The sequence below is a fragment of the Coffea arabica genome, chromosome 6e (assembly GCF_036785885.1).
Source record: "Coffea arabica cultivar ET-39 chromosome 6e, Coffea Arabica ET-39 HiFi, whole genome shotgun sequence".
NCBI classification, from domain to species: Eukaryota; Viridiplantae; Streptophyta; class Magnoliopsida; order Gentianales; family Rubiaceae; genus Coffea; species Coffea arabica.
The window spans coordinates 52,063,099-52,135,187 of record NC_092321.1 but is presented as its reverse complement, the minus strand read 5'-3'; the positions used below and the strand labels follow the sequence as shown (position 1 = coordinate 52,135,187).

At 36.6% G+C, this 72,089-nt stretch overlaps 1 protein-coding gene, 2 long non-coding RNA genes and 1 other non-coding gene across 5 annotated transcripts; 3 read left to right on the top strand and 1 right to left on the bottom strand.

The window, feature by feature from the left end:
- The first annotated feature begins 10,358 nt into the window (after positions 1 to 10,358).
- LOC113694371 (small nucleolar RNA R71) lies at positions 10,359 to 10,465 on the top strand. Its single transcript, XR_003449328.1, has one exon. It is a non-coding gene; the product is annotated as a small nucleolar RNA R71 (small nucleolar RNA).
- A 24,558-nt stretch (positions 10,466 to 35,023) lies between these two features.
- Positions 35,024 to 50,929, top strand: LOC113694118 (protein RRP6-like 2). Of its 2 annotated transcripts, none has more exons than XM_072055811.1 (14): positions 35,024 to 35,836; positions 38,354 to 38,509; positions 40,846 to 41,004; positions 41,071 to 41,154; positions 44,952 to 45,031; positions 45,178 to 45,228; positions 45,919 to 46,027; positions 47,777 to 47,859; positions 48,030 to 48,075; positions 48,370 to 48,457; positions 48,570 to 48,739; positions 49,444 to 49,614; positions 49,698 to 49,793; positions 50,194 to 50,929. In XM_072055811.1, the coding sequence occupies exons 1-14, from the start codon at positions 35,219 to 35,221 to the stop codon at positions 50,800 to 50,802; spliced, it is 2,520 nt and encodes an 839-aa protein (XP_071911912.1). In that variant the 5' UTR covers positions 35,024 to 35,218; the 3' UTR covers positions 50,803 to 50,929. The 2 variants fall into 2 exon arrangements, with proteins under 2 accessions (XP_071911912.1, XP_071911911.1); XM_072055810.1 differs by having other exon boundaries at positions 49,294 to 49,614.
- A 5,106-nt stretch (positions 50,930 to 56,035) lies between these two features.
- Positions 56,036 to 60,306, bottom strand: LOC140009661 (uncharacterized). Its single transcript, XR_011817148.1, has 2 exons — positions 59,849 to 60,306; positions 56,036 to 56,286 (listed from the first exon to the last, which is right to left on the bottom strand). It is a non-coding gene; the product is annotated as an uncharacterized lncRNA (long non-coding RNA).
- Positions 60,307 to 66,907: 6,601 nt separating this feature from the next.
- On the top strand, positions 66,908 to 68,575 carry LOC140009459 (uncharacterized). The gene is made up of 3 exons (XR_011816887.1): positions 66,908 to 67,405; positions 67,488 to 67,563; positions 68,343 to 68,575. It is a non-coding gene; the product is annotated as an uncharacterized lncRNA (long non-coding RNA).
- Positions 68,576 to 72,089: the final 3,514 nt, after the last annotated feature.

Here is a 72,089-nt window from a genome sequence, read left to right as displayed (position 1 = left end):
TAGGATTTAATTTCTAGATTGCATTAATAATTAGAAAGACCCAATCCTAACTAACAAACACGCTACGAGGGTTTGTTTAAATTAGATCATATGTTCCCCTGACATAAACCCGATTACGCCAGTTGTTACTAAGACAGAGATAACGAACAATTACGGATTCAATTACCCCTATTTAGCAGAATAGTCTATATGAATAATTAATTATTGTGCACTAACCAATCATACACAAGGCTATAACAATTAAAATCAAGGAGCATATAAATACTAATAAATGAAGAAAATAATTAAAAATGGTTTAGATCTCACAGTAATCGTTGAACCAATTCGTCAGTTGCCCTCTTGACTAGAATTAGAGAGAATTAGCCCTCCATCAATGGGGGACAAACCGCGCGTGTAGAATTGGGAAAAGTTTGCGAATCGATTCCTTCACTCTCGATCATGAGCAGGGGACAAGATCAAGGAATTTTGATTTCTCTCAATTGCCTCCAAAAGCTCAAACGTACAGGGGTCCGATTGCTCACTTCGATTTGTGTCTAGCAAAAGTGGAAGCAAGAGCCAAATTAAGTCAACAACCACGACTTTCCTGCTTTCTTCTCCTAATTACGCACAAGCATACGAGAAAAGCTCTTCCTTGTTTTCTCAATTTAGTCAATACAATTGGGAAAACGATTTGCAAAGTCAATGGAAGATGGAAAAACAATACAAAGTCAACAACGGTGGCTTTGTCCCTAAATGTTTTTTTTTTTGTTATGGCCAAGCCAATTTAAAACGCAGAGAAAAAAAAGCGAGAGTTTAACCTAAGCCAACGGAAATCCCCTAAACAAGTAGTCTCCCAAAATAGAGGAAAAGATTTCCTTCTTATCCGAAACTGGCCTTCCACAAATAAACAAGACTCCCTCAATAAAAATAAAATAGAGTCTATTACAATTTTAATTTCTTCATCTCCCCAAGCGGACCCCACTGCTTGACATGGCCCACGTACTACAAATCCTCTAAATCTTGATTTTTAGCACTTTTCAGCATAAGTTCCTGCAGTTAGCACCAGAACAAAATATCAGTAGAATCCACCCTACTAATGCAGTATTTAATCAGAGAATTGTGCAATACTACCTGAAATATCCCACTAAAATGCATCCTATCAATCTCCCCCACACCTAAACTATGCTTGCCATCAAGCATAATTAACTCAGAACTACAATCAAGATACCAAGCATTTCACAGCAGTTCATACCACAGATGGCATTCCAAATTCCCCAATAAATTCATCGAAATCAGAATATACCAAATCAACAATTCTCGCAGTTTAAAATGCACTCATTCACTCCAAAGTGTTTAGGATGTGTATATAAGATGGCTCTCAAATCAACACAATAGAATGACACTACCATAGGTTTGCTCATATATCATATCGCCACCACTTACTTATGAATTTAAATGCAGCAATCAAGGAATTTCGCAAGGTTGTAATGGGGCTGGGGTGAGGAGGTACGATAAAAAGGGTTCAACGGGTGTAAAAATATAAAGAAAATGCTCAGAAATTCATCACACAGATTCTTGCACATCTGGGACATCAAAGCACCTCAACAATCCCCCAAGTGAAGTAAAGATCGGCCCTCGCCACAACCTTTGACTTTTCTTTTTCTCTTTTTTTTTCATTCATCTACTTCTCCTCTTTTTTTTTCCTTTTCACAATTTTTTTCTCTCTTTCTTTTGCCTTTTATCTCTTTTCTCTTTTTTTCTGAATGAAGACCAACACCATAAGAGTCAACTTCACTAATTGATTGCCTGCATTTTTTTCTTTCTTTTTTTCATTTTCTGCTTTTTTTTTTCATTTGCTTCCCCTTTTCTTCCTCTCTTTCACATATATATATGTAATGCCTCGCAAATAATACTCCAGATTTCTATGTAATGAAATCAAAGCACTTCTTTACACGAGATTCAAAGAGAGAGTCTAAAAAGAGGTTTTACAGCTAACAACTAGGGTATCAAGCGAAGAATAAGACTTAAGACCCAACTTGGCTCCCTAATGGTAAATAAACTAAATGTTGGTTTTTTTTTAAGAAAGTCCAAGAATGGTTCAATCCTAGGTGCCCTATCACTTTAATGCATTAAACTCATTTAAATGTGGTCTTGACACACATAACCGAGCAAGTTCTAAAGTGACAAACCATGTGCACTAATCACTCAACAAACGAAAAATTAGGCTCAAAAATTGCTCAAGTGATCAAATTAATGTCAAGTTTAGCATATTCATCAATCAATTCATTAGTAAGAAACAGTAGAACACCCCATGGCATGAATTTTACTACTTATACTCATATCTCAATCGCATTCATCACCGTTTAACTACTAAGGCAAGAAAAATGCACACCAAACAACTAAAAACTCCACTAATTGCATAGTTAACCCTCCCCCACACCTAAACCTTACATTGCCCCCAATGTAAGCAAATAAAGAGCAAAACAGAGGTAAATGGGCAACGACACTTCCCTTGAAACAGAGGAGGGCAGCAGTGAACTAAGGCCGTGGAGGGAATGGCGGCTGGAAACCCACGTGGTGGAGGTATTGCCCCAAATTCTGGGCCATTTGAAGCTCCATCCGCTCCATACGAGTGTCCATGTGCTGCATCTGGAACCGAAGGGCTACAAATTGGTTATCGGCGGAGGAAGATGGTGGATGGGCCGAAGAGGCGGTCCAGGGGCATCCGTGGAAGGACCACCGGCCTCCGAGGCGGTGGATTTGGAAGCCTTGCACTTCGGAGCAACATAGATTGGCCCCGGGGGGCGAACTGAAAAACGCCATTCACCTGTTGCACAAGATCCATTTTTTCCAAACAAACTAAATCTAGGGGTTCCATAGTACATGCCTGATGCAAATTATGATTATTCAAATCCAAAATCCCAAGATTTACAACCAATTGAGTGATAAATAGGCCCAAAATTAATGACTTATTTTTTTTACTTAAGACAGTTCGGAGGTGGAGGGCAAACCAGCAACCCAAATTGACCTTTCTCCGAACAACCATGCACCAAATGAAAAAAGAATTTGGGTTTGGTCAAAGTACCTGAACTGTCCTTCCTACCAGCGAAACTGTAAGCCATAAATCTATGTAAATAACGGTAGGCAGGGCTCTTAAGATAAGATGCCTTAGACTGGCTGGGGTCATAGTTGTGTCGGTCAACCGACAACTCTCTCCAATAACCAATGTTATGAGAGTAAAATAGCTCCGAGTATTCGCACAGACTGTGCATATATTCCTTACTCTATGAGTAGGGAATGTCAATGAACCCAAGGGCCAAATTAAATTCAGTGATAGATTGGGTGAACTCTCTACCCATTAACCTAAACCGCACTACCGCAGGAGTGGTAACAGAGAATTCGTCAGGGATATTAAATTCAAAAGTGGCATAAAATTTCCAAATTAACTCAATAAAAGCAGGTAAAATGATAGCAGCATAGCGGGTCCAACCTATGTCGGTTAGATGCTTTGTGACCTCATCCCTAAGATTCAGTTGATCAAGTATAGGGCCGTGGATATATTTACAAGGAATTATCTTCCTTGTGCAAGCCGAGGCGTACCACTCCTTGTCGGCAGCCCGGGTAAAGGTCAAGTGGCGCCAAAGTGAGTCGGAGAGGAGATATGAACCTCCCTATTCCCCCCAAGGCTGGTTCGGGGCCCTCCCGGACCAGTTGATGGGGCAGGTCCACCCAAGGGAACCATAGGCTGTGGCGTGGAGGTAGAGGGTTTGCTCTTACCTTTATTCTTTAGTTTGGTCATTTGGTCTGTTGGATAGAGCAGAGGCAAGGCAAAGGTGCACAAAAGAAGTCAACAGATAGCTGACTCAGTAAAGGGTCCCCATTACAGCTCCCAACCACAGACAATTGCAAAACGGACTATAAACTCACCCCAAAAACTAATTAAGCATGTAAATAGCAAAATGACCCCCAAATACTACAGATTTTACCCAAAAATTAATTAATTAGATAAACACAGTAAAATTTTCCCAAAAACTAATTAAGCATGCAACTAGAGTAAAAACTTCCCCCAAATATCACTGGTTGAGCACAAAATTTAACAAATAGTCGTCAATCAACCACAGATATATCACAGCACCCAAACAAGCACAAAATCTCTGTTCTCAGCTAGTAAATCAAAAATCTAGCCTCAGTTACGAAATTAAAATCTGTCCTCAGCTAATTAAAGACTAGTAATCTGGCCTCAACTATTTAGGGACAGAAAATTAAAAAAAGAATTCATCGGAGTTTTGAAAGCAAGTAGTGGGTGTGGTGGTGAAGGGGCAGAGGCGGTGACGGAGAGCAGAGACGGCGCGCGCTGAGGAAACACGACTGCGAGGTTGCGCCTGGGCTCATTTGTGCGCGCGTTGTTGCTCTATGGGTGACGTGCGCTGGGCTTGTGCGCCTGTACGTACGTTGCTGTTGGTGACCGCGCGCGCGGCTGAGCAGGGGCTGGAGCTCGCGCGCTTGTGCTGCTGGGTCGCTGTTCTGGTCGTGCGAAGAAGCTTGAAGGAGAAGGGCGCTGGCCTGCTGGTGAGTGTGCTCAGCTCGCGCTTGGCTGCTCGCGTGCTGGGGCTGCGCCTGGAGACTGCGGGGTCGCTCGCTGAGGAGGATCGAGGGCGCGCGCTGTTGCTGCTCGCTCAATGGGCCGTGTCTGGAAGCTACGGGGTCGCACTCTTCTTGTGCGCTGGCAGCAATGGCGGTCCTTCGCGAGTTGCAGCGGCGGACGGTGGAACTGTGGTGGTGGTGTGATGCGATGGCGGACAGCGAAGGGGAGATGGTGGCGGACGTCTATGGTGCGGCGGAGTGCATGGTCGCACGCAGGAAGTCTGCGCGCTGTCATCGCGCAAGGGAAAGGGGAGACGCTGATCTGGGTTGTGCGATGCGGCGGCGGACAGCGAAGAAGCAAGAAGAAGGAGAAAAAGAAAGAAAAGGAAAAAGACAGAAGAAGAAAGAAAAAGAAAAGAAAGGAAGAAGAGGAGAAGTAGGTCATCGTGGGTCCCTTCCCTTTTCTCTCCTTTTTTTTTAGCAAGGGCATTTTCATCTTTTTGCATCCTTTTTTTTGTTTGGAACGAAGAACCCCTGTTTTAGGCGTGGGCACGCTTAACTGCCATCTAGTCTTCTGACCACCCGTCCAAATTTTTTTATCCTTAAGTGTGACCACTTAGCGTAGACACGCCTAACTGTTATAGAGTTTTCTGACCAATTCTCAGAAATTGAGTTCCTTAGGCGTGACCACCTGGCGTGGACAAGTCTAACTACTATAGAGTTTTCTGACCGCGGACGAAAATTTTCTTCCCTTAAGCATGACCACTTGGCGTGGGCACGCCTAACTGCGATAGAGTCTTTTAACCGTCGCCTTCCAACTCTTTTCCTTAGACGTGACCACTTAGCGTGGGCACGCCTAACTGCCAACTTCCTGTCACAAAACACCAAACTATCAAACAACACTGATACTTAACTAAAACTTTAAAAATGTACGAAAACTAAAACAAATAGTCTTGGATTGCCTCCCAAGTAGCGCCTTTTTTTAATGTCTTTGGCTAGACACAGCTAAAACCCTCAAACGAGATAAATTGGATCCTTGAGGTGTACAACTTCCTCTTCTTCAACAGAGAATCCTTCAAAATAAGGTTTGAGACGATGGCCATTCACCACGAACTTTTTCTCCGTCTTTAAACTTTAAATCTCCACTTTACCATAATGAAACACATTAGAAACGACAAAGGGGCCAATCCAACGAAAACATAACTTACTGGAAAAAAGTTTAAGTCTCGAGTGATACAAGAGAACTTTTTGCCCCATTACAAAAGATTTTCTTGAAACCTGATGATCATGAAAGATTTTACTCTTTTCTTTGTAGATCGTGGCATTCTCGTATGCCTCATTCCTAATCTCCTTCAACTCTTGTAACTGCAATTTCCTTTGGACCCCTGCTTCTTCAAGATTCATGTTGCACTGCTTCATTGTCCAAAACGCCTTGTGTTCAAACTCCACGGGAAGATTACAAGTCTTACCGAAGACAAGTCTGTACGGGGACATCCGAATCGGTGTCTTATACGCGGTGCGATACGCTCACAGTGCATCTTCTAACTTCAAGCTCCAATCCTTCCTGTCTGAGCGTACCATCTTCTCCAAAATTGATTTAATCTCCCTGTTTGACACTTCGATTTGATCATTCATCTGCGGGTAATACGGTGCGGATACCTTGTGAAGCACGCCATATTTTCGGAACAAGGCAGCAATAGTCTTATTATAGAAATACGTGCCCCTATCACTTACCACAGCTCTCGGCATTCCAAAGCGGACAAATATGTTAGATTTAAGAAACTCTGCAACTACTCTAGAATCATTAGTACGGGTGACTTTTGTTTTCATCCACTTAGAGACATAATTTACAGCAAGTAAGATGTATACGAACCCAAAAGACAAGGGAAAGGGACCCATAAAATCTATCCCCAAAACATCAAAAATTTCAACAAACAGCATGGGGGTTTGGAGCATTTGGTCCCTACGAAAAATATTTCCCACCCTTTGACACTTATCACAAAATTTACAAAACAAGTAAGCATCTTTAAAAAGGGTGAGCCAATAAAATCCACTCTCCAACACCTTACGAGCTGTTCTTTTAGGCCCAAAATGCCCTCCACACGCAAACAAATGATAGAAATTTAAAACAGAGTAGAATTCACCTGCACTCACACACCTTCTTAGCACCTGGTCCGAACATTGCCTCCATAGGTAGGGGTCATCCCAAATGTAGTATTTGGCATCACTTTTTAACTTGTCTCTCCTAACCTTGGGCCAACCTGCAGGCAATTGATTAGTTACTAAGAAATTCATAATGTCAACATACCAGGGTACAGATAAATCAACGGCAAGGAGTTGCTCCTCTGGAAATGTCTATCTCAATGGTTGCTCTTTCTTATATGTCAGTAAGCGGCTCAAGTGATCAGCAACCAAATTCTCTGCCCCACTTTTATCTTTAATCTCCAGGTTGAACTCTTGCAGGAGCAGGATCCATCTGATGAGCCTTGGTTTTGCATCCTTCTTCGTCATCAAGTACCTCAAGACTGCATGATCAGAGAAAACTGTTACTTTTGCACTAACAAATAAGGTCTAAATTTTTCTAATGCAAAAATCACAGTTAGTAATTTTTTCTCTGTTGTAGAATAATTGAACTGAGCTCTATTCAACGCCTTTGATGCATAGTAGATTGCATGTGCTGCCCTGCCAATTCTTTGTCCCAACACCACTCCCATTGCAAAGCCACTTGCATCACACGTTATTTCAAATGGGAGGCTCCAGTCCGGTGGTTGGATGACAGGCGGTGAGGTTAACGATCCCTTCAATTTGTCAAATGCCATCCTGCACTCCTCGATAAAGTCAAATGATACGTCCTTTTGCAACAGCTTGAACAGGGGCGCTCCAATTTTGGAGAAATTTTTGATAAATCTCCTGTAGAACCCTGCATGACTAAAAAAGGAACTCACTTTCCGTACACTTACGGGATAAGGTAAAGCAGAAATAATATCGACCTTTGCTTTATCTACCTCTATACCCCTAACTGATACTATATGTTCTAGAACAATACCATGCTCCAACACGAAGTGACATTTCTCCCAATTAAAGACTAAATTCGTTTCTATGCATCTTTTCAAAATTAAAGCCAAATTATCAAGACATTCATCAAAACTATCCCCATACACACTAAAATTATCCATAAACACCTTAATAATTTTTTCCATATATTCGAAAAAGATACTCACCATGCACCTTTGAAAAGTTGTTGGAGCATTGTAGAGGTCGAAAGGCATCCTCCGGTAGGCAAACGTACCAAAAGGGCAGTGAAGGTAATTTTATCATGGTCCTCCGACGCTATTGCGATCTGGAAATAACCTGAAAAACCATCAAGAAAACAGTAATAGACACGACCAGCTAACCTCTCTATCATCTTATCAATAAAAGGGAGAGGAAAATGGTCATTTTTCGTCACAGCATTCAGACACCGGTATTCAATACAATGGCGCCAACCTGTGGATTTCCTCACCGGGACCATCTCGCCTTCCTGGTTCTCTTCTACTATTGCTCCTGCCTTTTTCGGGACTATCTGGACCGGACTCACCTATGGACTGTCTGAGATGGCGAAAATGATTCCTACTTCCAGGAGTTTAAGTATCTCCTTCTTTACCACTTCCATCATTAGTGGGTTCAATCTCCGTTGTGCTTGTCTTACCGGCTTTGCAGCATCCTCAAGTCGGATCCGATGCATGCATAAGAACGGGCTAATTCCCTTGATGTCTGCTATGTTCCACCCAATCGCCTCCTTATGATCTAAAAAAAGACGAATCAGGTTATCTTCTTGCCTTTGTGACAGGTGCGCATATATGATGATCGGCAGAGCCTCCTTGTCCCCGAGAAAAGCATATTTCAAATACTTTGGGAGAGGCTTGAGTTCCAACTCAGGTGCCTGCACAACAAGGCAACAATTTCGCCTGAATTTCTGGTACAAAGAGAGAAGTAAACTCATACCTTGGAGAAATTGGTGGGAGAGAATGTAGTGCTTCAACTGCATGGTATAACTCATCACTTAATTCTACATCAGGAGTTGCTCCCAATTCAAGAGGTTTGGCTAATGCCACTGCCAGTGCATCGTCCCCATCCAATTCGAACGTTTCCTGCACAAGGGGCTCAATAACACTTAAAGCAAAAACAGAGTTAGTCTCATCCGGGTACTTCATCGCATCAAATATATTAAAATTTATAATTTCACCATCAAACTCCATCGACAAAGTACCCTCATTTACATCTATTTTTGTCCTAACAATGCTTAAAAATGGCCTACTGAACAAAATAGGTGACGGATTTAGTGCCCTTTCATCCCCCATGTCTAGAACATAGAAATCTGCAGGAAAGACTAACTCATTGACCTGTACCAAAATATTTTCAACTAACCTTTCTGGATAAACATTGGTACGGTCTGCAAGTTGGATTATAATGTCTGTGCTTTTTAATGGGCCAAGATTAAGGGACGCATAAATAATCTTAAGTATTACATTAATTGACGCCCTCAAATCCAACATCGCTTTTCTAATTGGGGTACCTCCTATTTTACATGAAATTGAAAACATACCTGGGTCCCCACACTTGGGAGGGAGTTTTCTTTGGAGTATTGCCGACACATTTTCTCCCATCGCCACTCTCTCATCTCTCCTTAACTTCCTTTTGTGAGTGCATAAATCTTTCAAAAATTTGGCGTACTTTGGTATCTGCTTGATTGCATCCAACAAGGGGATGTTGATCTCCACTTTTCGGAATACATCCAAAAGCTTTTTTTCCTTCTCTACCTTCTTTGTTTTCTCCAACCTGCAAGGAAAAGGAGGTAAGTTAGATTTGACGGGAGGTGAAGGAGTGAATGTTATCTTAGGGTCTTCACGGATTCGCCCTTCCTCTTCAATTTCTTTTTCTATCTCCTCCTCACTTTTGCTTTTCGAATTTTTCACTTTAGGTCCCTCCAGTTTCTTGTCACTCCTCAGTGTCATTGCATTAACATTTCTGGAATTTACCTCAAGTTGCGATGGTAATTTTTCATAGACGTGGGATTCCAGACGATTGATGGCAGTTGCCATTTGGCTCATTCGAGCTTTCATATCTTTCATGTCTGCTCTGGTGTTCTGCTGGAACTGAGTAGTGCTCATGGTTAAGGCTCTAGTTTCTTGCTGGAGTTGAACCATATTTGTGGTCAATGATCTGGTCTCCTGCTGGAGTTGTCTAGTCTCTTGCTGGATCTGAGTGGTAGTTGTGGCAGACTCTTGACAATATCCTCCAAAGAACTTCCTGAGTTGGAGGATGAAGGTTGAGGCTTGGATTGTCATGGCTGCTGGAACCCTGGTAGACGATTTGGGAATGAATTCTGTGGCCTGTTCCCATAACTAAAATTGGGATGGTCTTTCCAACCGGGATTGTACTTATTAGAGTACGGGTCATACTGCCTACGGGGCGCAGACACGCCTCCGATCATGTTCGCTTGTTCCGTCCCATCCTCTTGCAAGAGGGGACATGTGTCCGTACAGTGGTCCATACTTGTGCATATTCCACAGACCTTCGCTTGCTACATGTTCCCCATGGCTAATTGCCTAACAACCGATGCCAACTCTGACAGCTGCTGCTGAAGGGATGACGTCTCTACCTCGTTGACCTTACAGGTGGGGTTGCTCTCGCGGAAGTCAAATTGCTGCGAGTTCTCTGCCATGACTTCGATAAACTCCCACGCAGCGTCAATGATACTCTTGTCAGTTGACTGGAGCCCTTCGTAGAAATACTAGATCAACAGTTGTTTACTAATTTGATACTGCGGGCATCTAGTGCACAACTTGTTAAACCTCTCCCAATATTCATACAAGAACTCCCCGGGATACTGTTTAATGCTGCAGATCTCCTTCCTCAAACTCGCAGCCCGGGATGTAAGGAAGAATTTTTCTAAAAATTTTTTTTTCAACTGTGCCCATGTGGTAATACTACATGCTGGTAGGTAGTATAGCCAATCTTTAGCTGTATTCTTGAGAGAGAAAGGGAATGCTCTCAGTCTAATTTGCTCATCAGTGACTCAGGAGGTTTCATACTAGAGCAAACCATCTCGAACTCCTTGACGTGTTTGTGGGGTTCTTCACCAGATAGACCATGAAAAGAAGATAAAAGGTGAATTAACCCCGACTTCAATTCGAATGCGGTATTCTCTGCCAAAGTGGGGAATGTGATGCACAAGGGCTGGTGAGTCAACTCCGGAGTAGCCAGCTCCCTTAGTGTTTGGGTGTTTGCCATGCTATATTCGTCCTCTACCGACTCGTTTGCAGTAAATGTTTGCCCTTCTTTACGTCTCCTGGTCTCTTGCCTTCGCCTACGCGCTGCCTTCTCAACCTCAGAGTCGTATATCAATTAACCGGTGCGAGAAGAACAGAGCATAAACTAGCAAAAATATCAAGAAAAAAAACTGAACCCAAAAAGAAATAAATATTTCAAACGCCAGGCCCCGACAACGGCGCCAAAAATTGACAGGTGTCGAACCTGTACAATAATAATAAATAAAACCTAACTACCACCTGAAACAATTAATAATCAATTCGAGTACTAGAACAGGGATTCTAGATGTGCAATGGGTTACTTGATTCGCCCTGTTCCCGAAGAATTTGCTTAATCCGATATACCAGAATTAATTATTTAACTGAATTCACTAACTAGTAAACAGTGGCAAGTAGGGTCGTCTTCTCAGGGAGTAGCGAGAAATTTATTTTTTTTCAAGTCAAAACAAATAGGGGGTTTTAGAATTGAATGCCAACTGAATAATTTAACTGCAGAAAAGTAATTAATTAAAAGAAATAATTATGAGAGTTCTAGCCAAGGGTACACTTCAAAAATGGTTCATGCACTGATCATTGATGCAAAAATAATTCCAACAATCATTAATAGATTAGTTATAGTTGTCATGCACACGGTAAACAACTAGCCCTTCCTTAATTTATCGATAGTTAAGGTACGATCGTTAACTATTTCTCTAACCCAAAAACAACCCTAGGTACGACCGTAGGATTTAATTTCTAGATTATATTAATAATTAGAAAGGTTTAATCCTAACTAACAAACACATTACGAGGGTTTGTTTAAATTAGATCATATGTTCCCCTGACATAAACCCGATTACGCCAGTTGCTACTAAGACAGAGATAACAAACAATTACGGATTTAATTACCCCTATTTAGCAGAATAGCCTATATGAATAATTAATTATTGTGCACTAACCAATCATACACAAGGCTATAACAATTAAAATCAAGGAGCATATAAATACCAATAAATGAAGAAAATAATTAAAAATAGTTTAGATCTCACAATAATCGTTGAACCAATTTGTCAGTTGCCCCTTTGACTAGAATTAGTGAATTAGCCTTCCATCAATGGGGGACAAACCGCGCCGGTAGAATTGGGAAAAGTTTATGAATCGATTCCTTCACTCTCGATCATGAGCAGGGGACAAGATCAAGGAATTTTGATTTCTCTCAATTGCCTCCAAAAGCTCAAACATACAGGGGTCCGATTGCTCACTTCGATTTGTGTCTAGCAAAAGTGGAAGCAAGAGCCAAGTTAAGTCAACAACGGCGACTCTCCTGCTTTCTTCTCATAATTACGCACAAGCATACGAGAAAAGCTCTTCCTTGTTTTCTCAATTTAGTCAATACAATTGGGAAAACGACTTGCAAAGTCAATGGAAGATTGAAAAACAATACAAAGTCAACAATGGTGGCTTTGTCCCTGAATATTTTTTTTTTGTTACGGCCAAGCCAATTTAAAACGCAGAGAAAAAAAAGCGAGAGTTTAACCTAAGCCAACGGAAATCCCCTAAACAAGTAGTCTCCCAAAATAGAGGAAAAGATTTCCTTCTTATCCGAAACTGGCCTTCCACAAATAAACAAGACTCGCTCAATAAAAATAAAATAGAATCTATTACAATTTTAATTTCTTCATCTCCCAAGCGGACCCCACTGCTTGACATGGCCCACGTACTACAAATCCTCTAAATCTTGATTTTAGCACTTTTCTGCACAAGTTTCTGCAGTTAGCACCAGAACAAAATATCAGTAGAATCCACCCTACTAATGCAGTATTTAATCAGAGAATTGTGCAATACTACCCGAAATATCCCACTAAAATGTACCCTATCACACCCCAAAATATAACTCTTAACTATTTTCTTCTTAATATGAACGGGCTCTTGCCCTCACAAGATTACTATCATTTTATAAACATAATAAAATACGGGGGTTTTATTCCTTAGGATAAAAGTTTCATACCTTAGTTCATTCTCTAATACTTACTTACAAAGTTGCTCAAGAAGAAACTCTAACCTCTGACTCTCACTAGTGCCTTATTTTATTCCCTCAAACCAATTTCTACTATTTCGAGATTAGACCCTCCGTGAAACTTAAATGGACGAATTTCAAGAATCGCTCTATCCTTACATCAGCTCTTAGTTCCTAGATTAGTTAATTGGTTTAGGGTTTTTGGTTTGGTCCAGCAGTCGTTCCCTAATCATCCCCTTGAGTTCGGGGTTGCCTAACCCGCCCTCGGCCCCTTTTCACTTCTTTGGCCGTCCATAAATTTAACATTTATAAAGGTATGACATACAATAAGTACACATAAATGGAGTTTAAAAATGACACTTTGATCATGCAAAATGAAATTAATAAGGGAGACACCGAAATAATTGCAAATGCATACAACCCATTGCATAGATTTGAAATCATAAAGCGATAAAGTCAAGCACTTCATAAATAACATTCAATTGTTTCAAAAGGTAGGAAGCATAGTGAAACAAAATGCAAAATGCAATGGCTTTTAAACAAGCACCACCCCGACTATCCTTGACGAACACTATTAATGTAAACTAATTCACTAGTTTAGTGATTGGCGGAGCCAGAAGTCTCTGCTACTTCAGTAGGATCACTTTCATTTCCAGTACTAGGAGTTTCAACCTCACGTCCCTCGTCGAGTATCCTGCCATTCATCACTTGTTCGACTAAAGTAACACACCCAGGCATCGACTCATCCGTCCGGTCTCTAATTTCGTGTACTACCCTAACAAGTCGGCTCTTAACTTTTTAAAACTGCTCACAAGGAGGCTTAGTCTTTTCCTCGCTCCTCAAGTACCTCCGTCTCCACTTCAGGAAATCTAGTAGTCTGGGCATCCACAATTGCCCTCAGTCCTTGATTATTCCCTCGAACTACTCTAGTTTCCTCAGATAACCACCTCCGGTCATCGATTACCACTAACCCCACGTTATTTGGGTACGAGTAAGTTCTCTGACAAACACATGGGATCCTAATTCAGCGAGTTGGATTATATCTTCAATGAATTTTCCTTAGATCTTTCTCAACAATGGGCCACCGAAAGGCACCCTGAGATGGATCAAAACCACAATTACCTTCCGTAACTTACAATTAAAATTAAAAGTTTAGATGGGTCCAAGCATACTAAATAAACTAGATTCGAACATTTCGTCTTATCCCACATATCTCTTACAGAATTAAGACTCCTAATTGTCCACTAATTCAAACCTAGGTTCTAATTTTCATCCCTACAAACGGTTACGTAAATTTCGAACCATTCCCCTAGTCCGGCATCCTAAACTTCAAGTTTAGGATACACTACAGAGATCTGAAGCCTAAACTCTGATGCCAACTGTGACGCCCCCACTTCTCCCAAGGGCGAACCTAAGGGTATCCACGGGACGCTTGCCCAACTCTCGCCAGAACTCAAGACAATTCAATTCAAACGTAAAGATACATACCCAATAATACAAGTTTAAAATGAAGGAAAGTCACTTCCTTAACTGAATATCCAAATCTTACATCGTTCTCAAAAGATACATCAAGACTCAAAATACAACTATTAAAAATCGACTAAACATTTACAACCCAAATTTCAATCAAAAGTATAACCTAGTTGGTTTTTTCAAAATCTTCTAATCCAACCTGTTAAGGAAAACAAACTAATGGGATGAGCCAATACTCAGTGAGACCAAGAAACACACATGCAAGCACGTAATCCAAGTAGCATTTACAATTTAGCAAGTAAAACAGTAGCATTCAGATAATTAACAAATCGAGTGAGAAAAGTAAACAGAAACAATTCAAGGATATGGGAGTTCTCGGGAGCTAAATTCCACTTGCATTGCCATTGCTCGATCAATTACCTCCCCGCGATGACACTCCATCAACTGGGTCGGTATTTAGTCCGTAGAAACTTCACTTACTCGTTCCCCGTTCACCATTACATACCCTAGCGCCGGGCCCGCTCTTCTTTTATATAAGGCGATACTACTCGAGTATGCCAAGCGAGATCTCTCTAATAGATCACGCTTATACACTTTTCCCATGACTCACTAAACTTCTCGATCAAACCCATGCCGGATCGAGTCGCAAGGTCGGCCGATGAGATTTGGGCGTTCCCATTATTATCACTGAGAGTCGAGGAGATTCACTCCAATCAACTTATGCAATCATAGCATAAATAATTACTGAAACACTTCACTTAAATATTCACTTCAAGTAATTCAGTTTAAGTAATTTAAATACACTTCATTTAAATAAGAATGAGTGTGATAAAGTATACACTCGACTCGACATTTTCAAAATACCCAATTACTAATAACAATTAAACACGTAATACTTACTCACACACTTGACACTCACCAATCAAAAACAAGGAAGTAGTGCCCAATCAAGTGTTAAGGCTTCCGCTGTGAGATCCTCTTGAAGGTCCCCTTGAGTGCCTGAGCAAATAATAATTTATGATCACACACCATCAATTATAAGTCTCTTGTTAACAAAAGAGATCGTACACTTGTACAATCTAAGAAAATATCATGGAGTAGAGTTTTACTTGCTCAAAATTCAAGGTTCAAAAGTGGTGTTTAGGAGCACAAGAAAAAACTGATTTCCTTCATAAAGTCAAGTCTAAAATGGTCATTCAATATCGGAGGGTAGTGAAGAGTTTCTTAAAACTCAATTCCCTTCAAGTTCAAAAATTTCAGTTTTAAGGAGCAATTTTTAAAAAATCATATCTTACACTCTGTAGATCCAAAATTGGAAAACTTTGCACCGTTGCAAACTAGTTTCAAATTACCAAAAGTTCCTAGAAGACACTTTTCTAAGATTCTAAATGGAAGACACTCAAATTTCAGATTAAAGTGGCTAACTTGGACTCTCACGGCAGTTTCGATTTTAGTTTTCGGTAAATTTTGGAAATTCGAAAAAATTTACAAAAAGTGAACTAACCTCTGAAATTCATAGAACTATTAAAGTTCCAATCAAAGTTTTAAACACAACAAACGGAACTAGAATCGGAGTTTTGAACGTCCAGATATAGCAGCTTAAAGTTAACTAAAAATAAGGATTAATTGAACATTTTCCAGATTTGGAAGAACTTTGGCACATCATTTGTATATCGAAATGATCTTAGAATGACACCAAAATTGGTACAATAAAACTTCCATATGAGGGCTATTCGTCTATCAAATTTCATTTGAAAATTCGCACGGAAAGGTAGTTAACAAAACTACTAAAGTTCAAGAAAGTTTCAAGGCAAATCTGCCTTCTTGCTTTCTTTTTCTTTTTCAAACACTTTGCGCAAAGAAATCAACTCCCATCTGACTCATTTGTGAAACAAAGGTCTAAGAAACATCCAATATACATTTGGTAGGTAATTGATGTGACAGCCCCATCTTTCCCTAGGGCGTACCCTAAGGGTTAGCGAACTGCCTGCCCAACTCTCGCCAGAACTACTAAACCGAACACACACAAGCTAAAATGTTCCGAATGATATGACAGCGCTTAAACGTTTCGACGACCGCGAATAACGAAAAACGAAAATGAAACTGAAAATGAATGGTAATTGCCACATCACAATCCGGTCGGATTCCTAGCCGGATTGGAGGCAGTAGCTCAACCAAAAAATTTTCAAAATCCCTCGCAAATCCGGCCAAATATCCAGCCAAGAACTGGCCGGATACTCGACCGGATTTAGTGAACAGTTCCCGCCAGAATTTTTTTTTTCCCTCGTCAACTTCCGCACTAGTCCGAAACCCAACCAAGTATAGGTAAACTTTATATAACACTAGAGAATGTACATTCCCAGGAAAATATACCACAGATACATGAGGAAACACTTTTATATACACACGCTAGTAAGTTTACAAATCAAAAGGAAACATTGGATTGAGATACAATTAGGATTTCCAACTATCGAGAAACTATACAAAAGTACAAAAGAACAAAAGAATATCTAACTAGCTCAACTCGCTTCTCAAATTCATGATTTCTAAAAGTTGTTCCTGTAAGAAAAACAAAGATAACAAGGGTGAACTTACACCCAATGAGGTACCAACAAGTCACACAACCAAGAGTCAAAAGTACATTCATGCCCAGTTATGCACGGCCATTAAACACATAAGAAAGAACACCATACTGAAACCAGAAGTAAAAGGATATAGGTGGCTCTCAAGAGTCAATTTCCCAATTGCAATTCTTGATCTCATCTCGTTGACACTCCGTCAACATTCGAAGAAACGAGTATGACCGTAGATCCCACTTTATCCCAAGTACCTTCCACCAAACATTCCCCTTACTGGACCCGAACACCTCACAGAAATAGAAGAGTAATACTCGAGTATACCACAAGGTCGAGGAGATAACAGTCCACTCAACAAACAGTAAACCCGTGGTTCGTTATCTAATCGACCAACCCCTTGCCGACTCGATTTGATTAACGACCCCTAAGGTTTGAGCTCAGATATCACAGTAAAGTTGTTGGACACATGTCCCAAACGACATCAAACCATGCACAAGTAACAAATTCACAGTTATACAGTAATCAGTCCTACACATGTAAGAGAATGAGAGTGATAAAGTACACTCTCGTCTCATGCACAGAATTCACAGTCAGTCAGTCCAAAGATTCAAGTACAATTAACCATTTAAGCATTAAATCATGCAATGGTACACTCACCAGTTCAAGCAAGCAAATTCACAAATTTCCATCCGACGTGGGCCTTGGATCACCGGCATGTCCTGAAAACAAGCAAGAAACAACAATTGAGACTCGAACACGAGTCGTATACTTATTCAATAAACTACTAATACAAGACCAATATAGCTTGGAAAGGAAAATAAATAACATTTAGGGCTAAAAGCTTAAACAGGACCAAAACCTTTCATTTCTACTTAACCTCAATCTAACTCCAAGAAACCCAACATCCTCAACATTTGGACAGCATTTCCCCTTAAATTTCTCACTTTTCCATCCTATGAACAACCACCAAACTTCATCCAAAATAACCACAAGCGCACATACAATTCATAGGCTATTCAACACATCTCATTAGGGTTACAATACCCTTCAATCTTAGCCAATTAAAAACTCAACAACCAACCATAGTAAGGCCCTAATTTAAAACCCTAAAACTGAAATTTTTCGCAAACAACCACAATCAACACACAAAAGCTCTATTTTACACAATATAAAGCTATCATTCCATAGTCAACCATTAATCATCATATAAAACAGAAAAATCACCAATAAAATCTGAAATTTATCTAACTCTACCTCAAATCATGAAATCTTCCACAAAATAGCATATCTAGTCACTACAAACCACTAATTTACCATTATTAAAATAAAGAGGAAATTTTCCAAGCAAGGTACCTTGAAACCTCTAGGAAGATGGTAGTTTAGGGCTTCCCTTTCCAAAATCACTCCACTACCCTCTACAATCCTACCTAGCAAGCGACTTTTATGGAGAAATTTGAGGTTTAGTTGGTGGTATTACAAGATTGAAGCAAGAAATGGATGATACAAGATGAAGTCTCCTCTCTTTTTCCTCTCTAAGAAGCTCGGCTAAGGAGAAGAAAAATGGAGCAAAATTTTGGTCAAAATTGGTTTTAGTAAAGCTAACACACTTTGGTCAAAGTCCACCTTGGAATAGGAATGCGACACGTGGCACCTTTAAGGTTCAAACCTATCTTCTTGTCTCTCCATGGTTAATCCATCTAGGTAACCACTAATTATCTCCTAACATCTAGTAACTTAATCCTTTTATGCAAAACTTAACCTAATTGGCCGAATTTATCGTACTTAACGCACTAGTGGGTCCCACGTCCAATATACACTCCTAATATCTCTATAAAATTAATATCATAAGAAAAAATATAGAAAACATGTGCAAAAAAAAATAAAATAATGCCTAGAAATAAAGAAAATTTTCGGTTCTCACAATTGACATTAGAATTTTCAAAACAACAAGTCCCAAGTCAAGTTAGGCCATTCGGCTAGCCAAAATTAGGGTTTTCTAGATTTGGTACAGTTTGGGAATTGGACTATATCTCACTCAATACAACTTGAAATTGTACATGGTTGGTGGCGTTAGAAACTACATTCAAAAGGCTACATTTCATCAGAAAAAGTCGTTCTGAAATTCAGTTTGCAAATAAGAGAAAATGGAGCCACAAGTTGCAGCTTCTACAATTTTCTCGGTTGCACTGACAGAACAGGGCAGTCGACTTTGATCAGTCACTATAGATGACTGACTTCGAATTAAAAGGTGCATGATACACCGTTAGAAAACTACTGATGTCTAATTTCAAATGCCGCAAATGACACTTGATTTCGATGTCTGAGCAAAGAGTTATGATCGTTCAAAGTTGCTCTGTCCAGCACACCTGGACAGTGTTTTTTCCAGATTTGAAGATTTTCGAAATTCCAACTTTTACCCAACCAAATTAAATGATTTTTGGTGAAAACTTTTCACACATCCTATACAACATATTTACATCAGATTCAAGGTCATTTGAGCATCAAAAATTCGAATTAAAGTTTCGAGAAAAACAGGGCAGAATTCGGCCTCTTCCTATGCAACTTTCCTTCGATTTTCTTTTCACTTTTCTAACTTATATCAACTTGTTAACACATAATTAACACCAACAACACTCATAATCACCATATCAATCTAATATATCCATTGTAGGATTTCATAGAACCTACTCCAACATTTAAACTCAACCCACAATAATAACCATGAAGCTACAAGCTTCCTAGCAAAATTTAACCAACTAGAACTAAGATTAAGGGACCGGATGATTACCTTCTACTCCTTGGTGTAAAATCAGAAACTTTTGTCCCAAAATTCCTAAGAAAAACCGGCAAGAATGAGGTCTTCCACCAAGGGTAAGTGAACCTCCAAGTGTTTGTGAGTTTGTGTGAGAAATTTGGAGTGAAATGGAAGCTCAAAGTGAAGTAAAATGAAGAGAGCTTCTCTTCTTCTTCCCTTGGAAGCTTTGGCTGAACGAGAATGAGAGGAGAGAGAGAGTGTTCTGATTTCTAAAGCTTCTTGGAGAAGCTTGGTGGTTGGTGGTTCAAATTTGAGCAAAAGTCAACTTTGAATAATGCGCGCACAAGCGCGTTTCGTGTCCGTTTTCTCTCGGATTCGTTTCAGTTGTGCACTAAACCTCTAATGCATTTCCTTTAACACTATTATTATTCACTCTTAGTAGTCTAACAATAATTTTCTAAAGTCCTTCAATTAGTCGTGCGCGTGAAAACGCGAACTTCCGACTCGCGCGCGATAAAGCGCAATTTCTAAGAAATTCTTGTAACGATAATATAACTAACCAATACTAGGGTAATTAATCATAAAATAACTATTTTAAGACTAACGCATGAGTTCTCAAATCTCCAAGGTCACTGTACTCTCAAATCAAATATTGCCTCCAAACGCGTATTCACTAAATCTCGGTAAACGAGCTTCCAAAAATTAAATTTATTAACAGGACATTTTAAAAATATATGCAAGTCATAGTTCCATGTAAATGGTTCTAAAAGGGTTGAAATAAATTATTCGGAGAAAACGAGTAATTAATTATTTAAATAAGCCAGCAATATGAGATTAAAATAAGAGAATTTTTGGGTCCTCACAAGTAGTATATTACCCCATGAAAAACAACATGCAATAAATTGAAAGAGGCAATGAAGTACAACAATCCTTTATCATTCACCAAATAAAAGCATGTAATCCAAAGAAAAACTAAAAAAAAAACACAATATGCAAATTTTGGGTCCTCACATTTTCTCTCTCTTAAGAGAATTTCGTTCTCAAAATTCTAGCCTGTGCTTATAAAACAAAGCTTAGCTTCCTCTCATCCCAGATGCTTCCATTAAAGTTTACCTAGAGGACAAACTTACGAACATAATTGCTAAGTTGATATGCTAAGGAGGGTCAAAGAAGGTTTACAATATGCAAGGGGATATAAACTTGAAACTCGATGAAAGAAGAAACTGTAACTACGAAATTTGTATACTACTCTTGCTAGATTTTGGAATCATACACTATGCGCTGGCAGTTAGTCCACAATACAAATATCCTATCATTTCTATAATTAAATCACTATACATGTACCACCCTGTCTAATGGAAATTCTTTTATTACGAACCACAAATGAAAAATCCTTACTTAAACCTAAGAATAGTAATGCACAACACATATAAACAGATATAAGGATTTAACTCCAATCAAAGACAGACATTGACTATCACTAGAAAAAAAAGTACCAAGTCCCGTTTTTATCAAGTAGATACATCCTACTACGTAATTCATTCACGATACACCTTCAAGGACATAGCTAGTTGTTTATTTCGCCTAATACAGTAGAGTCACCATAGGCTAATCGATCTGTTTTGGTAGTTCTTCACTTGGCGTTCAAGCTTGCCACTTCTATAACATACACTAGTTATCTGCTAACACATTCCAGTTTTAGTTACAACATTCACACGTAGCAGCTACAAATCTCTTCTTTTTTTTCTCCCTTGTTAATCGTCAATTCGTCTCCACCCATCTCTTTGCGTTTTCCTTTGGTATAGCGAAACTCCTTTCATCACATTAAACTTGCCTGCCAAGAGTGTCTTGTTTGAGCGTGCCATTTCAAACCGCTGTTACAACCCTGTTAATATCTCTTCATCTTCCCCTTTCATTTCCACATACTTGCTCCGTTAAGCTCTATCTCCCTCCAAAAAATCTCTATTTCCTCCTATATATCTTCCAAATTCATCATATCACCGATTCACTCAATCATCTAAATGACCATCAAATCACAAATTACAATGCTAATGATATATTCTCTAAATTCTTGTCCTTTCGATATAGGACACCAATTCATCCATGAAAACTAGTCTTCACTATGACACAAGTCGGATCAAGCTAAGGGTTAGCACCAAATCAATGTTGTTCACATCCAATCATCTCATGTACTAGAGTGTACCTTATCTATAGTGTACAACCCACCGCATAAGAGTACGCCACTCGATCATCATCTATTGTCAAACCATACTCTTACAATAGATACATTTCCTCTCGCTATACTACTAACCAAAAATCTAGTAAGCAACACCTAATTTATACTAGTGTCAATGTTCATCCTTTCTCACGTAAATCGTATATCATCGGCCTCTCAATTAGTCAAGGTACAAAGTTCTTTAAATGCATGTACAAATTCAAATACATCATTAGTAAAGCCAATCCAAGGTAACAAAATGAACTCTCGTATCTCATATATCAGATTCTATCATCACTTAACAACTAAGAAAGTTATCCTATTAGACATTAAACCCAAGGAATCACTCAAGCACAACACTTATCAAAATTCGAAAAAGTATAATGATTCTAAAGCTCACTAATATCTTCAATACATTCGTAGGTCCAGACTATTAGCATTCCCCTCGCCTTGACCTTTGCCATCCATACTTACCTCAAATTCAATCGTGATATCGACTCTCATCACAAGGCTATCGACTCTTTCATACTCGAGTACAAGAATTCGAAAATAGAATAATTCACCACTCGAGTTGGCCAGTCTCAAGAGGAAATCAATCACATTTGAGATTCCTACCCGACATACACATCTAATTTTTCTCAATAATAGATATTCATTCCACATTTAATAGGTCAATCCCCACAGTTCGAGAACCCTCTCCCTGCATGAGTTCATTCAGAGTTATGATACCACATGTGATGACACCTCCTCCCCCTAGGGCGTACCCTAGGATTTAACGGACCGCCTGCTCAACTTTCGTCAGAACTTACTCACAAATCTCAGAAAAATAATTACAATTTCCAAATTCCAAAACAGTGAAGAATAAGTTAGTTTGCTAGTTTCTTGACTAGATGCTAAGACATTAACATACATCAAGAAATATGCTTTTCATGTGAGTGAAAGACATGAGATTTTGGTAAAGCTTCACCCCAAGATTCATCTTTCAAAAGGGATTCAAATATTTCTAGTAACTTGCAGCAAAACAAGAGCCAAAATCTGGAAAAGAAAGGTCATCTCTAGTTTGGTCCAAGTTGAGAAATTTCTAACTATCAAACAAGTTTCTTCTACCAGTTTCTTCTTCAATCCAACCTCAACCAAACATACATCAAAAGCCCTCTAAAGTATATAAAAAGAAATGAAGTTTCCGAATCATGTTACCTTTAAAACAAGTTGGAAGTTAAGGTCAAATAGAGTGGAAATGGAAGCAAGAATCAAGTTTTCTCTTATTTTTCACTCTCTAGTTCCTCTCAACTGGTGTGGAGCCAAGACTAGAAATTTCTTGGCTTTCTCTCCAATTTTTCCTCGGCTGGAGTGGAGGCAAGACAAGGGAAGATTTTGGCTAATTTCTTCTCTCTCTCTCTCTCTCTCTCTCTCTGTTGAGCTAAAGGAAAAGATCAAGAAGGCTCTCTCAACTCTCTCCTCTCCCTCGTAGCTGGAACAAGTAGGAAAAATGGAATTGACTTGGTCTTCCAAGAAGAAGAAAGGCTAATTAATTTGGAGTCTTGGTCAAAGCTTTGGTTGCGCATTTGACAAATGACACAAATACAAATGATATCTATCTAATTTCCCAAAATATCTTTGGCCACATCACATCCCGAAGCACAAAATATCTCTTATTGTCACAAAATATCTCTTTTGCATACAAATCCCTCTTTGTCACTCAATTTACGCCACACGCACTATTAGTTGGACTAAGTAGTGTATCACCCCATGAAAAACAACATGCAATAAATTAAAAAAGGCAGTAAAGTACAACAATCCTTTATCATTCACCAAATAAAAGCATGTAATCCAAAGAAAAACTAAAAAAAAACACAATATGCAAATTTTGGGTCCTCACACAAGGCATGTAGCAAGAGCAGAGTCCATAAACTAATCTTGCAATTTAAACTGAACTGGTAAATCATTTATTATTAAGACTAAGGAATAAGGATTTTAATTTCTGAGGTTACATTTATAGTGCAACAAGAATGATGCTAGTGTCAAAAAGTACTCAACTGATTTCTTTATAATTATAGGATTTTAGTAGTCCTAACTACAAACTATTTTGTTACCATGTAAAAATCAGAATAAACTTGTGAATAATAAAAATCACAAATTAATGCATCACTCAAATCGAACCAAAGAATCCTTTATTGCTAGGATATAGCAATAGGAATCTAAGTTCCTAAATCAACATTTACAATACAATGATTCTAGTATTCAAAAGTATTAAATTCAATTGTACTGGAGAGTAAGTTGAAAAGATTGATCAATCTTTGTTACATAGTAATAATAGAAGGAAATCAAAATTGCTTAATTAGTTGAATTATAAAGGAATAAATACACAAAGTAGCAGTAATTTAGAATCAAAATGGTTATTTAGTCTATGTTTGTTTGACAAATGTTAGAAGAATTAAACGATTTGTTAGTTTATTTTTTTTATATGAAAGAGCTATTTTTGGTTTAGTAAGAATATGAAACATTGAGTTACATAATTAGAGAAAAAAAAAAGAAAGAGATAGTTAAAGGAGAATGAAGCAAAAAGAAAAGGGAAAAATCTAAAAATAAGCAGAAATAATGCAAGATCAATAATGAGTACTTTAACAAAATGGAGAGAAAATTGCAAAGCAAAGCTTAAGTGTGCCTTTGTATCACTGTGTGTATGTGTGTGTTTTTTTCCTTTGTTTTTTTTTCTTTAGGTACTTAATAATTAGCAATGATTGAAAATTGATTAGTCTTGGATTTTTTCAGAATCAAATTCACTAGAGTGAAAATATTCTTTGTGAAGAAATCAATTAAATTTGTGTATAACACAAGCATATAAAATGTGCTATAAATGAAGTTTTGCACTTACTTCAATTCAATTAAAACATGTTCTTTGCATGAAGGACAGATTATAGTCCAATTAAGAGGAGCATTCACAGTTTTTAAGCAATTTTTGCAAGCTACAAACCAATACTTTGGCTATCTTGGAATGAGATGTACACGTTCTCATACCCAAGCAGTTTTTTTTTTTGATTCAATAGAGGGAATATGAGTATATTTTTAATTTTATATATCATGCGAAGCAGATAAGAAGTCAACACATATAAATTTTTAAGTATCATATAAGAAAACTTAATTATGCTTACAGTGTCAAAATGAAGTTAAGTCATATTCAATTTTCTTGATATCTTTTTTTGTTGGGGGAGATAGCAAAATTGATAAATTTTTGTATATTTATGCTTCGAACATAGCTTTCAATTCTTGCTTGTGGTTGTTGAACCTGCATGCAAGTATAACATAGTTAGATTTACTTAGAAGTTGAATGTGCTTTTATTTATTTTTGTATAATTTCAGCTAGCGAAAGTAAGAAATCTATGGTATTTTAAATTGTATAAATAAAAGGAAACTATATTTATTAGTCGGCTAACTGTATTTTTTCTGATAGTGGTGAATTATACAAAAAGCATGATGACCTTCTAGAAGTCAAGGATAGTGCTGAAAAATGTAAACAAGTGTTAGATTATTAAGCATAATTTTAAATAGATATTCTAAATTTGAATGTCCAAATGTATATGCTCGCAATTAAAAGTTATCACTTTAACTTGTAGTAGTTTTAGCCTCACGTTATGCGTGAAGGTGCCCGAGTAGACTTGAAATTTGTAGAATAGAGGCATGGCATGGTTGTACAAATTTCATTAGCTTATGCACCATTGTTAATATATTAATCAAAAGACAGCTTGAAAATAGAGGAGCGGTTAAGAGTTTTTTGACAAAAGATCTACAGGAAGAGAGAGAGAGTCATTATGTAAGTGGTTCATAATCGGACAAAAATAACAACAACAATATAGAAAGCGAAGGAAATATAGTTGCATATATAGGTGCAACATCAAAAAGAATAAAGGAGTTTCTAAAAGTGAGTTGATTAGAGCGGGAATGTCGTCTCAAATTGGTATGATTGGATCAGCATCCTTGTGCCTTTAAAAGTGTACTTTTTTGTTCCATTTTCAGTACAAATGATGACTTGGTAGTCCAGCATTGCTCTTGGGAGAAAGAATAAGAGATCATTTATTTTTGCACCAATTTGATTCAGAAATTCGATACAGCCATCTCTGAGATAATTGTTGGCGTAGTATGGTTGGGCATGGATGTTTTGTCCGTGCAGCTGGATGATTAGAGTAGGGTTATTTTTTTCATTTTATTGTGTTGAGTTCAATGGTAATTTCTGACAATATATGTGGTCAGTCAATTGTTTGTATAATAAGCTGTAAGAAGAACAATGTGAAGAGAGATCATACCAGTTCAAGGATGTCTTTCAGGGTAAGTTAGCGAAAAGATATTGGAAAAAAATCTTGTGTGAAGTTGTTCGGTAACCCGGTGATAACTTCTTAATAGATGCAGGTAGAACTGTCAAAGTGCATTTGTGCAAATGGATCTGGTTGCAGCTTGTGTGTGAGACCCCGATTGCCCTAAATTGTGATTTTATGTGAAAATAATAAGTTTTACTGTGATTTTTATTCCAAATAATCCGAAAATCCCTAATTGGGAATTTGAGAAACCCTAATTGCTCAAAAATCAAAAAATTTTAAGCGAAACCCTAGATAGCCATTTCTATTGCAATTGCATGTTTGAATGTGTATTAGACATGTGTAGGTATGTGTTTGTATAGATTGATATAGGGTTAAGTGGGTTCAAAAGGTTAGAAAACCCTAAACGAGGAGAAACCCTAGTTAACCCTTGGTTTAAAGTGTTTAAGTTAGTTTATACTCTAATTTTGGCCTTGACATAAAAGTGGTTATTTGGTTGATTTTAAGTGTGATAAAGATTGATTTAGAATAGGTAAGTAAGGTTTAAGGGTGATTAGTGCAATTGCTAAGTGAGATTAGGGCATTTGGATTAAGCTAAGATTAAGTCCTATGGAGTAAAATGATAGAAAATGAAGTTATTAGGGCAAGAGTGGAGGATTTGGCAAGACAAGGTTGCAAGGACTTAAAGGCAATTCCTATGCTATTTTGTGATTGGTTGATGTAGGAAAATATCTTTAGTTGTTGGATGGGTTTGTCTTATAACCCTTAAGTCATAAGACATAAGGAACCATAAATGTCATAAGCCAAAACAACAAGAGAAAGAAAGAGAGAGTGAGCCGTGAGAGAGACAAGAGAAAAGGAGAAGAAACTTTGCAAAATTCTTGCACTTGGAGCTTTCATCTTTGGTCTTGAAGCTTGCTAGGAGCATCTTGGAGCTTGGTGGAGGTTGTCCTACTCTTGTACTACATCTTAGTTGGAGGTAAGAAACTCCTCTTGAAAGTTGCTTGGAGGATGAAGGCTTGTAGCCTTTGAAATTGTTGATTCTTGCTGTTATTGCCTTTGTTGAGGATATAGGTGTAATTCATGGTGGTTTGTGATGATATACCATGGTGTAAATTGGAGGAAATTTGAAACCCTAGGTTCGGCCAAGACAAGTTCTCCTTGGCTAGGGTTTCTTGTTGTGTTATGTTATGGTGAATTCATGTTGTTTGGCTTGCATTGGAGTGGTTTTATGGTTTAATTTTGCTCAAATTGGATGTCTTGAATTTCGGCCAAGATAAGACAAATTAGGGTTTCTATGATTTATGTTAGATTAATGCTTTGGTGGTGAAATTAAGCTTGTAAATGACTTGCTTAAGTTGTTAATTTCGTTTGTTGGGTGAGGTGTGATGGTGTCCGAAATTTGGGTAAGAAACCCTAGGTTGAGGGGCTGATGTTTTGGGTTTGATTAGGGCTTAAATGATTATGCCTTGGTTAGATATGATTAGCTTTGGGTAGAGATGTTAATGAATGTAGAACTTGCCTTTTGGTTAGAAAAAGGTTAGGGTTTAGGGGCTGTTTTCGTGAGGTATTTCGGGAGTCTTGTTAGGGCAATTAGGGAGTGCTTTATATGTGTTAGAATGGTGTAGCGATGGCTTAGAATCTTGTGTGTGTAGTGCGAATTCGTTTCACGCGATTGCGCGCGTTAGTCCAGAAAAACAGCAAACCAGGATAGTTTACAACTGGAGCTTTGGCTTCGAATTTGACCAGGTTACAAGCTGATCGGGCTCGTGACCAAAACACCAAACTTATAGCCCTATATCAGAGCTTTCCAACGCCTTTGGAATTTCATGAATCGGATTTATAAAACCTGAGCTATAGCCAATCAAACAGGGCCTGTCTGCGAAAATGACCTTAATCTGTCCGAACCGGTTTTGGTCTAGATGACCTATTTACGTTTGGATTCAGGTTTTCCAGCCTTCATGAAAGTTGTTCATCTTGGAATGAACTTTCTAACTGTCAAGTTTCAGATCAATTGGATATGTGTAACATATAAAACGGCCAGCACCCCTGAAACTGACCATTTGACCTTGGACAGCTTTCGTGACCCAATTTGTTTGGTTCGCTTGGTACTGAAGATCCCAGTTTCAGTTCTTGAGGTCTTCATAAAAGTTATAGTGCATCCTCTTAGCTTCGAAACGGCATCTCATACGCCTTAAACTGACACTTGTAGCCGAACTTATGATCAAAATGAAAAGAGGTAGCAAATCTGCCATTTCCACACTAACAGCCGTTTCCGTTTTCACCGACCGTTTCCGTTTCCGTCTGTCGTTTCCGCGCATGCACGCGTCATTTTTGCCGTTTTACTTATGATTTGCTATTTGATAACCGTTTATGGTCTAATGTGACGCAATCATCTATTGCAGATAGCGACGAGCTAGAGGCGGCTGCTGGGGCCCACTAGCGGAGTGGACGACGCTTTTGCTTAGTTGTAGCTCTTTTGTACTTTTGTAAGTATCTAGGGCTATGAGTCTAAGTCAACGCCCTTATGTGTTATGCTTTGAATGAAAGGGACTTTAGGCGAGGGTGTACTTTATCATACTCGACCTAAACCCTAAAATATACCTGTACTTGTACTTGATATGTGTAAATAGCATGCTGTTGGGACTGAACCCCTAGAGCTTGTAGCTCGGGGTGACATTTGTGATATGTGTGACATGTGATATGTGTGGGGCCCGATCTCAGGACCTAGTTGGACTATTCGAGCCAGCAGGAGTTTGGTCGGAGCTAGTCCAACTTAGACTTGAGATCATCAGGTTAACTAAATATGTGAATTGGTTTGTGAACCAAATATGTGAGCCTGTGTGCATGAACCAACCTTGCTCGAGCTATTATGTATGTGTGGGTGACTGGCCAGTGTGGGTGCTAAGGTGGACGGCGGGTTGACAAGTGGAGCTCTACGGACCATAATTTGCGGTCGACGGAGTGTCGGCAGGTGGTCAATCATGACAAACTACTTGGCTTTGAAGCCAATCTGTATCCTACATCTGCGTTATTATTTTGCTTTTAACTTGGCATTATGTGACTTTAATTGCTCCTACCATGTGAAATTTAAGCTTTTACCCCTGCGTACTTACTAAGCGTTTAGCTTACCCCTTTCCTTTGTTTTCCTTACAAGGGTCGACGCGGGGACCACATTTGGACGTTCGACTAGTTTAGTTAGGTTTAATACCTTTCTTTGGACAATTGAAATGCGTGTAATAGTAATAGTGATACGTGTTCGGACCCACCTTAGGGTCCACCTTATGGTTATAGTTGTAGTGATAGCATGAAGCCGTAGTCCGGACTTCTACTTCTGAATTGTACATAGAACACTTTTGTTGCTGTATATGATGTACATAGTGAACTTTTGAGCATGTATATAATGTGTATAGTAACCGTTTGGGTGTGAATAGTTGTTATTAGTTTTTGATTTCGAGTCCTGGCGCAAGTTAGGCAGACGGCCTGCTAAGCCCTTTGGTACGCCTCTGGGTACAGTGGGGTCGTCACATTGTGTGTAAGATGCATGGTCCACTGATATATTCATTGTTTATAATTTTTTTTCCAAAGATGTGTACATTGCTTTTCATGTTTTCAAGATATTTAAAAAGAATGACATTACTTGTGTTCAGGATATGATCCTTTGTGAAGTCAGTCTAGCTATGATTGAAATCAAAATTGGTTAATGTAACGAGCCATTATACGTCCTTTGCTTTGATAGTCAGAAAGAGTTGTCTACATTACCGGATTGTTGATATGAGGCCATCTGGGACAGGCTGGCAGAGAAATGATTATGCTAGCTATTTGTATTATAATTTGTTGTGTATGCAGAAGATTAGTATTGTGTAGTAGAGTCTTATCAGTCTTTTGTTCTTTCCAAATTGAATTGTAAAGCCGCATGGTTGTGGTCCATAGATGTGAGGATTAGCCTGAGGAAGGTTAGCGTTTCTATTGAAAGCAATTGGAATAGCAATTAGTTGGAGAAGAAGATTTAAGCAATGGATAAATAAAATAGAAAATATAAGAATTACCTGGAGGATACGGTGAAATGAATAGTAAGACACGTTCTAGCTAGTGGTTAAGTTCAAGCGTTCCTATATCTTCAATCAAGTTGGAATGTTGCTCAATGAATGCAACGTTGTATTTGTAGGTGTAGTGCTTATCATCTCATTGTAAAGCTGTAGCAGCTTGTGTCCTGTCTCCAGAACTTGTAATTAAGTAGCACTTGTATAATTTTTTTTATCTTTGTGGGATAATTCTAGTGGTCATTGTCTAGGAAGTGAATAGATGATTGTCCATAGCGGTGCACAGTATATGTGTTGTTACTCTGCTAATATGAACGAGAAATTGTTAGATGCAAGCACGCCTAACAGACGTGAAATCTTCTAGTTTGTGGTGTCCAAAGTCAAGAAATTGTTCGGAAGGTCATTGAAGGTCTTGAGAATGAAGATTGGAAACTTGTTCATCTCATTCAAGTGATGGAAGAGTCGGATGGAGCCATTCGTAGTTAAACCAGTTTCACATTTAATGCTAGATTTATGTTGATGTTAAGTCTTGAATCATTATGTTATTTTTCAGTATTTTAGTGTTAATTTAGTCATTAATTTGTAGTGAAATAATCAGCCAAGTTAAGTCTCAAGTAGGGCCAAATTTAGGGTACGCTTTTCTTGCTAGGTTTTATATTTTGTTAGTCTTTCCAAAGTCGAATTAGGAAGCTTGAATTATTTTCAAATTAGATTAGTCTTAGTAGTTTAGGTTTTAGCTATAAAGAGACTTTTTCTATTCCATTGTAAGGCAGCTTTGAGAGATGAATTAATAAAAAGTGAGTTGTTCTCCTTTTATGGAGTTCCTTGACGGAACGTGAGTTTCTTCTTAAACTATATCAAGTATTTAATTTGGATACTTATGATGTTCAAGGTAAGATGATCACATCATCTTATTCTTTCAAATCAATAACGAATCCACTAGGTCTCTAGGGACGAGTTCACTTTAGATCTAGTAAGGTAGTTATTGTTTCATAACCTGATCAAGATAAATCCTTCCGCTGCCTGATTAACTTGGTTCTTCAAAACAAGTTCTTGTTGGGTCGAGTTCGTATCAGTTGGTATCAGAGATTCGGCTCTTGATCCAGGTTAATATCCTTTTTTTTTCTTTTCTTGTTTTCCTATTTGTTTTTTCTACCAAAACCCTAACCGCATTTTGATTTAAAAGAAACAAAAAAATTTTTTGATTTTTGTTTTCTTGATTTCATTACTTGAATCTAACCTACCCCCTTGATTGATCAAGGTTGAGATTTCTTAGTGTGATTAAGTTCTTGAAACTAGGTTTTTCAAGGGTTTGACTTCCATTAAATTTCTTCCAAGTGAAGTTGCAACCCTATGTTGAGTTGTCAAAAACCAAAAAAAAGAATCGGGTACTGTTCATGTTATTGTAGCGATTACTATTCATTTGTTCCTGTAGCATTGCTGTTCATCCAAATTAAAAAAAAAATTCAGATTATATTTTCCTGTTTGTTCCTTCATTTGTGTCAAATTTTTTTCTTCTTGAATTTGTTTTAGGGTTTAGTTTCATGTTTCTCCTTGATTTGTTCCAGCCATGTTTTGTCCTTTCTTGTGTCTTCAATCTTTGTCTTGTGTTTAATCTTCCATATTTGTGTGTTTGAGTAAAATTTATATATATGGTCGTGTAATCTTCCGTATGGTCATGTAAAATTTATATATATATGGTCGTGTAACTTACCTTGTGTCCGTAGTAGTTCATTAATTTTACTTGCTAGCTGTTTCTTTCTTGTCTTGTTTCTTGCACTAAATTTTGTTGATTCTTGTTGTGCAGGTTGTTGATGGGGAATTCCTGAAGTTCTTGAACAATTTGGTTCAAATCTTTAAGATCTTGAAGGTTCTTGAAACAAAAGAAACAAAGAAAATTTGAATCTTGAAGGTTTTGAGCAAACCTACTTAGTTTCCAACAATTTGTGGCTTGTCTTGTTTCTTGAATGAAATTCTAGCAAAATTAACTTGTGTAATATGTGAAAAGTTTCAAGAAACATCTTTGATAGTTTGGGAAACTTGTTTGATTTGCAAAAGCTTCAAGAAACCAAATCTAGATTCGGTTCCTAAAACAAATCCTAATTGGAATCAGATTTCCTAAAATAGTCACTTTTGTCCTAAAATAGCCAATTTAAGTTTTCGACCAGTTTTTGGCCTGAAATCACCATGTTACCAATATACCATCTTTTTTTATGTACAAAAAAGTTAGATCTCACTTTTTAGTGGTATAAATGAATATGGACCCAGTTTTTGGCCTGAAATCACCATGTTACCAATATACTATCATTTTTTATGTACAAAAAAGTTAGATCTCACTTTTTAGTGGTATGAATGAATATGGACTAGACTCGATCCCCTTTTTTGGGAAAAAAGAATATGGTTATGGTTTGGTCCGAATTTTAATTTTTTAGGGATAAAAATGAATATGGATCGAATTATTTGTTTAATTATAAATGGGATCTAACTTTTTGCTCTTGGAAAAATGATCATATGTTGGTTACATGATGGATTCAAGGTAAAACATAATAAAAAATTTGGGTTGGAATCGAATATTTTTTACTTGATTTTGTAAGGGATGTAAAGTTATTGTTTTAAAAGTGAAGGATAAATAAATTCATTTAGCGAATATTTGAGGAACATTTTGAATGATTTTTTTCCATAAATTTATACAATCTAATTATTAGTGTGTGTAATACTTTTATAAATTCTACAAAATTTTATTAAATATTTCATTGTTGTTTGCCACATAACAGCACTTTCTTAACTAACTTCGGTTTCGTTTGGATTTCTCATTTTTTGAAAAGCAAATTTTTCATATACAATGCTACTGTAATACACAAACAAAAATAACTCCAAAAATATCACATCCATACAATATATCAAAACAACTCCGAATATACAAAAAAAATAAAAAAAACCTACACCGTTTTCTTCTTCTATCTATTACCACCACCACCCTTACCCACCACCGCCACCATCCCCTCCTTTCTCCTCTTTCCTCTCCCTCCCTCTTCCTCCTCCCATCTTCCCTTTCCCCCTAAATTTGGCCTCGACCAAAGACTATGATCTGGCCACGGGGCCGCAATGTCATGACCAAAGAGGGGAAGAGGAGGGGTGAGGCATGGCGGGAGAAGGGGGGAAAACGGAAGCGAGGAGAGGAGGAAAGAAAGGGAGAAGGAAGATGGGAGGAGCAAAGAGATGGAGGAGGAGAAGGAAGAGGAGGGGGAGGGGGAGGAGGAAGAGGAGGGAGGAGAAGGGAGGGGGTGATGGCAGTGTTGGGTAGTGGTGGTAAATTTTAAAAAAATATCAAAAAATTTTTAAATTTTAAAAATACCTAAAATATATCCCAAAAGCACCTCAAAAAATATCACGAAAAACATCTATGGTAAAAAGTTTTTATATACACTATTACACTAAAAAATTTCAAAAACCACCCCCAAAACAGCAAATCCAAACGGAGTATAAACCATTCCTACTACATAGAAAAGAAAAAAAGAAGTATATAGAAAAAAAAAATCTCACATATTAAAAAAGGGCATAATTTCATAAACCACCCTGAAGTTTCTAACAATTTCACTAGCCTTCCCTGAAGTTTGTAAAATTACACAAACTTCTCCTAAGATTAAGATTTTGATAACAAAATTAGTCCAATTAGAAAAAGTAACATTAAAAAAGTACTTTAAAAAGAGAGAAAAAACTTTTATTTCATAAATACCCCTCAGCCATGTATATAAATTGTATTAGTAAAAGAATGGAAATAATTAAAAGTTAGAAACAATTAATACACACATTTTACCACTTAAAAAGTTCATATTCAATAAATTAAAAACATAAATAAGCAACAAAACTGCACTAATGATCACAGGATTTAGCAAAACAGACTAGTCATCTTTTTTGACATGATGTTTGCTACAATTCTTGTGATTTTGAAAAGAAAAATTTTCAAATTTTGTCTTTCTTTTCCCTCCTTTTTCCTTTACTAATATCTAACAATTAAGTGATAAGAGCACTAATTAACTATTAGTAACTAATTAATGGAAATAACTATTGAAAATTTCTTTAATGATGAACAATCACTTGTAATTACAAAATACATCAATTAATAAATCTAATGGCATTATTTTGTGATTGATAAAATTTGACAATAACCAGAAATCAATTGTACATAATGTATGAAGAAGGGTTTTGGCAAAAGAAAAAATACAGGCCAAAAGAAGGTTTTTAAAATGATAAGAATCATAACAAACATCATATTAAAAGATATCTCTAGTTTATTTTGTTGAATCTTATGATCATTAATGTAGTTTTGTTGTTTATTTGTATTGTCTAATTTATTAAATTTGAACTTTTTGAGTGGCGAAAATGTGTGTATTGATTATTTCTAACTTTTAATTTTTTATTCTTTTTTTAATACAATTTATGTACATGCATAAGGAGTATTTAAGAAATAAAAATTTTATCTCTCTGCTTAAAGTATTTTTTTAATGTTATTTTTTCTAATTGAACTAATTTTATTATTAAAACCTTCACGTAAGGAGAGGTTTGTGTAATTTTACAAACTTCAATGGAGCCGAGTGAAATTGTTGAAAACCTCAGGAGAGGTTTCTGAAATTATTCATTAAAAAATACAATTCTAAAAAAATTTGCATGAAATTATACAACGTGCCTTTCCAAGTGCTCACACGTGCCAAAGAAGCCCCTCAGTTCTTTACTCCACTTGGTGTCCCCATCCACCGCTTAAAAAAAGTTCCACTGAGATGAGAAATAGAAGAGTACAACTACTGCTCGCAGTATGCTTAAAAACACGCAGAGCACCCACTACCAAACAAAAACGATCACTTGTTACTGTTTTATCCTAAAACCCTAACCCCCGAAATCCCCCAAAATCTCCAAAACCCTACCATGCCTTTTCTTCTTCTATCGTCGTGATTTTATTCCATCGACAGAATCCAGAAATGGAAGTCGAACCATCCGAGGAAGAATCCTCCAAAACAGTAGCAAATTTATTAAGCGATATAGCGATAAAGGGTCCGTTACCATCATCAGTAGCTAAGTTATCGGGGTCTTCTAGGGGCATTCCTTCGGAGAAAGATTTCCATTTCTACAAAAATTTCAATGAATTCAAGACGCCCATCAAAGAAATCGACGATAAATCGAAAAGCTTGCTGGAGAGAATTGGTGTTTCGTCGCAATTGTGGGGGAAAGCGCTGGAATTTCCGCGGAATTTGGATTTTGATGATCTTGATGCGTATGATTGGTTGGTGAACATCAATGATGATGTTTTGGAGAAGCTTGATGCCTCACTCGATGAATTTCGCGTAGGAAGAGGTGAGGAGAGTGGCTTTCAAGTGGTACAGGGGAGAAAGAATAGGAGAGGAGTGACTAGTGGTAGTGAAGAAGCGGTCAGAGGAGTGCAGGTGGCTGTGAAGCCCAAGCCTAAAGTGCCATTTCATATAGCAACGATTCCGAGGCCTCAGGATGAGTATAAGTTTATTGTGAATAATTCCAATCAGCCCTTTGAGCATGTTTGGTTGCAGAGGAGTGAGGATGGTTCCCGTTTTGTTCATCCTTTGGTGAGTAAGGTTTTCAACTTTTTTATGTGATAATTGATGTGCATATCTTTCATCGTGTGATTATTAGGTTGCTTTCTTTCTTGGATTTTGCTATTTCATTTTGTCTTGAGCACATTTTGTTCTTTGTTTCTTGGATTTGTTGGAACCTATATTTACGTGTTTGAAGTGTCAATTTTTGGATATCAATTCATATGTTTGCGTTCTTCCTCCTCTGTAGCAGATAAATAAGCGCAAATTAACAAATACAAATGCTAATACTTCTAGATATGCACAAGATGCTGCACTCAGCCATCATTTGCTGATGTTTTCTTGCTTGGGTTGTAGTGTATAGTAGGACAGTCAGATGGCAAAGAAAGGTTTCCTAAAGTTAGATGCTCAATCATGTTTTGGTGCTTATCCATTTAGTTCAGGAAATAAGACTAAGTAGAATCTCACGTATATCTAAGATTTAACTATGTCAAAGTTATAAATTATCCATTTTCTTTGTTTGGGTCCAAGTTTTAGGTGTAAATTTTATTGACAGGGGAAGTACTATGGATGAGCATGGTACAATTCTCAAAAGAAGAAAAATTGAGACTAAAGGTGGTTGGTCTTATTCATGCATGTGGTGAACTCTTTATATGGAAGTTAGGTTTTTGGGTCTTAGAGGACTTGCAGGAGTTACATTTCAGTCCATCTCACAGATGCCTTGCGGCAAAGGATATGCAATATGGGTTTCAATGGTCCAAACGGTATGATTGTTTGGAATTAAGATATCTGGTATATCAGATTTTTGGTGTGGAGTAAATGATGCAATAGTTAGGTCTGTTTCGATATGTATCGTCAGAAAGTGAAATTTCCTTTGTAAAATGTCTTCAATGTTTGCTATTTTTAAAGTTCCTTTTGTGGTTGCCTGTGAATATTGGCTTATTGATCGATGGGGTATTCTGTGTCAATTAGCATGAAGTTAAAACCATTCTGGGACTTTCCCTCTAGATGGGAAAGGCTAGTTGTGCGGGCTATGACATTGTATTTGTTTTCAAAGCATTTAAGTTACAAATGTTTCTATATCATTTTACATGTTTGATGTACTGTCAATCAATTATAACGTTTGAGGGATTGCTTACTAAGTTATGTAAGTTGCATCCATGTAACCCCACTTTTAAGTCTTGACTTTTTGACCTGTTGTAGGTCACCTCCCATTTAATGCCTCTGGGATCCTATTATACTAATTTCTTTTCATGTGCTTTTTGGACTTTTACCTTTTAGTATGGCTCGGCTTTATGTTGTTGCTTTGAATTGAAGTAGCGGGTTTTGTTATTACAGTGTCATCCTTCTGTTGGTCTTTCTTGATAGCATCTTTGTTGAGTCTCCCTTAAATGCAGTTTACCTGTTTCTAATTTGCTCATATCTTCTAAGTGCAGTGACTTTCACTTTTGACAGATTTTGCGTGGCTGTCTGGTATCATGACACTCCTTTTTTGCCTGTTGTGTTCATTGTTACAGGGATTCTTATTCCTGTTATCTAAGTTTGTATGAAACAGCCAAAGTAGGGGTTAATGTAATTTTAGGAATGTGTGATCCTCAAATTGTTCAAAATCTTTTGGAATGGTAGTCTTTTTTCCTAAAATAATAATGCATGTAAGTAGTGTCCTTGGTTGTTGAGATTTTAAGTTAGAAAATAGTTAGGCTTGTGTATATTGATTGCTTAAAGTAAAGAGTCTGGGGCTTGTGGCAGAGCTTTATAGGATATTGGGATTGCGCAGAAGTTGGATTCCAATAGTTGGAGGTCTTCAATTTGTATGCAGAAAAAGTTGCTAAATTGATGCTGTCCTTAGTTGTTGAGATTTTAAGTTAGAAAATAGTTAGGCTTGTGTATATTGATTGCTTAAAGTAAAGAGTTTGGGGCTTGTGGCAGAGCTTTATAGGATATTGGGATTGCGCAGAAGTTGGATTCCAATAGTTGGAGGTCTTCAATTTGTATGCAGAAAAAGTTGCTAAATTGATGCTGTCTTAATTGCCAAATTAACTAATTACATTAGTTGATGAACTAGTGATATAATATGCCACAGAAAGTTGAAGCATTAGTTACAAATTCATTATTACTCTGCTGCATTGCTGGAAATTCTTTGGGATTCTAAATTGAGGATATCTTATTATTTTACTACCTGCTGTCGCAAAAGTAACTTTTTTGAAGCAGCCAGGAGAACAATAAAGTAGGCTCTGCTGTGGAAGCTGGTATGTAATCCACTTACATATCATTTTGCTCAAAAAATCTAGCCTCTAGCCTTTTAGTGCTCGCCATGCTTAGATATGGGACACAGTCTTTATATACTCCCAATGCTCCTTTTTATTTTATGTTTAGTTGACCGGGTTCATCTAGGATTTGAAGTTCTTGGACTTGATGTTTTATGAGGATACTTGGTGGTTTTGCTTAAAACAGTTGATTTCAGTTCTAGAGTTCCATGTTTTTGGGCCACTATTGCTTGATCTATGTTTGTGAAAACATGGACGCTAATTCATATTTTCTTGTATGCAGGAGAATCATTCATTCTTGGACTTTGTTGATAGAAGTACCAGCAACGTCACACCTGTAAAACCTCATCCACTAGAGTCTACGCCTTTCATGCTTGTAGAAGATGTCAAAGATTTGAAGAAGTTAGCTGCCAAGTTGAAAGTTGCAGATGAGTTCGCGGTAAATTTTTGAGCATGATGATTTTTCTTCCTACTTGTTAGTTACTAAGGACGTGTTATTCAGACTCTAAAAATGAGGGTTGTTTTAAAAATATTTTTAGTTTTTAATCGAGTTCTGAATTTAAAGTGAGAATTGGTACTCTTCATTGTTGGTTTTGATGCTCTTCAATTCTCGTTTCCAAGTGAGAATTGGTACCCTTCATTGTTGGTTTTATTTTTTTCCTGAGTGTCTATTTAGTCCTATTGTATTTGTTTGGCCTATTTCATTGCAAGATTGCTGAAAGAGTTGAACTTTAGGGGAATGTAATAGTACGGGAGTCTTGGAAAGTGCACTTGTTTGAAAAGAAATTGAACCTGCTGATGTTTAAAGAATTAATACTTGCATCAGTATCACACATCCATGTCTGATTGCTGCATTTCTTCTTTCCTGAAGGAATAGTACGAGAATCTTTGAAAATGTACTTGTTTGAAAAATAATTGGACCTTGCTGGGTTTAGAAGAATTAATACTTGCCTCGGTATCACACATCCAAGTCTGCTTCCTGCATTTCTTCTTTCCTGTGGGACAGTTTATTCACATAATCTGCTACACATGTCTGGCTGTGCTATGAATGTTTAGAAGCATGCTTGTGCCCAACCTGTGGAATCTGTGTAAGACCTGAGTTTCATTTTACCCAAAAGTGAAAAGTTTTGACTGCTACATTGAATATTACTGGTTGCTGCAGTGTTTCAACTGTAGACTGTCTTAGGCTCAATGATAGCCTACTGTGCCCCTATAAAGCTATATAATGCTGTGTAATTTGTACAAAGAATGCTTTGTGTTTGTTGTTTTTTAACCCCCACAAATGTTTGGGATATGGAGCTAGAATAGTTTGAAGATTGTATATTATGATGGATGGTTCAATGCTTAATTTGAATAATCTTCTTGTGTGTTGAATTTCACATAAGGGGCTACTGCTGAATTTGTTGTATTAATCTCGTTTCAAATGGGTTTGATGATTATGAGGGAGGTTTGAATGGGCGAAAACTTAATAGATCTATTTGAAAAGGTCAAGAAAGAAGATCAGAATAGTGCTTGGCCTTTTTTTTGGGGGGGTTGGGGGGGGGGAGTTCTAAAGGGATAAGAATGAAAGATGAATATTATGGTTTGGTTGTTTATATCTTGCATCTCAGTTTTTTAAAATAGAAAATCTTTTTTTTATTCCAAAGATTACATTTTGATGGTGAGGAAAATAGCTTCCATAGTGTCTAATAAGTCATTACTAATTGGCATGATTCGCTGAGTATTACAACACAGCTGTCTAATAACTTCTTTTGTCCTGCCAGATAGGAATCATATCTTTAGTTTATTTAAACTGAAATTATTTGTTAAAGAAGGTAAACTGAATTCAATAAAATGATAAAGCAAGTTTTGCTTTTTTGGATTTTATTCTTAGGATGGATATCAAGAGATGTTCTGTCTCTATTAAGTTTGCATGAAACTGATTCCTTTTTGGATACAAATGTTTTTCACAATAACAAACAGAAGCAGACATGAACCGTCTGTGCCATTTTCTGCCAAGGGTAAAGTTGGGTCTTAGACATTTGTTCCGAGTCTTCAGCTTCTGCATGGTTCTTTGATCATGGGCATCCAGTTTTCTACATTTTTGGCTTTATATTGATTTGTCTACACCTTCTAGATTCAACATTAGATGGTTTTATTTGAGGCTGCGCCTGAAAACCACCTTGCTGTGAAATGAGCTACATGTCAAAAAGATATATGTATACATACTTGTATGCATTAAAAAGCACACAGGGAGGCTATTCTGTTCTTTCAGTTTTGTAAATATGGGTGCTTGCTTTGTCATGTCATCTTTGAGAATGGTTGATCACTTGTCAAATTCATTATTTTGGAAATTTGTGTGCGTATTTACTTGCACCTAATGTTGGTATTTAGGAAAAATTTTTTTGTATTGTGTGCATGTTTCTTGCTGACTTTGAGCTGCACTTATTCCTGATTAATATTAGTGACTCGTTACTAAAGAGAATTGGATAGTTGGGTTCTTTATCTTTTATTTTGCTTGTTGATTAATTTTTGCTTTATTTTACCTTCTCATTATCCTTTAAAAAAAAACTTGTATAGAGGCTTTAGGATATTTATTATTGCCTTAATTTGAAGTTGTTTCGATGTTCATGCACATCCTCAAGAGGACCATTTTTTTCTGTATCAACCTCAGTTTTTCAGTGTTAAAATTTTAGCAAGCTTTTAAATGTTTAGATGTTATAGTATGTTCTTATAAGCGCATTTTTGTAATCAGTTTCATAATTAAGCACTAGTTTTGGTGTGCCTCATGTATAGGTTGATCTGGAACATAATCAGTACCGCTCTTTTCAAGGACTTACATGCCTAATGCAAATATCTACCAGAAGTGAGGATTTTGTGATAGACACGCTTAAGCTTCGCATTCATGTTGGCCCATATTTGAGGGAAGCTTTTAAAGATCCCAACAAGAAAAAGGTGAAGTTTCTGGATGTTTTTCACTCTGACATTTCAGCACTCTTGACATATTACTGTGCTTATTAGGTGATGCATGGAGCAGATCGAGATATTATATGGCTTCAGCGGGACTTTGGCATATATGTCTGCAACTTGTTTGACACTGGGCAGGTTGTTGTCTTAAGCTGCTATTTTTTGAACCAAGGTCTTTATTTGAATTTCCTTCTTGGGTTTTCAAGTTGCGCACATTTGTGATATTGTCGAAAAATATGGCCTATCTGTTGATAACTTTTGCTATTCCTTTCCTATTGGGATCTCTTATAGCAACCAGGCAGTAAGAAATAGTTACTTATCATGTGTGTGTGTCTTGATTTTCGATTGTGCCTTTCGTCATGGTGGCTTGAGTAATTATGTCACTATGGTATTTATGGGAATCAAAGGCATGCATTTTTCAAAATTACCAATTAGTCCTATTTGAAATTTCTTTGAAAATTGTATTAATCTTTTAGTACTATTTAACTTTATGGGATCATGGTTAAATTTGTAGTCCTAATTTCTTTTTATAGAACTACCTTTCAATGGTTTACCCTTAAGAGCTTCTAATGTTGAAATAGTACCTACTTTGTTGGAAGGAGAAGAATTATGTGGTGATATATGAAAAAAATTACTTCTCAGTCTTCGAGCATTTGCATATTTAACTCAAACTTGTGTTCTTTATATGATTGGGAACTAATAGTTTTTAAGGGGATGAGTTCTCACGTAATTGTTTTGAATTGAAAATGTAACTTGGAACCTAAAGTATTTGAACTTAAAAGGTGGATTGGACAAAAGAACTTCACCAAGATAACTAGGATGTTTTGGGGGTTGCTATGAAAAGTTGGCATTTTGGTCCCTAAAAAATGTGAAGGGTTCTAATGCCTTGTTAAGTTTGTAACATGACTTAATTTTAGTTGCCAACAATATTTGGTGCTGCTGCAGGTAGGTGCGACTGGTGTAATAGTACTTGGTCTTGCTTCACTTTTTTTGTCTCTGTGAATTGATTTAGTTTAACATCAAAAGGCTTGAAGAGATGGGTTCTGTTAGGAAGAAGGTATTAATGTATTAAAACAGATGGGTACACAAGTTCTTTGAAGGGCTTACTGATGTTTTAGCTGGCTGACCATGCGTTAGGTTTCATTTATCTTGCATTGCCCCCCGTTTTTTCTTCTCTTCTTTCTGATGCTCCCCAAGAACGAGTGCCCTGGATTGATAGTCATCTTCAGGTAGTGCGAGTGAATGTTGTGTGATCTGAATCTTTGATTGTTCAGATAATATGAATTTCGGATACAAATGGTCAGTGATTGTTCAGAGATTTGAGGAAGTATAGCCAGGATTATTGATTATTGCATTCTAGGGTGGGTAGATACCTTAGATTAAGGGTCACAGAAAAAGGTGGAGATTTTACCTGCCTGAAAGCCTTGCATGTAAGAAGGTCAAATCATTATGTTCGTGGAAAGTAGCATCTTATCTGACGCTGGATGCATGGGATATGAGTTATCATTGCAAGAGCTTTACCACATATGAGGTCCTATAAATGATGGAGCAAAAGATAGGTAAGATCTAGCCTATTAGTGCTAGTGGAAGAACGGGAGAATGGTAGGCATGTTTCAGGGCTGTGAACAGTAACGTGAGGAATAAGGAGAAAAAATCACACAATTAATTAAGAAAACTCAAATCGTTATTCATCAATCTGACTCTGCCCTGAACAAAGTAGAAACATTAATTTTTTGCAAGCATTTATAGAACTTTTTAGGAACTTCCCTATATGGTAAATAATTAGAAAAGACAATCATGACATGATTGCTGGAACTTTTGTGTGAACAAGTAAAAGAGAAATAGCTTTAAGATCCATAATTCGAGACTACTAAAACTCAGAATGAAACTGTGATGCCTTTCTATTGACGCAATCTTCCTCCCAATAAGGCTGCTAATTTCAACAGGATGGCTTTTTGATGTTCAAGGAAAATCATGAAAATTATTAGGTGTAGGTTTGCTCAAAATTTGTGTTGAATGCGCCATTCTCTCCTGGTTGGAAAAAAACTCGCCCTCGAGTTTTAGAGAATTGTGGAATAAAGAACTTGAGGGTCTGAAACAAGTAGAAAGGAGAATTGCAGTTTTAAATGATTTTTTCTTGCCGAGGACAAAGTCAATTGTTGGAGTGAAATACAGAAATTTTTTGTGGAACATGTGACGCTACCACGACCTCATTCGTATACTCTGTTATATTAAACTCATTCTCGTTGGCTGTAACAAGGCTTCCCATAGACTTAGTTTCTGAAACTTTTTTCACAAGAGAATCCTTGCCTGCGTCCATCTTAGTTCTATCTTCAAAATTTTGAAGAGCCGCTTTTGTCATATTCTTGACAAACTTGTCAAGGTCAGTGGTCAATTCTGATAGTTTAGGTATAGTTTTAATTCACTGGAAATTCATCAGCAGCCAAAACGTTATGATATTCGCAGCTTTGGTAAGAGGAGCATTAACCAGAATCTGACTTTCTATCGTTTCTGCCTGTTGGATAAATGGGAAAGAGTGCTCTTCTTGCTGTCCAAATGGCATGACATCCTGGTTTGAAGCTACAGAAGTGTAAGACTGCCAGCTTCTTGTGAGAGGTTCCTATGCAATTTGGATTTGATGTGATAGTGGAGTAAACTTTAACATTCCCATTTAAGATATGTTGTTTTCTGCAAGAATATCTTTTGATGACGATAAGAGGGCAGGTAGTCTTCTTAGAGTAGGCCTCTCATCTCCTTCCAAGTATAATTATGTCCTGTGTTGCATTGCATCTTGTCTGACCAATAGGCCACTACATCTTAGCCCTCCCAACCAGCTTTGCTTGGCAAATAGGTTTTGTTACAATCAGCAAGATTATGGTAGTTGAAGAATATCCCAGAGAAGCCAGCCATCTATAGAATATTGTAGGATGACCTAAGCCATCATAACATGAAACAATTATGCTGATGTGGTAGATGAAAAATCAGGCCATCTACCTGATCATATAAATAAAGGAAGAAAAAATATGGCTGATGCGGAGGAAGAAAGTTTTGGCTGTGGATACCAAACTGATGTAGGACAAGATAGCTGAGATCTTGACCACTAGTGCTAGATGAAGAATGGGAATGGGATATCATGGGGCTGTGAACAGTAATGTGAGGAAAACGAGGGGGAAAGAACAAAACTAGTACACCAAGAAAACTCATCTTTGTTCATTAATCTCTCTACCTAGAATGACTTATTTTTGTGTACAATTAAATGTCCAAAATATCCTTAGGACCTAAAAGTCTAGAAATTACTACTACTTAGGGAATAGAACTACGATGAACATAAATATAGTTAATTGATGTATTCTTGCTTCAAATGAGGCTGCTATTGTTTCAATTCAGTTGTTTTACGTGTTTTAGCGACTTCTAGAAGCTAGTTTCTTCACTTGATTTCCAGGTGCTATAACGTCAATCTGTTTTATGGCTGTGCAATTAGAAATCCATTTTCTGCACCTATGCTGTTGAATGAGCAGCTCCTTGATTGGTATGTTAATTCTTTTGTTATTGGTGCTATGATCCAGTTACTAAGATGTATTAGAGAATGAATCTCTGGATTTTAGGTGTCAATTTTAAACTCTCTAAGTTGTTTCTGTTTCTTTGATTTCTGGTTTAGTGGTACTCTAGTTCTTGTAAAGTAAGCAAAAAGATCTGGTTAATGGTTCTCAAATTACATGCCAAGAAATAATGAGTAAAATTCTGCTGCTTTGTAATAATATGTATAGTAAAAAAAAGAAAAATTGATGAAAAGGACATTGAGTGCTTTTGGATTTCCTAATCCCAGTAGAATATGGCGTTGATCCACCTTTATGCGACCTCATCATTGTCCTGTTATGATAAAAATTTGCTAGGTTTTCTATTACTATGTTGATGTAGAATTTTCTCTTTTATAGGCCTCAAGGGTATTGAAATTGGAAAGGAACAGTCTGGAATATTTGTTGCACCATTTCTGTGGAGTTACTGCAAATAAGGAGTAAGCATGTACTACTTGCAGCTAGCAAATGTTTGGCAGTATAAATGATTTTCTGCCCTAGAATTGTGCATTCTTTTCCCTCCCTACTTTCTCCAGCACAAATATATCTGATAATACCTTCAGGTTGATCAGCATACTTTTTGCAGATACCAAAAAGCTGATTGGAGACTACGCCCCCTTCCTCATGAGATGCTCAGGTACGTCTGTGAAAGGGATATGTGGTCATTCCTTTCCTTTATTAAGCTGTGTTGCCGTGTAAGACACACAATAGTTATCAAGACTAGACATTGTAGTCAGTTCTGCTATTTGGTTCATTGTTGCCTATCAGCAGTAAAGTTGAGCTTATTGTTTTGTTTGTGTCTCTAAGTTGGTTTTTTGTCAGCAAGGTATTAGCTGGAACACAACTGTTAAGGTACTTTCAATGTGAACAATACATGAAAGGCCCAGTTGCTACTTCCCGAAATTAACCCATGTAATATCTTCTTTTAAGATTTCCTTGAAGCATTGGGTATTAGTTATCCATGTATATGGCATCCTTTCGTCTTTATGATTGCTACCCAAATGATAATTTGAATTGCAAATACAGGGTCGGTTTTTAGGTGTAATGGCATGTAGATTCTCCTTTGTTGAGGGTCTTAGTTCCTCAATCTACATTGCAGGTTTCAATTTTGCCTGTAAATTATTTAGTATGGACCTGATAATGAAGAGAGGTTAACTAAACCTTAGTATTCTCTAATCTCTCCTTCCCCCTTTCCAGTTTCCCTGTCTAAAAAATGTTAAATGTAGAATTACTGCTTCATGATTACCGTGTTTGTTTCTCTTCTACGTTCATATGATCTCAGATATCCAATATATGCTGGTATTGATTTGTGACTTCAATTTTATAGATATGCGAGAGAAGATACACACTACCTTCTGTATATCTATGATTTAGTGAGAATGAAGCTACTATCAGCATCTAGTGAGACTGAAGATGTCAATCCTCCTTTCGAAGAGGTAGGCCCTTCTCTATTTTCTTCATTGGCTACCTGAGAAAGGCAAGATGTGGTTACCATTTGCTATTTTTGCTTATCAATTCTCTGTTTTCTATATTTGTCTGGAATAACATGTTGGATAAAGGCCTATTTCTAATTTTAGTGGTCATGGGGTATGTAATCAGATTGGCATTTCATCTGAGGAGGAATTGTGCCTGTATTTTTAATGTTTTGTTTAAGGCTGAGCAGTGCCTTTTATCAACTGTGTCCCAGATTAATCAGATTAATTCTCGATATCTTACTGGAAAGTACATAGCCTTTAGTTCATAAACTGTTGTAGATAAAGATATTTGGAAAATATAACAGATTGACCAAATACTTTGGTGTTAAGAAAAATATAATTGTTAATCTTTTCTTTTTCTTCTCTGGAGTTTGTGTACTGTGAATGCATCTTGGATCTCGTCCTTATCACTACCTGAAAATCATAAAAGAAGAAATGGAGGACACTATACTACTTTTCTTTTAAATTGTCCTGCATCTTAGTGGAGAATTGAACACTTCCATGGTCCACGTGGGGATTAATAATTGATGGGCAATAAAGAACACGTCTAGGTTTTGATGTTGAAGTATGGGAAGATATGCCGTAGAAGCAGGAAATCCCAACTAATAGTGGCATTGTCATCCCCACATTTGCCAAATAGGTGCTTGCTTTGTAACTGGCTAACTAAGGTGGGCATTAGTTAACTGTTCCAGAAGAATCTGCAAATATTTGGTCAAACTGCAAAGTTCTCCCCAAGAGCGTATGCATGGGACTACTGAGACTGTAGGTGACCATAATGGATATATTTGCAGTGGTATCACACGGGTATCACACCCATTTGCAATCATACCATCTGCTCTAGTAATTATTGTAAATTACTCACTGGTATAATATTATATATGTGATAACACAATTTATGATTTTGTTTCAAATGTAATCTGCAGATATGTATCACATATTAACGGATTGTATTTCCTGACAACCACAGTTGACAAAAACTAGTGTACTTTTCAACGTCAAGCATCTGAGAGTGTCATTTTCTAGAACATGAAATGTTAGTTCTAAATGAACTTAAAAAAAAAAAAGTCAGTGTTAGAATTTAGTTTCACTAGGTGGGTAAGATACATGCCTCATTAGCTCTATTCAAATTTGATATTCACTTTTTGCGCATGTGGCACGCATCTACACCTGTCAGTGTAAAAAAAAATCTCCAGTGACAGTGCATATATGATTAATCCTTTCTAAATTTGCAAAATTTTTAGCAAAAAGATAAGTAGAAACTCGAGTAAAATAAAGTAATTGTAAATTAACTTGTTGAAGAAAAGGCAAAAGGTGGTCTTCAGAAGTTGGTAAGGGTAACTGTCTGCTATTGTTTATAATTTGTAGCAACTTACGTAAAGTTGTATGAATTCAGCCTTTTTTCTTTTTTGTATTTTATTGGGATGAGCAAAGAATGATGTGTTGAAGCATCTTTTAGCCATGTTCAGGCTCACATTTGTTCAAGTTTCTTCTTTAAAACCATCCCCCAGCATGTGACAGTTTGCCCTCTTTTTCTTCTGGTATTTGAGAGTAAAATGGTGGAGTCATCAAGGAAAGAGAGAGAAAGAGAAATATTTAACTGCTATCTCAATACCCAATGATATGTCTTGAGCTATTCAACACTTTCATCTTATTGAAAATGGTCTTCAGTTATTTCTCATCTTTGTTAATTGTGTTTGATTGTTCACTCAGGTGTACAAGCGCAGTTACGATGTCTGCATGCAGCTTTATGAGAAGGAGCTTTTGACCGATCGTTCATATCTTCATATCTATGGGTATGTTCTGGATTTAGCGATATTAGTGTGGCTATAAGCTTTAGATGAAAGTTTATTGATTTTTCTAATATGCCTTTTTAGTTTTGAGTGTTCATCAAGAAAATGTCCATGTTTCTGCCATTACTTGTATTACCGTGTTTGTTATGCATGGCCTACCTTTTGTAATGCAGGTTACAGGGTGCTGATCTTAATGCTCAGCAGCTTGCTGTTGTTGCTGTAAGTTACTGCTTTCTTTCATAGTCTTCTCTCCAATGAGATAAAGTAACCATCATTCTAGAGCCTTGTAATGTTGTATCTGATCCAGTCACAGTTAGCACGTATGTGCTAGCGTCTCTCTCTCTCTCTCTCTCTCTCTCTCTCTCTCTCTCTCTCTCTCTCTCTCTCTCTCTCTTGTTTAATGTGTCATTCTTTCAGGATTTTCCTCCCATCTTCAGTTAATTAATGATTAATTTCTCTATGGGCTTTAACATGTGATTGGGTTACTTTACACTATAATTAAATCCTTTGCAGGGTCTATGTGAATGGAGGGATGTTGTAGCCCGTGCCGAAGATGAGAGTACTGGCTATGTATTGCCAAACAAAACTCTTATTGAAATTGGTATGTGGAAACTGATTATTTTAAGTCTCCTCAAAACGTGGTTTGCTGAGTTGCCAACAAAGTAACTGATACATGTCAAACTTTCTTCATCCTCTTTTGCCGATACAAAAAGCCAAACAGATGCCTCTCACGACTAGCAAATTGAAGCGATCATTAAAATCAAAGCATCCATATATCGAGCGGAATCTTGGTTCTGTTTTAAGCATCATTAGGCACTCCATGCAAAATGCAGCTGCATTTGAAGTTGCGGCTCAGCAGCTAAAAGAACAGCATGTGGAAAGAGTAAGACTTCATTGCCTTAAGCTATAAATTTTTTTCTATCATACAGGGATGTTATGATGGTTTTATCTTTTATTTCATTCATAGTATAGTAGTTGTAATCTGAAGCTTCACAACTGAATCAGTTGTGTTATTTCAATATTCTTTTGTTGATACATTTGCTGAAAATTTTGAAACTATCTGCTTTCAAGTGTTGAATAGAATTCCGAATGGGGCGTGGACAAGTGGGAAGGCAAGGGTATTTTCCAAAGATTAAGTTATGCTTTCTTTTGGTTTTGGAAAGTGTACTTTTTTTCAACACAATTTCTCGTGCGGTTGTTATTAATGTGGGCTTGGACTAATTTAACCATTTATGGGGAGAAAAGTCAATTAATGAACAGCGCTGGGGTACTTAAAAGCACTTTGAATTCAGGTGTCAACCTGCATTTGTTTTTCTTAAAAAAATGCTAGCTTGCAATATGGATGAATATGCTCTTCTGTACCTCGCTTTTGATTCACACTTAATTCTCGTAATCCAGTATGTTGTGATTTAGTAATTTGATATCCAATTAATTCAGGCAACTGAAAATATTTTAGTTGCTGAAGTAGATGAAGTTTTGCCCTCTGAAGCTCCTGAGATTTTGAAAACTGTTGGAGATGCTGAAGGTGTTACTCTTGGGACTTTATCATCTAACACCATGCTTGGGCATTCAATGGTTTCTGTACAGCAAGAAAACAAGTTGGTCGACCCAGGATGTTCAACTGGAGGTAGTACAGCAAATTCACAGGCAATTCACAAGTCTCCTGGTGAAAGTGGAAGCATAAATAGTGCAGCTGATAGTTACACTGCTGCCATCCCAAGGGCAGCAGCCTGCGGTGCATCTGAATCTTCTGGAGAGGTAGATACCACGATAAAAACGTTGCCTCATAAGCTACAATTGTTTTCTGTAACAGTATTGTTACCATATTTTGTTTCTTGTAGGCTGGAGCCAGCGTTCAGGTTCTGAAGAAGCCAAGCCGTGGTTTTGGGGCCCTGCTAGGAGGTTCTACAAAAAGAAAGCTCCATCCTGATATAAAGGTAATTTGTAATAGTTTGCTTTCTCCCAAGTAATTGGTTTTTGATGCTAAGTTGTAGTTATCTACGCTTTCTAAAAATGTTGGTACACCTCTGTGTATTTGTGGTTGTGTCTGTATGGGTGTTTGCATGTGCACGTGCATGGCGTGTTTGTGGTTTTTGTGGTTCACATGTTTAGTTTGTATGGTACCCATTTGCTGGCAGCTTATCGGATGTGATGGCATGTCGGACTTTCCAATGTCATAGGCTAGCTGAGTTGGTATTCAATTATTGATGATTTAGTTGAAGCTCTGCATAAATTTGCTGATATCTTGTTAAAAGTGTTTGTCCATGTAGTGGTTCAGAGATGTTATCTTTTCAGCCAGACTCATTTCTTTTTGTTTGTAATTAATATGAGCACCAGGAAGATCAAAAGCTGGAAGAGATCAAGTCCTCGGTGAACCTTCCATTCCATGCATTTCCAAGCAGTGGTGAGCTGCTGCAGCCAGCTGCACAAGAACGTGCTGCACTAGTGGATACTTTACACAATGGACCTGTGTCAAATAGTTCAAACTTGGAAGATTTCATATTGCTGGGAGCTGGATCTGATGTTGAATCAGGAGATGATGGCACTGAAGCTGTGAATGTAGTGGTGGATAATAAGGAGGACAATGCTGTAGGTTCTACCATGGATATGGAAGAGGGAGAGGGAGAGGATACTATGTCTCTATCTGATTTGTCTTCAAGTTTCCAGAAGTGCCTTCCCTCAATCAATCGAGTGAGGGATGGCAAACTTGTTGAGAAACCCCAAGAATGTGCGGGCTTACTCCAGTTTAAGCCTTTTGACTACGAAGCAGCAAAGAAGCAGGTAATTTTCAGGGAAGATCCTAGTCCAAAGGCTGAGGATAGTAGGAGTAGGCTTACCAAGGGAGATAAGAAATCCCAGAAGGAAGATGGGACAAGAGATTTACCACAGGGTAGGAGGCGCCAGGCCTTTCCAGCATCAGGAAATCGAACTGCAACATTCCGCTGATTCTGGGCCTGGAGTGTCAGGTCAAAATTGATTAATGCTTCTCTCCATTGTAAAGCAATTGAAACCCATGTAGTTTACTAGATGATTTTGTTGCTGGAATTCGATATAAAATTATCTAGATTTCAAATGCTGTGCCTAGTTTCATTTGGTTTGTCAAGGATACACAAGTACTTCTTGATACAGGCAGGTGCTTTTATGAGCATTGGGCCATCTTGTTCGTTAAGAAGCCGTTGACATTTGAAATAGTTTTCTGCGAGGTGCCACACTTCATAATGCAGGAAGTGCAGCAATGTGTCTCGCAGTCCATCTGAGCTTTGGGAAGAGTTGTGCTAGAGATTTGAAGTCTGTCTAGTTACGCACTACTGGGTTAGAGAACTTGCCCTGTGTAACAGGCTAACAGCACATATTATGGTGAACTGGGGTTGAATGTAGAGGTGAATTTGTATCAGAAATGGAATGCGAGCTAGATTTTGGTCCGTTGGAAACCTTTAGAAATCTGGCAGAACTGTAGCTAGATGCTGGGAGTGCTAGGAAAATGACTCGAGTATCCACCGTCATGAACCCAACGGAAATTGCAAAGAAATGAAAGATAACAAGATGTGACATACATAGAAGCTATCTCACCGTAAAACAATTTATTAAGGATTACGGAAATTTTGGTGAAAGGGAATGGGAAGATTCAAAAACAATGAGGATGTAAGGATGTGTATTGGGAAATTTAGAAACAGGTTCATACATTGTAAAAAAAGAATTTGTGTTGTAAACAGAATCATGAAATTATCCCTTTTTCTACACCTTTCCATTCCTCTTCATATTTTTTTACCCTCAACAACTAAATGGTATAATATTCGAACCTTAAAGCTAATATTGGAGAGAGCTCTTAAGAGCCCTCCTTGATTACCAAGCTAATCCCAGTGATTTCATGAAATTACATTTTATGTGCATATAGTAGCCCTGATGTGCACAATTGAGTACATGTATTGCATAAAATCATGAAATTATCTTTATGTGCATGTACTAGCACTCGTGCACAATCTTGTACATAGATTTGCACATATATCGATTTAGCCCTCATGTGCACAATCAAGTACATATATTTGCACGTATATCAATTTAAATGTGTACATTTGAACGTACAACTTGCATATTTTTTTGATTAAAGAACATGCTGCTGTTGACTAAATTCTGTCACGAGGTGATTTATTAATTTAGTCATAATATTGTTAGTTATTTTTATTCATAAGTAGTAACCAGAATCCATTCACAAAGTTTCCAAAACTTGTACCAATCATGAATTTTGAATCTTCCTATCCCCATCTTCAAATTTTTTCCTAAGGATTAGCGCATGAAGATTAATCTTGGTTCAAGATTGAGTCATTCAATTGGGTGCTTTCGCATGATTTAAGCTCCGAAGTTGGATAACTCGGAGGGGAACACCATGCGATGCATGGTGAAAATTTGCAAATTGTCCAATCCTGTCCATCTAACTTACAAATTATTGTGATGATAGGCGTTGTATTATTTGGGGCCATATAATTAGGAGGCATATAATTAGTAAAAAGAATTATTGATTTAAAGAGGCAGTGAAAATTGCAATTCATTGTCATTAAGAATACAACTCACCATAACTAGACAAAATTAGGAATCATTAAGTAAAGCAAGCCAACTATTCTCTTAACAAATTTAGCAAGTAAGCAAAATGTTGGACTCAGTCATAGCTCGGGAAATCCTCATCAATCCATTTTAGCTGTGAGGAGTAAAGACAAGCTACATTAAATGCTATCAATGATACAGTCAATCAAGCACAGTAGCTCTAGTATGGTAAAAAGTGCCAAAAAAAGAATATTGAAATGGTCAAATAATAGAGTGAATCCCTCAAAGAATAGGAAACTTGACTATCAATGCCTATCTTAGAGCTAAGTAACCCAAGGGCCTTTTCTTGAAAATCAATCTCTAGCTTTTTCTTAACATTTTGATCATTACAGGAATGACCATAATGATTTCAGTATTAGTATTTTAACTTGCACTTCTTCGCACACCTTTCTACTTTTCTTTTTCATCTCTCCCCATACTGCCAATGCTTCTCATCCTTTTTTTAAATAAGTTCATACCTATAAATATTGAAGTTCTAGAAATGAACCCGAAAGGTTAAAGAAGAAATATACAAATTTATTACCAAGTAAAATTTAATTTACTCTAACAACAAAAGTGTTATCAATCTATAAAAATAATCAATGAAAAGAAATTGATAATTCATTATTCAAGCCACTTTCTTACATCCATAGATATTACAAATTCCTTTATCCAATTGAAATAGTGAACTACTCAAATTAGTTAAAACTTATTCAAAATTAAATTTCTTTTGAATCCAAAACAAAAAAAAAATACAGGTATTTTCACAATGGAAGACATGCAATATTATTTTGTGACAAGACATTTTGACTATTTGGCTAGAATCTAACTATATAAAAGAGAGAGTTGGGTTATGAACAGTGATTTTTGGTCAAGTGGTTATCCGGTAATTATGGGCAACTTTGTTAGCTTTTGTATTTGTGCTTCAAGCGTGTGTTTGGTTTCTCCAACTAAGACCGTCCATATTGTTTGTAATTGTCGTTGCGTACGAAGCGGCCTGTGGGAGCCGTACAAAGCTTTCCTGCCTGAATAATCTTGTAAACAAGCCGTTGGATTTGTTTCTTTTTTCAATTGAAGGCTTGGGTTTGGCGGTTTTGCAATGTGAATTCTTCACTCTTTTGCTTCGCTAATCTTCTGTGCAAGCCATCTCAAAAGCAACTTCCTTTTTCAATTGAAAGCTTCAGTTCCCTAATTTTGCAAGGTGAGCCCATCACTCCATTTCTGCACTGTTATTTTCTTGTCACGAGACACGATTTACTTGTTCTGCTCTTCTCGTTTCTCTCTTTATAATTGAGGGCTGTATTTAACATAAATAATTGAGGTTACTCATTTTTGCTCAGTTATGATTGTAAGAAATCTAACAATATAAAAGGGAGAGTTGGGTAATGAGTAGTTTTTTTTGGGTCAAGCGGTTACCCTGTAATTGTTCATGGATTTCTTGGCTATTTTCGTCGAGTCACTGCTTTCTTGGTTCCCAGCTAGCATAGTGAAATAAATTTGTTTGGAAAAAAATGCACGCATAAGTGGATGCAGTGTTCAATTTTCATGTAATAACTATTGCTGTGACTATGCATGTAACCATGCTTCAGACTATCTTCCATGGAATTCCCAAAAATTGAGTTGGACAGGAAAAAAAAAAGGGCCGGCATTTTCATCAAAAGTAAGTGAAATAGTTTAAAGTGTCAAAGGTTTTAACCAAAAATAGTTTCTAATTTTGCTGCTTTTTGAAATGTACAATTATAAAGATATATTAGTCTATATATTTATATTTAGTGTGCATAATTATTAGAAAATTTTTAGTGCCCTTATTTTTATTATTATAGTTTTCATTCTATTTACAAGTGTGTGCTAAATTATGAGCTTATTTTCCTTTTATAAAAGATAATATCTAACAATATAAAAGGGAGGGTTGGGTTATGAATAGTGCTTTTTGGTCAAGCGGTTATGCTGCAATTATTGTTGGATGTGGAGGCTATTTTCGTCAATTAGCTGTTTTGGTTATTTCCCGTTGGTGGTTTACTTTGTGGGGCAGTAAATAAAAGTTCTGTGTGTGCCTCTCTTTCTGTGCAATTTATTACACATTGCATTGGGTGGAGTGGTTGTCTACCATGTTGACAAGAAGCTTCTAATTGCATGATTCCCAAAAATTGAATCGAAAAAAAAAAATAGAAGTCCAATGTTGTCATCACAAGTAACGAAAATTGGCTAACGTGTCAAGACTTGGAACTAAAAATGGTTTATAATCCTTCTACTATTTAAGACACACAATTATAAAAAAATATTAGTCTATATATCCATATTAAATGTATATAATTATTACAAATTTTTTGATGCCCTTATTTTTATTGTTATTTTTCCATTCTATAAAGATAAAGTTATTTCCGTCTTGTATGTGAGCTAGATTGTTAACTTATTTCCTTTTTAAAAGAATTAATTTGTTATTTTACTAACATATTCGTATTTAATATTTATAATTATTATAAATTTTTTTAACACATTCGTTTTTCCTAATGACTCTAAATTGAAAAGCAATATGGTGTGCTATTTTTTTTTCTTATTTTAGTCAAACATGTAACATTAATTAGATTGTTTCTTACATTAAAAAACTAAAGTACTCTAAATTTTAAAAAATATATAATATAATTATATATAGAATACAAAAGGAAGAGTTGCCCTATGAATGGTATTTTTGGTCAAGTGGTTATTCTGCAATTATCTAACAATATAAAAGGGAGAGTTGCCCTATGAGCAGTGTTTTTTTGTCAAGTAGTTATCCTGCAATTGTTATTGGATATCCGGGCTATTTTCGTCAAATTGCCTATTTTGTTTGTTTAAAGCAGGTGTAGTTTTGGTGCATTTATGGGACATATTGATCGAATTGGTAATTGGTGGTGTAAAAAGTGAAGCTTTTGAAAGTTGGTTTTTTGTGGTTAATTGTTTGCTTTTAAAGTGTTCTGTAAATGCAAAATTACCTAGGAAAGAATTGATAAATTATTGCTGGCTTTAGTGACTTTAAAAATAGCCTTTATTACTGTGACATGAAATAAAATTGTTAAATGTTCTGTAAATGCACAATTATTGAGAAAACAATTAATAAATTATTATTGGCTTAACATGAAATAAAATTGTTAAGTGTTCTGTAAATGCACAATTATTGAGGAAACAATTAATAAACCATTGTTGGCTTTAGTAACTTTAAAAAATGGGTTTTATTACTGTGACAAGTGCTGATTAATTTTAGCAATGCCAAGTTCTATGGTTTAAGTACTTACTTGACTTGCCAGGTCCCCTCTTTTTTGTGTCAACAATGATTAATACTTTTTTGGGAATGATTCACTTTATAATTTTCTAATTATCCTAATTCAAATGCAAAATAACCTTATACAATTTTCTAATTTACGCTTATGCATTCTATGTGACGACCCCACTTCCCCCTAAGGCGAACCAAAGGGTTGGCGGGCCGTCTGCCCAACTCTCGCCAGGACTCACGCAAGCATTCTAACCCAAATCCTTCCGACGATTAACCTAAGCTATTACAAAAATGAATCTTCCAAAATAAATCGATTTCTATCACCACATTAACTTCAAAGATAACAGCATATAGCTTAGCCAATCGACGGCTCCTAAACACTTCACGCGTCGCTCACAAGGATTAAAGTCAAACTATACCAATACAAACATACATACCGAATATTAGAATTAGGGATTACACTTTCCAGCTTCAAGTGACAATCCAAAATGAAAGGTACAATGCTTAGCTTAGAAGTCATTACAAATCGAAAATTAAATTCAAGTTGTTCAAGTACATTCATTGGAAATATAAGCTGCTCAAATACTTTCAAACTTCCCATCCTGTAAGGAAAACAAATAAACATGGGGTGAGCTAAATCTCAGTGGTGCCCCAAAACATGCAGTCACGTAAATCAAACAACGAGCAATAACTTAAACAAGTTGAACAGTTAGGAAAGCGTATAACAGCACAAGGTAGGATACAGGGGCTCTCAGGAGCCATTTTTCCCCGTTTGGTCACCATTCATCGTAGTTGACCCTCCGTCAACTCTCACTACCTACAATCCATGTAGAGCATCTCATTTTGATACCTAACCCGTCACCATTCATACCCCGGTCCCGGGCCCGCTCACCGACTAAAGACGTAGTATACTCGAGATATACTCGTCATGGTAGTTGGATACAGGGGTCGAGGGATTCACCCAACGACGCAACTACATTTAGATTTATGTAGTTAGATACATGCGTCGAGGGGTTCACCCAACGATGTAACTACTTTTAGATTCATGGTAGTTAGATACATGCGTCGAGGGATTCACCCAACGACGTAACTACTTATAGAATCAAAGATTCAGGAGAAGAATGTTTTTGCACAAGTCACCACTCGAACGGCTAGTGCGATAAAGTACACACAGCTCACTTCGATGGATCAAAAACTAGTTTTGCAAATTATCACATATCAAGTCAAGAAAGTACTTTAAACAGGTAAGCGTAGAACATGCAGGGACACTCACCAAGAGTGAAGTTCAGATGTCAAGTTAGGAATCGAATTCCGCGTCCTCGCAATATCCTAGAATACCAAATTGAAACTATAAGTTTTCTATTCAATTTTTAAACTTATTCATATAGAGAATTATCTAACATTTTACTAGTTTATTTTTTTTCAAAAATCTATTTAGGTGGAAGCTTAACGAAAGTGGTAGGATTGTTCCTTATAGTTTTCCTTAGAAGGGGTAACTAGTATTATTTACTTGAAATAAGTCGACAACTCTCTCAACAACAATGTTAGGAAATTACTTTGAACATTTCTCTAAAGTTACGGCTTTCGCAAAAATGATCCTTAAAAACTATTTTTCCTAAAATAGGGTTTCTTGCCGAGCAAGTCTCCCAAGCTTTTCACTAAAATTAGTAAAACTTGTATTTTGGAACTTTTCCTATAGTTAACTATCCAAGTGCAAAGCTTAAAGAAAGAAAAGGAATTAAAATAAGACTTAGAGTTTCCAAAAGCTATAGAACTTATTTACTACAGCTATCAAGGCTAGTTTGAGCTAAAGGAAATTATCGAGTTGGAAAGTTTTAGGCAAAACACTAGATATGGAGTTTTATAATATAATACTAGCTGGAAAATATTTTTGATTAAATTTTGATCACAGCTACTCGAGTTCGCAAGGTCAATACAACTTCCACAGCTCCGATTCCGTTTCGAAGTTATAATATGGATTAAAATATGGCAAGTAATCACATAGCAAATTACTAGGGCTTCGTCAATCATTAGCCCTAGCTTTCAACAAGTGCATCTCTGAATAAAATAAAATGATCAACCAAGGCTTCATCAATCATTAGCACTTGGTCTCAGCAAGCCCATCATAAGCAAATAAAAATAAAAGTAAAGCCTCCAAGACATTCCAGCAATTAACTTTCATCACCCTGTAGTACTTATAAAATTATTCATATGGCCAAGGGCTTCACCAATCATTAGCCCTTAGCATCCAACAATTAGTTCTTATAGCAATACGGCTAACATTTCAAATGTTTAAATTTACTAACAGGTATTTAAAACCAAGGACCAAATTTGCAACAACCTCATACTCAAGTATTTGATCCAAAGCCAAGAAATTCCAGCGATCAAAGTTCATCACTCTTTAATATTTATAAAGCCATTCAAATGGCCAAGGGTTTCATCAATCATTAGCCCTTGACAACATCAATCACTTCCAACCACAATTCAATCAAGAATTCAAACCACAAATAAACTAAATGTTCGATCCAAGTCAAAAATTCAGTTTCATAAAGAAACAGGACATTCAAGCAGGAGAGTCTACTTTGAGGAGTCACGGACAGCAGTACATATGGAGGAAAAATATGAAATTTGTACAGAACAAAGGCCCATGAATCTAGTTTCAAATGCCACTGACGGCACCTTAATCGGATTTTCCTACACCAAGATATAAGCATTTTATTGAGACTGGTCAGTGAAATCCGAAAATCTGGAAACCCATTTTTCACTTGTGAAAAACTCATTTTTCTCCTTTAAAACCATAAGACTTTCATTCAAACCATCCATACATCTCTTGTAGAATTCTAACACCACATTTTCCAGGCATTTTCAACCATTAGGTTTTCAAAGAAAATTTCACAATCAAGCTGGAAATTCTAACTCAAACTTTGGCAACCGCAAGGAAAATTCCAGCAGTTGTAAACCCACATTTTTGGTTAAATCTTTCGAGATATCAAAACGTTTCATTGCTAAACAGCTTTCACAGTTTAACGTGTACATTTTGTCATGCGTTTCGAGCTCATAATACCCCAAGGAAAAATTCCCGGAACCACTTAAAAAAATTCAGTTCAACCTTTCGGTCATTAAAATTTCCAGCACTTCGTTGTTTATAAATTCAAAATTTCCGTGGCTAAGACATGCTATTAAGCTCTCAGCTTCATCATACACTTTCTTCGCTAAACAATGAACATTTCCAGTTCAAGAGTTGAATTTAAACAACTGTTATAATCTTCAAAATTTCCAGGTTCAAATTCACGGCAGTTTACAAAGAAATTTCCAGCAATTGTATGTTCTTAACTCCAACTTTTCCTTGGCAAAAACAGGATATTAGTTACTCAAATTCAACATGCCAACACTTAGCTAGGTAATTAACATCTCTCGTTCAAAATCAGATTCAATTAACAACTACAAACATCCCAAAAATCCAGGAATTCATTCGGCTCCTCTTGGATAATCTTGCATGCAGCAGATTTTCTTGTTTATTTTTGTTTCTAGATTAGCCGGACCAAAACACTTCATGCAAGGCTTAATCATTTAGTTTTAATTAGTCACACCTAACCAAGTGGAAATCAAACACGTTCCAGCAAATTTCATGCTAAAATACCCAAGCAATTTCCAAAACAACTTCAACGGCTAATCTGGAAAATTAGTTCAGCAGTCCAGAAATTTTCTAATAAGTTTTCCAGCCATGCAACCGAAATTCCTAGCCATAAAGTTCACATGCAACACTAAGTAAGGAGCTTATCTATCAGGTTGATCCAAGATTAAGCTCAAATCGTCACACCCAGCAAATTAAAACCAAAATTTCCAGCTCAAGTTCTCGGCAGAAACAGATTCTTACGCAAATCAGATTTTCTTTTTCTAATGACTCATCCGATGGTTTAATATTCAACATGCAAAGCTTAATCCTCTGGTCCTGAGATAAGTAATCATATTTCTGAGCTCACATTACCACAAATGGCCGAGATTAAGGCTGCATTTTCCAGTTCAGTTTCTCGGCAGAGTCATTTAATCAAAACAGATTTTTCTGAAACTTTGATTTCCTCATCCGACTACACAACCAAAGCATGCATGCCCCTACGTGACTCTATCTACCTCTGATCAACCCAAAATAGTCCAGAAAATTACCTCAGAATAGCTCAGCTCACGAATAAGAAAGCTACGAAATTTTCTCTCGGCTCACGCACAGGTTTGATGGTTCTGGTTTTCTGGTTGCGACTGGTGGAGGGTGAAGCTGGGTTGCAGCTGGTTGTTGATGCGGAAAGGGATGGAGCTTGCTCACGGCTTCTTCCTAGTTCCACTCTGGCTTGCAGACAGAACCTTGGAAGAGTTGCAGCTCGTGCGACTTCCTTTCTTTTCTCCCCTCTCGGATGGCAGAGTGAAGCTCGGTCTCTCCCTCTCTAACTCAGTCGATAAAAACAAGGCGAAGTAAATGTTGTGGTTGAAGCTGAGATAAGGTGGAGGTGATTTGTGGTGAGGGAGAGGTTGAGTGTTTTGGGAGGTTGTGTGTTGGATGAATTTGTGCAGAGAAGATGAAATAGTGGTGCTTGGCAGAAATGGAAGAGTTGGCTCTTTGGTGATTGGCCGAATAGAGAGGTAGCGCATAAGGTTGTCCGAGACTTTGGTTTTGGAATTGTATGGTTGTTTTGAGATAGTGTGGAGGGTGTTTTAGTCTTTTCACGTCTCTTCCTAATCTCCACTCAAGACCTTAGTTCTAACTTAATTCCAAAAATTATCCCCAAGTGTGATTTAAACGTCGAGTTATACACTAATCTACCTAAACCATTTTTAATCGAATAATTCTCGATTAAACTTTAATATTAAGGTTCCTAGTAATTCCTATATTATTTAGCGATTAAATTAGTTATTAGAATTTTCAATTATTATTTCTCAAGAAGTGGAGTTAGTCTAACTCGAAATTTATCGATTTAGTAGTATAAAGTCAAGTGAAATAATAATTAAATCCAAGGGTGTCAATTTGCACATAAAAATTATTTTTACGCACTTATTGTGAAAACAAAGAAAGATAAGGATATATTTATCGAATTTTCACGCCTTAAGTATGTTTAGTATATTAGAATCATATTCATCTAAAATTCATTGGCTTTGTCTTAAAGTGAACATTCTTATTAGTATTTAACGTTATTCACTGATTAAAATTAATTATTGGAATTCAAGAAATCTTATATAATTAATCTGCTCAGGTAGTATTAATTTTCAACATAAAGAAAACTAAGTATTTTAGCATTTTCTTTTAAGACGATAAATTATTCTAACTCCAGATGTATTAATTTAGTCTAGCAAAATCAAGAAAATTCATAACTTAGGAAAATTATGTTATTTGTCACATGGAAAGTGTTTTTACGAACTTATTTGGAAACAAGGGACAGTAATGCTAGAAGTTATTAAGGAATAAAAGGAATGCAAATGAAATATGCACTGGTTTATATATATACATTTTTCAGGGTTCTCATTCATAAGCTGATTCCAACATTTTTACTTCAAATGACATTGGTTAGCCGTCTAGTATTTTATTCATGCAGAAGTTCAATTATCAAAATTTTAATGTTCTGAATGTAATTGTAAAGGATTTCCGCTAACACTTAATATTATTAACGCTTAGACTTGGCTATCGGAACTCAAAGAATTAACCTCAAGGCATTAAAATAATTTACGCCAAAAAGTATTAATTTATAATGGCAAGGGTCAAATAATTTTAATATTTTGCACGATTAAGCTGTTTGTAGCATAAAACTATTTTTACGTACTTAATTAGAATCAAATAAAGAGGAATATGAAGTTTATTAACAGTTTAAAAATGCAGGTGCAATACATATATTTTATATTATATATTTATATATATATATTTTCCATTGCTTGTTTAAGAACGAATAAGGTTAGGAGTAGAATTTATTACAAGTCCCAGATGCAAAGGAAATACGTAAGTACACCTTTATTTAATACGTATATATCTGTAGGCATATTTTCGAGGTTCTCACATTCTATATATTATTGTTCTCATGTATTCTATATATTTCATAATTGTCGACCTTTAATAAAAACGATAATTCTCTAATGATCTGCATGAATTAGATAATAACAAAGATGTATACTAATAAACTCACACAATAAAAAATAATTAATACGGAAAATATTAGTCCACTTGCGCATCGCGCAGGCCGTCTCACTAGTAAGTGTAAAAGAGAATGCCTGTGTCACTATCAAAGTGCAAGCAACATATGTTGCCTACAAAGGGAGGAAGTGACCCGTCCAAATAGTGCTCCAAATTTGCACGCAAGAATACCTGATACCATGGAAATCTCAATGCTATGTGTTAAAGATATTTAAGAAGTAATCAGAAACAGAGAAATTAAGACAATCTAATGCTTACACAGGTGAGAAGTCTATCCCTAAGCAACAGAGCATAAATTATTTACAGAAGTAGCTAAAATTTTAAAGCCCACTGGTCTAAAGAAACAAAAGGGATGAAATCAATACCTCTAATATAGTCGGTATCAAATTAAATACCATGGACGATAGAATAAAATTTATAGCATGGCTTCCTAGATCAATAGGGTGATTGAGAGCATTCGTTTCTCGACTGCATGAAACAAAGCAAGTTTAGAAACACCAACAGAACTTGATGTTATTTAAAAAAAAAAAAAATTAAAAAAAATACTGAAATGGATATGTGAATAAAATTGAATCCAAGGAATAAATCAAAACAGTCATTTTTTGCACACAGGTTGAGTCAGAGAAATTATCAGATATATCATCATCGTGAAAACATGCGAGCATGGCTCATCCCCAGTAAAGCGAAAAGCTAAGCTTATAAACATTTCACATCTATTCACCTTTCTTAAAGAATATTCAAATAATATCACCAGATATACTTCTTTCCATTTCATAATCACCAACAAATGTACTAATCTCATACTTCTCTATAATCCAATTTACTATCTTTTCTTAGCATTTTTGCAATGAGAAGCATAGATTTTATACTTTCTGGCAGCACATGTACAGTTGACTTAATAATTACTATGAATCAGATCATTTTTTTTTGTGATTTGATCTTTTGTTTAAAATCTAACTCACTCTTCGCAAGAGATCATTGTTCTTAAGTACTTTTTTGTGTCTACAAAACTGCAATCTTGACTAAATTGCATTGAAAATACTATCAATAATAATCTTCCAAAAAAAAAAAAAAAAGTTGCTATCAGTACTAATATCTATGATGGTTAATTGCAAAAATTTGTTAACCAAATGTGATTTGTTGGGCAACCAAAGAAAGAGGGTAATTTTTTGTTAATATTCTAAAAGAATTAGAAATTAAATGTGATTTGTTGGGCGACCAAAAAAAAAAGAGGCCAAATTTTTGTTAATTATTAATTAATCAACAATTAATTGATAATTAAATGCGACCGAGGTAAAATTGCATAAAATTAACATTTAATTGGTAAAACTAACTACTACCATCTGGCAAAACCAAGAGTTAAATAAAAAAAGAATAGAGAGGGTCCAAAGACCCACATACGTTCTTTCACTATTGTTGGACAATTACAATCCATTCAACCATAGACTGCCACCTCATCCAACGACCAACTCTTTTGCAAAAAATTGCATCCTGTCTTGGATGACCACAGCCTAGCCTATCACTGGCTGCCATGTAAGCAAAAAAACCAACACCCTTCAGAATTACATTCACGTTTAGACACTACAGGTTGATTTACAATTAATTACAAAAAATTGATAATTAATTGTGATTTATTTGGAAACCAAAAAAAGTGATAATAATTGCAAAAAAAATGGTAATTAAATGTGATTTGTTAAGCAATAAAAAGTAAAATTATTAATGAATTAATGAACACGTGATTTGTTGGACAACCCAAAATAAAAGAGGACATTTGTTGATTACATTTGAAAAAAATTGATAATTAAATGTGATTTTTTTGGGCAACCACCAAAAAGAAGCCAATTTTTTGTTAATATTTGCAAAATTTTATTAATTAAACGTGATTTGTTGGGTGACCAAAAATATGCCATTATTAATTAGTTATTAATAATTAATTGTCTAAAATTGTAATTAGACATGATTTGCTAGACACTAACAGAAAAGGAGCCTAAATTTTTGTTAATGTGATTTGTTGGGCAAAAAAAAAAAGCCAAATTTTAGCACAATTCCACCTGCAATTAGAGGACTACCATCCCCATCGAATCAAAACTCGCCTCATCATCATTTTCATATGGATTACTATCACCAATTAACGAATTAGAAGAGGACAACTCATCAAATTGCAATTAATTGGATGACTAACACCAATTAACCAATGAAAAGGCGCCACATCAGCAATTGAACTCAATTGGGAAGTTTGGCATTCCCCGATAGACTAGATATGTTAATAACAGACAGAAAACCAATTGAAGGAAAACCTACGCACGCTGAGGGTAACAAATACTTCACAGTGAAAAGAGGCTGGCGCAGGTAATTAATAATTTCAGTATCCAACAGATGAAATCTATATCTAGGGCCAAGTCCTGCATGCGATACTTGGTCGGAAAATGGCCGGCAGGGTCTTCGGCAGCCAACCAGTTCCCTTCTTCCTCGTCCTTCCAACTACAATAGTTTCTACCGCCACTGCTTTGGTGTGTATACAAGTCAAGCACCTACTACCAGGTCTTGCGGATCAATTGCTACGAAAAACAAAAGTTTCTCCTTGGCTCCTAGCTAATCCCTCCTTCTGATGCCGCCTCCGCCGGAAAAGCATCACATAGAAGGTATTTTTATGACTATTACTACAGCTTGGCAGAGAACAGAGTGAAAAGCATCACGGTTAGAAGTTTGCAGCATGTGGAATTCAGAAGATGCTCTGTGCATCGGGTCATCTCACGGGTGGCTAACTTTCGTGAATCGGCTCTACTATTATGTTTTCCTTTTAGATCCCATAACACAGCGTAGGATCAAGCTTCCCTCCATCCACACACTACCAATTCATGATATAATTGATCGCACTGTTATTGGGGCTATTGCTGCCTGATCATCACCAGAAGCTGCAGAGGACTGCAGATTAATGATCTCCTACTACTCCTAGGAAGCAAGAGGACAGAAGTTGGCTTTTTGCTATCCCGGTAGGCTATATATAACTGCATAATTTATTCCAGCCGGCACCAAATGTTTGTAAACCTAACTGAAGATTGCAAGATGGAATGTTGGGATACTTCTGATCCTCTGTCCTGAAAGGACTCGCCGCATTAATAACCTAAAAGTGGATGTGGATGTATTTCCTAGCCGTTCCGCGTTCGACAAAGCCATATCCAATGATAGGCACTACTTGGTCCCATATATTGATCATGATTCGTCCTCCTCCTTCTTTCCGGGCGAGTTCGTTTGGGTAGCTAGGTACGTTGCATTCCATGATCATGGTTCGAAGACTCGGCCGAGACCGAGATGACTCGACTGAGTCATCACCGTCTCGGCCCCTCCCGATACGATACCGTGACGAAAAGAGATCGAGATACTTGACTCGCCGAGAAATCGGCTGAGATGTCACCGCGATGGGTTGAAACGGTCGAGTCACATCGAGTCACTCCGAGTTATCCCAAGGCAAGTTGAATTCAACAAAAAAAACCTTTAGAAAAAAAGGAAAAAAAGGATTAAAAAAGGGAAATCCGGGGACCTCTCTACTGCTTATGTCAATCTCCTGTCAAGTATGCTAGTACTGATGCTCCTTCATATAGGGAAAGAGATGCGAGCGATGGACACGTCATAAAAGACTTCGTGGTGCCTTCTTTAGATTAATCATAGTGGTTCCCTGTTCTATTAATAGACATAATTGGGACAAGCTCATCCGAAACACCAGACATAATTGGGAGAAGCACTTGGACCGCAGCTCAATTACATCGACCCTTAGAGTAAAAACTACAGCTAGATCCCAACACACGAGAAAGAGAAGTCAATATCGAAATCATTCATTGCGAAATAGAAAAATATTTGCCAAAGTAATGATCATGTGAAAACATGCGTTTATATTATTCCAACTTGGTTCAAGTATATGTACCTTCACTTTACTTTTCTTTTCTTTCAAAGGCTATCACTTCCAACTTTCTTTTCCAAAGTTATCACTTTACTTTTCTTTCAAAACTGGCAGGCATCCAAGGTGATAGAATAAGTGAGAGGAGAAATGCCCAAAAGTGAACTGGAAGACCACCCCAGTCATAGTACTCTTCTTACGAACTCTTATGCCATGGTGTGATCCGCCTGGAGTTTTGTCCTTCAAATGGGATGTCCATAATCCGACTGCCATTCTTATATCGGTTTTGCTTGGCTATCTCCTGCAACTTTCTGGAGGTTTGGCACTTGGGTACGAAACTCTTTAAATAAAAGACTAGACTAGTCATTTTATGTGTCGGTGCAGGAGTCCACAGATTTAAAATTTTTATGCTTTCTCTCATCTTTGTTCTTATTTGGACGTTCTTAGGGAAGCGAGATAGTACCTAAAATAGGAGGAATCAACTCCGATCAAGCTTCTCTTTCCTATAGGAAATAGCTAGTCGTCAACTTTAGTTGCAGCAACGACCCTTTCATTGCCCTCCCTTGATCTTCCTTTGAAATAAGGACTTTTCCCGTGGGTCAGCAGGTATGAATTTATTTCTTGAAGTTTTCTATACTTATTAGTAGGTATGAATTAGAAACATATTTGGATTAATTATAGCCCTTATGTAATAGGCCAAGGTTGGATTAATTATGATTGTGTCCAAAATAAAATTTAGAAATTTAGATTTATCTAGCTAATTTGTGTTGTTGAAATTTATTTTGGGCCAAACATAAGTTTAACACTTATCTCACATATAATTCAAAGTACATAATAAATTAGTTCAAATTCATTTGATATTTAGTGAAAATATTAAAATAACTGTTAGATCTTTTAATATAAAATTTTCTAAAATGCAGTAATAATTTTAATAAATATTTAAAATTTCAAAGTTCTTTTAATAAATGAAAAAATGATCATTGTTGCAGGTTTACATTATAGATTAGATGTTTAACTTACTAATATAATAGAAATAAATTATTACTTTTATAAAATGTCAGAAACTACTTGTTGTATTTTTTTCATATATCTTTAATTATTTTGTGATGAATTAATTATTTATATTGATAGTGTAATAGTTACAATGACGAGCAAGGATATTGGTTAGGAACATGGTAAACCCGTGGGTGGGAATAGAAAAATTGTGAGATGCAATTATTGTGGAAAAGTAATGCATGGTGGTATTACAAGGTTGAAAGAACATGTCGGTCATGTCACGAGACAAGTTGAACCTTGTCCAAGGGCCTCAAGAGAAGTTACAGATGTAATGAAAATGCATCTAAAGGCTGGTAAGATTCAAAGAGTTACAATAAAACAGAAAAAAGAAGAAATATTGAAGTCTCTCCAACAAGAAAATATGTATAGTAATTTCAACATGGTTGGCGACGAGGAGGACGAAGACATTTTTGAAATTGATGAAGAAAGTAGGATGGCGTTGGAAAAAAAACAGATGAAGCAAGCAATTAGAGAGAGCCAATACTTGCAATTTTAGACGAACAACGAAGGCATTCAGTAGCTGGGAGTTCGAAAAGGGTTGAAAAAAGTCATTGCAAAGTTGGAGCCAAATTTATATGCACAAGTTGATTCAATAAATGAGGTATTCTTTTGATTATTTTATTTATTTATATTAATGAACAAATTTTAAAATTTTAACGCCTGTGTATATGTTATTTTTATAGATCAAAATTTTTGTCGACAAAAAAGGAGGATTTGGAAGTGCTATTGCAGCAAGAGCGTTATCAAAATCTTTACCAGGTTTTCAACTTAATTCATACTTATATAAACATCTAAATCATATTAATGAAGTTAATATTTTTATAATTTTAAAATAATAATAAATTATTATTATTATTATTACTTTGTTTGTTTAGCTGAATGATGGCTTAACTACGATGAAGATGCGCCAAATTTAAGGAATATTACAGTGAAAATATTGAGTCAAACCTGCACATCCTCTGGTTGCGAGCGAAATTGGAGTACATGGTCATTAATTCATACAAAACTACGTAACCGTTTGGCAGTTAAAAAATTGCATAAATTAGTTTTTGTGCATTACAATATGCGATTAAAGGTGAAAATTTTGATGCATCAAAGAGATACTGATGATTTCTACAACCCAATTGACTTGAATCACAGTTTTCACCAAGATGATATATTGGATGATTGGATAAGAGAAAATGAACAGCCCACATTGCTTGAAGATAATCTGGATTGGTTGGATAAGGGCATTCATCAAACTGAATCAGAAAGTAGTGAATATCAAGAACATGACAATGATGGTTTTGGTGATACATTGTCCCAATATATTACCAAAAAAATAAGAAAGGTCTTGCTGAATCATCAAGTAGGAAACAAAAAAGTAAGACTAAACAAACCAGTAAGCATACTATTTCATCATCTTCAAATAAAAGTGACAGCGGTAATGATGATGATGACAATGGTGACAATGGAGATTGATAGGGTGCATTTTAGTGGGTTATTTCGCTGATATTTCATAGTTGTTTGGACTAAATGTCGCATTATTTGTGTTGCAGGAAGTGGTGAAGAAAAGGTGCTGAAAATCAACATTCCAAAAGACTTCCTGACAGTTAGGCGTGCCCACGCCTAACTTCAACCTTCAAGGCTAGATTCTCGGGATTATTCGCACGTGGGAAGCTTCAGAAAAATGAATGAAGTAGCTGACTACAAATTGGGAAATCAGTGGGGTCACTCCAAAGGAAAGAAAACGCTGAAGAAGTTGAATTGTAATAGGATTGTTATTTAGGAAGTAATTGATATTTGGATACCAATGAATTAGGAGAAAAAGTAGGAAAAGTGAGAGATTTTAGGCACCGTTTCTTTTGGAGGCTAAAAACGCAGAGGAGTAGGATTGTATTTTTTTTCTGGTCTTTGACTTTGGAGGCTTCTTGGAAAAACTTGGAGGAAACCAACGAAAAAGCCACAATTGTTGACTTGCTCTTTTTCTTCTTTTTGACCGAATTGGAGAGACATCAAACTCTCTTTATGCTTTTGCTAGAAACAACAAAGGCAACGAATTTTCTTGTTCTTTCTTTCTTTGTTGACCGATTTCGGGAGATAAGAGGTAATGGCTTTTCTCAATTGTTTTGCGTGGCTCGTTCTCCATTAATGGAGAACTAACTTCCTATTTCTAGTCAAGGAGACAACGGAAGATTTGGTTCAACAATAACTGTGAGATCTAAATTATTTTAACTGTTTCCTTCATTTATTGGTATTTGTATGTTTTCTACTTTTAATTGCTATAAATATTATGTATGATTGAACAGATGCACAATATTTAATTATTCACATAGTTTATTTGTTAATTGGAGGTAGTTGAATCCATAATTGTTCGATTACTTCCATCCCGGTAGCAACTGACATAATTGGGTTTATGTCAGGGAAACATACGATCTAACTTAAACAAACCCTTGTAACGTATTTGTTAGTTAGGGTTGGGCTTTTCTAATTTTTAATGCAATCTAGAAATTAAATCCTACAGTCGTACTTAGGGTTATTTCTTGATTAGAGAAATAGTTAACGGTCGTACTTTGACTATCGAAAAAGTAAGGAAAAACTGGTTGTTTATCGTGTGTATGACAACTATAACCAATCTATTAATAAATGTCGGAATTATATTTGAATCAATGATCAGTTGCATTAATCATTTCTGAAGTGTATCCTTGGCTAGAGTTTCTCCAACTATTTCTCTCAATTAATTATTTTTCGCAGTTAATTTATTTAGTTAGCGATTCTTTAGCACCTAATTCTCAAACACCCTGTTTGTCTTGACTTAAAAAGAAACAAACCTTTCCCCAGTCCCTGAGGAGACGACCCTACTTGCCACTGTCTACTAGTTAGTAATTTTGTCAATTAGTCAATTCTGGCTTATCGGATTAAGCACACTCTTTGGAACCAGGGTGAATCAAGTAACCCATTGCACATCTAGAGTCCCTACTCCAGTACCTGGAATTGATTATTGGTTGCTTTTGGTGGTAGTTAGGTTTTTTGTTATTATTGCACAGGATCGACACCTGTCAGAGATGGAGGGAACAATTCTTTCAATTAGCCAACAAACAGGAGGTATGTCATGGGCTCAAGGACAAGCTAATTATTATGTCACTCAAGATACTGATCATGGCTATCGTCCTGGCATAGAAGCACAACGTCAATTCCTCAATAATTTAACTCAATTTTCAAGTGAGGATACTTTCTCTCACCATTCAGGGTCACAAAGATATAGAGGAATCGATGATCAGATGCAAAATTTGGGTATACACCCAACCTATAAGCATGAATCTAGCCAAAACTGTAGTATTAGTCAATTGGGATATGGCTATGACCAATCATATGGAATCACTCCTGACTATTACAGTGGATATCGGCCATTTGATGGATCTGGACAGGTCGAAAGGTCTACTAGCATTCATGGTAGTGGATACTATGAAAAAGAAATAGATAAATCTCATGATGGTTCTTCTTTTGATTCCAATAACATTGGGTTTTATGGTCATGATTCTACTGCATCATATGGTACTAGCGATAGTGTTAACTATCGAGGGTTTGGATACTACCATCATACTCAACAATTCATCTCTAATCCAGAAGTTCTTCCATCTAGTGATTATGGAACATCTAGTCAATCCTTACATTCAGTAAATACACCAGATAACTCTTATACACTACCTACTCAAGGTCCTATGCCACTTCCACATCTGTTTTACCATTCATCGAGAAATGAGGATGATTTTGAACCACATCGTCATTCTACTTGGTATTAACAGGTATGAAAATATAAAGTACTAGTATATCTTTTTATATATTTGCCTTTTATTGAATATGATTTCTTTTTATTTTTGGCAGGAGATTGATCAAATATTCCAACTTTATGCTATAAATAAATCCTTAGTTTGTATTGTTAATGGTTGATATTACTTTTTCAATTATTAGTTTTAAAATTGTGGTCTATGTTATTTTGATTTTATTTGTGATGCCATTGTCTTAAATAATTAAAAAGTACTTATTGTGTTTAATATGTATAAAAATCGTACATTTTACAAATTTTCTTTTGCTTTTTTTATTATTTTGGTTTAGCATACCTTTTTATATTATTAACAATTTTTAGAATATTAAATGCTTTAAAATTTACGTCTCACTGAGACCTCGATCGATATGCCGAGACTGATGTGGAACGTTCCGGGCCGCGACCTCGACTTTGAACCATGGTTCCATGTCAACCAGGAGGGCAGTTCTATGGTTGATCCAACAGACGGGCATGCTTGACGCTTGGCGTCTTCCTTACAAGACTTGGGAGTTGGGACTTTTGACGTTTATAAATTTGATCTCACTGATAAAGTGTTGAGGTACATGGACGACTCTTTGGAGGATCACGCCATTTTCATTGGCTTGAATGAAAGTTAATTTCTCGCTCCCAGCAATGGATTTCCCCGAACTAAGTCTCAATTCCATTTACTTCACTGATGATTACTCGATCTCACGTTTCGACTTACCTTACGAACGACAGCCTTTTGGAGGTCATGATGTTGGGATCTATAACTACAAAGACAAGACCTTTGAGGAATACTATTACCCGTGTCATTACAGAAACATTAGGAGGATTGAACCCTATCCAATTTGGTTTGTTCCTAATCCACACTAGGCTGCCCCTTCCGCTCCCGCCAACGCCTTCATTGGGTTTCTTTTGCACTAGAACTATGCCGAGTTCTAGCTCTTTCTCCATTTCTGATTCAATTTTGCTGATTCATTTAAGTACGGCAAGTTGAATATTACTATCAAGAGCCTGTTTGGTTTTGTAGTACTTTAGTTCCAAATGGCTTTCCACACAAGGAAAGCACTTACTCTCATGTTTGGTACACAAAAATAGCTCAAATGAGAAAGTCTTTTCGTCCTAAATATATTTCCACAAAAATGGGCTAGAAAAAGAATTGTTATTCCACTGTTTGTACCCAATTCAAAATGGAAGTACATGCTTTTTTCCAATGTTAGGTATAATCAATATTTAGATGTTAAAGTGAAAATCTACGTTAGGTCAAAATGGAAGTACGTCCTAAAAACATTTCAATGAAAATGAGCAAGAAAAAAAGAATTCTTATCCTACTTTTTAGTACCCAAGTTAGAATGGAAGTACATGCTTTTATTGTTAGGTACAGTCAATATTTAGATGTCAAAGTGAAAATACATTTGTTAAAAATTGACTTGATTGTCTTGGATGTTTTATAGTATGCATGTAACATGTTTCCGTGTTTGTTTAATTTGCCTTTGAC

Excerpts from the sequence above, each read along its gene's own strand:
- LOC113694118 (XM_072055810.1), top strand. The coding sequence starts at position 35,219 with ATGGAAGTCGAACCATCCGAGGAAGAATCCTCCAAAACAGTAGCAAAT. Across the intron at positions 41,005-41,070 it reads AAGATCCCAACAAGAAAAAG|GTGATGCATGGAGCAGATCG; the intron begins GTGAAGTTTCTG and ends TGTGCTTATTAG. Across the intron at positions 48,458-48,569 it reads CAAAACTCTTATTGAAATTG|CCAAACAGATGCCTCTCACG; the intron begins GTATGTGGAAAC and ends CGATACAAAAAG.